The sequence below is a fragment of the Saimiri boliviensis genome, chromosome 6 (genome assembly GCF_048565385.1).
Source record: "Saimiri boliviensis isolate mSaiBol1 chromosome 6, mSaiBol1.pri, whole genome shotgun sequence".
NCBI lineage: Eukaryota > Metazoa > Chordata > Mammalia > Primates > Cebidae > Saimiri > Saimiri boliviensis.
The window spans coordinates 59,539,303-59,611,391 of record NC_133454.1 but is presented as its reverse complement, the minus strand read 5'-3'; the positions used below and the strand labels follow the sequence as shown (position 1 = coordinate 59,611,391).

The following is a 72,089-nucleotide window of genomic DNA, read 5'->3' as shown; positions in this document are numbered from 1 at the left end:
CTTTTTGTTTCCCTTATTATTTATTTGTTAACATCATTTTCTAAAATCCCAGCCCTTCACAGATATGCTAAAGGAAACTGGAGAAAAAAACAATTTGTCGAAACCAAGTCAGATTGCTACCTGATGGTAGTAACCTATGTGTGTACCTGTGGAATGGGAGAAACTTTCATCAAAATGTGATGGAGATGCATGGGGAAAGTGAGATACATGGGAACAAATTTGAGATCATTTTGAAAAAAGAAAAAACACTTCCTAATTAGAGATTTTCCTTTCCGTGTTTACCCTTGGATGCTCTGAGTCTCATTTTAATAAGACACATTGATCTCTTCCAGTTCAATAATTCTAGGACTTGTTGGATGCCATCCCAAATACTACCTAGGATATGTATGTGGCCTAGAGGGAAAGAGCAGTCCCTTCTGCAGGGAAGATGACAAGGACAGAATGTTAGTGGGGAAAAATGAAACTGTATTGAGTTTTCATAATTACATATCAAAGATAAATAAGATGGTATTCACATAAAAGTGTGGAGTTAGGAAGATTTGGACGCTGGTATTTAGATTTTTCCACCATTAAACTCATCCAAGAAAGTGCGTTGGAGGAGAGATGTAAGGCAATGGTATCATCACCTCTGGAGATGAAAGTAACAGAAACAAAGGGCTCTAACAATAAAAACCTGTAAAGGGCTGATTAGCAAATGTGGGAAGTTGGCCTGACCACCGGTATTGGCCCATGTTCCTCACTCTACTTTTCCTCCAAACAGACCATGTTTCTTGAGTCACTCTTTCAGTCATTCTTTCTGTCATTTCCCTGGACTAGATCTTAAGATTTCAGACATGTAATTCTTTTCTAAACCTCTATCAGATAATTGCAACAGGGAAAAGCAAGGAATTTACAAACAGGCCAATACAGAAAAAAATAATGTTGATTTAAGAGTCCTAGTGGTGCAAATTTCTACCAAAACACCCATGATGAATAACAATAATTTTAGAAAAGGTACAAATCAGTAGTTAGTAAGATTTAGCTGTGTGTTCTCTAACATTTGGCTTCTTTTCTTTAGAATAATGTATACGTTTTACATTATTTCAGAGATTTAGGAATGGCAAAAAGGAGAAATCCAATCTACTGAGTCTCCAGACTCAGTAGATTAGTTCTCAGGGAGCCTGGAATCAAAGGGTTTTGTTGGGACATGGGGAAGTGGAAGAGAAGTTAGCTCAATACAGCTAGAAAAAAAGTCTACATATCTATTTTTCTCTATCTCTGTATCTCCGTATCTATCCATCCATCTATCCATTTATCTACCTATCATGTCAGACCAAGGCCAACTCTAGTTGACAGTAACACCCTAATAGCCCAGTTAGTCCAGGTAGTCAAAGGACTAGGCAGTCTCCCAGTGTAGGTGATGCTGAGTGTGCAATCCCTATTAGAGAACTATCACTACCCACAGAGCTTGTTTCTCTGTGAAGATAAGAGGGCCTAACACTCCATGTCTTCTGACATCATTCTTTTGTGCTCTCAGCCCTCTCGTAGGGCTTGGCCCCACCACCACATGAGCCATGAGAATGTATATACACATATGTAATGTCACACATTATGTATTTAATCACAGAGCAGCCAAACAAAAACAGCAGGAGAAGATTCACTCTGAATAGGAACCCTTCCAGCTCAGAGAAAATAATTATATCTTGTGACAGAGTTTGGTAATCCTGGCGAAAGAATATCCCAAGGACCATGTGCCGGCCCTTTGGTATTTTGTGAACAGGATGCTCTTGGCACGATTGATACTAGGAGAGAGAAGCTGAGTGACTTCTGAGGTGGGTGATGCTGAGTACTGTAACTTCTGAGGTGAAAAGGGTTTATATTTATGAGCAAGAGTGGTGAGCATTTATTTTCATACCTAAGAAAAACAAGACACTTCTGTATAAGGACCCAAGGAGTGATTACATTTGCAGGCATAACCATGGGTCCCAGGCAGCTGGGGCTGCTGTGAGGAGCAGGTCTCACTGTGTCCTTGGAGTACTACAGAGTTTTCCTTTGGGCATGCTCTCTATGCCCTTCAATACCCACCTCTTCACCTCCTATCCCTGACTGATAATTCAACGTGTGCCCTGGTGGGACCCAGCCCACATTAAAGTTCACTCTTAAGCCATTATCATCAGCCCTTGAAAAGAGGTTATCAAATTCAACTAGCCTTTATGACAGGAGTCAGCCATATATGGCCTGTGAGGCAAATCCTGCCGCCCTCAACCTGCTTTGTAAATAAAATTTCATCAGAACATGGCCTTATTCATTTGCTTATGTATATTCTATGGTTATTTTCATGCTACTGCAGCAGAGATGAGTATTTGCAACAGATTATATGGCCCACAATGTCTAACGTATTTACTGATCTTTGTGCATGAGATGGAGAAGGCGTCACAGGTTTGTATCTGGGAGAATTGTTTTCCAGCTGTTTTTGTGGCAGAAAGATCTTTACAACTGGCACAGATGGATGTTTTTAAAAATTAGTTTAATACACAAATGAGGAGGAAAAAAATTAGCTTGACCCACAAGTGGACTAGTGACCTCCTTCTGAAACAATCTGGCCCCCAGTCATCTTTTTCAGAACTCCCTTGACATCTTTGTTTCTCAGGGTATAGATTGTAGGGTTCAGCATGGGGGTGACTACATTGACAAAGATCTGTACCGGGGTTACCAGAACATCACTCAAAAATGGCTGGGTACAGATGAGGGCACAGGGTCCAAAGAACAGTGTGACCCCGGAGAGGTGGGAAACACAGGTAGGGGCCGCCTTGTGTCTCTCTTCAGCAGAGTGTATCTTCAGGACTGCAGTGACGATGAGGATGCAGGAGGCAAGGATGAGAAGGAAGCAGGTCATGGACACAAGACCAATGTTGGCGAAGCTCACTGTCTCGATGATAAGGGTGTCATCACATGCTAATCTGACTACAGGGAAGATGTCACCAAAGAAATAGTCCACCTCATTAGAATTACAATATGGCAGTTGGAAGGTCAATGAAGTGAGAATTGCCGCATGAAAGGAGCTAGTAAACCAGTTGCAGGACACACACCTGGCGGCTCATGATGATGGTGTAGCGCAGTGGGTAACAGATGGCAGCAAAACGATTGTAGGCCATTACCACGTAGAGCAGGCACTCAGTACTGTCTAGGAAGTGGTTAAAAAAAAAAAAAAAAAAAAAAAGACCTGGCACATGCAACCTCCCAGGGAGATGACTTGGGTTCTCACCAGCAAGTTGGCCAGCATCTTTGGAGTGCTCACAGAAGAGAAACCAATGTCCAACGCAGAGAGATTACAAAGAAAGAAATACATAGGCATGTTGAGGTGGGAATCAGACATCACAGCTAAGAGGATGAGCAGATTTCCTAGCAGCATGCAGAGGTAGAAGATCACAAACATGACAAAGCACACAATTTTCTGCCCCTCTGTGTGGGGGATGCCTAACAGGATGAACTCTGTAACCAAAGTGTAATTCTTTATCTCCATAAAAGTTAGATGTTACCCTGAAAAGAGGGAAAATGGCAACAAGGTGATGCTCCAAGGGACCAAATTTTACTGCTTGCTCCCAGTAGATTCACGAGGAAACAGCAATCATAGATCCTATTAATGAAAGGATGGTGTTTATTGTCACTGTAGGATGAGCAGATATCCCCAGGGACAGGTGTGGTCTCTGGGAGTGAGACTGGGTGCTGGCAACTTGACTGGTATGAACAGATTTTCATTTATTATCATCAGGTAGAGAAGAGCAAATGACAGATAATAGAAGTGTTGAGAACTAAGAAAGGCATAGAAAAACAAAAAAGAAAGAAACGGAAATAGAGAAAACATGAGGAAAAAGATGAGGCACATTTATAGTTTACATAGAATTTTCATAGCCATTTTCTAGTTAAGTCTTGATGGAATTTTGTAAGATAGGTGTTGATATTTTTATTTCACAGTTGATGAAGAAGCCATGATTCATGGAAACTAAATAACTTGTTCAAATTCCCATATATAGCTTTTGGCAGATCCCAGATTGGAACCAAAGGACTTCAAATTTATTGTACTGTAATTGAAAAAGGAGAGAAACAAGCTATGGAAATGCAGATATGGGGAAAATTAATGTATTTTCTGAACTGAAAATGCCTCAAAGATAACTTAGTTCAATTATTTATTTTTTTACTTTGGATTTTCTTATACATATTTTTGCCGAGTTGGCTTTGAATTACTCCCTGATAATTCCTGCATTAACCCTTTTTTTCCTGTGGTTGTTTAGCACTCTGGACAGCTATTCAGTGACAAGTGTTACCATTACATTTCAAAGAAACATTGGTAACACTATAATATGAGATTGAACTTGTTTTATTTGTAAAACTATAAGAAGGCTTTCATGTTGATTTCTACTATGCATTGTGGAAAACTGTCTCTTTTTTTTAAGTTTCTATGAAAAACAGGTTCTTATCCATATCTTTCATGACTGTCTATTAAATAGTTTCATCATTTTGTGTTCAACTATCACTCAAGCCTATCAAAGCATCTTTATAGATTTTCACTCTATCATCTACTATAGACCATATTTTTAGCATGATATTCTTTATGTGGTCTGCAATGGCGCTATCTCAGCCAAAGGAATAAGGAATGTCCCATACCAAATCTGTGTGCGGTTGTCCAGAAAACGTAATGAGGATGAAGATTCACCAAATAAGCTCTATACTTTGGTTACCTATGTACCTGTTACCACTTTCAAAAATCTACAGACAGTCAATGTGGATGAGAACTAATCGCTGATCGTCAAATACATCAAATAAACTTTAAAAATTGCAAATATATATATATGTATATATATATATACACATACATATATATACATATATATATATATACATATATATAAGCTAGTTAAAATAAGAGGAAAGCTACTTAACCCCTAGATCTCTTGATGAGAAGCAGAACTCCCAGTTTAGTGTACTTGTTTTTGTTCACTCATTTAGCTATGCAGAATTTTTTTTCTCATTTAAAAGAGCTGTGTTTATATTAGTGATCTCTGAGGTCCCTTTTAGCTCAAAAGTTATGTTTAATAATTATATATAAAAATAAGATATGATTACTGTGTATGTAGGTAAGCTTTTGCTGTGAAGTCTAGTCTAAATGCTTCTTATTAATTCTCACCATTGGCTTCCAAGTGGATAAGGCCAGCTCTATAAGTAATAAAACTGGCAGAGGCCTGAGGGCTGCCTACATAAGGATATCATTTACAAGGAGATATCCAGCTCAATATTAAAAATAGTTAATAGACTTTCAGCTCTGCTCAGGCTCTTGTGCTGAACCACTGCAGTAGAAAAAAAGATGGGATTAGTGGTAGAAGACATATGGGGCACACAGTGCCTATTCTTGGGGAATTTGCAATGTATTCAGTAGATAAGACAAATATAAAGATAATTATAGAACCTTATTCAAAATCAGACAAGATCAATAGAAGACTTAAATTCTGAATTCAATTTCAATCCGTTTCTTAAAGTAACCTTGGATAGCAGAGAACTTCAGTTTGTTCTCACTCTTTCTATGTTATTTTGTGTATGCTGTTTAGTGTCTCTGTGTCCAGTTGTTTAATTATACTTTTAAAAAAAAAAAAAAAAAAAAAAAAGCTTTACATGACATTTAAGGTCCCATCCACCTCCATCCATGTATAAGAACGTAAGCCTGTATCTGTCTATTTTGATAGAGATGGCTGGCTATTGTGGACTCCAAAAGATTTTTCTAATATTGGATTAAAAGCAACAGATTTCATTCTATTGGTGTGTTATCAAAATTTTTACTTTGATTAATTATATTTGTGTGTGCATATGTCTGTGCATGTAGTGTATGTGTTTCTTTGTAAATATTTAGAGTAATTAAATACTATGTAATGTTATGAAAATAAGAACATAAAGTGCCTCTAACTTTGGGGTTTCAGAATAGTGGGGAGGTGGTTTGTCATGTGGTATACTGGTATACTAAATCTTCACAGCAAGTACTGAGGAAAAAAATTAGCAAGTACCTGACTAATTTAATCCATGAGGACTGTCATGGTTAATAGTCCCTCTTGAAATTCACACTGAGTCTCAAATTGCTTACCCTGGCCATGCTGCTCAGTTTAAATTGTGGAGTTTTAATTGAGCTTTTCACCATGTGCTGGTCAAAGCCAGTTCTCAGCAATGAAATATGATTGACAGATTCTATTGATGCTTCTTTGAAGTGAGAAAAGTTCACACTCAGAATATGCAGCCACTTAGAGCTTTGACATTTAAAACTCCATATTTTCTCTGTTCTTTCTTGTCAATTCCAACCAAGGCTATTTAACTGCATTGCAATTGACAAGTGGCATTTTTACCGCTAACTCCCACAAGAGAGGGAATGTAGAAAAGCTAGTTTTTTGAGGGTTATTTTTTTTGGCTGTGGGGGTGGGCAAGGTTGCTTGTTTGCTTTTTAATGCAGTGATTTAGGAAAAATCAGCCTCACTTTGGAAATACTGAAAAAAACTGATATGAATGAAATTATCCACGCACATGTGTCTGGAAAGCAGATTGTGTATTAACATGTATGTGTACACTCGCGATTAGGTTTTCCTTGGAAGTACAATTACAAGGTGAATCCAAGACATAAACACTATAGCAAGCCTTGTTTCATTGACTAATCTCTACCTCATAACACAGCTCACAAATGGAAACCAATAATTAAAGGGCAAAATAGTCAAAATCATAATGAACATTAAAAGCATCTCATAGAACTGAGTACCTTTGAGATTAATTAACTAAAAAAAAATTCTTCTCAATGATTCCCTTTGAGAGATTTTATAGCTTGGTGTAAATGATACAAAAAGTTTCTGTAAATGTGTTTTCTGCCAGGAGCTTTCCATAACTGAAAAAACAATGCCCATTTTCTGAGTTTTAACAAATGATGTTCATAGGAGTAACTATGGAAAGCACTTGCTTTGGTCAATAGTACACATCGTACATTGTACATGAGAAGCATTGGAGCAGAGCTGGGTTTCAAAGTGAGAGGAAATAAGGGCTGAAGGCTACAGGACATGTATGTTATTTTGAGCAAGTTGTCCAAACTCTGTCTCATTTTTCTAAAATATAAAATACAGATAATAAGAGTAAGTACTTACCTCATAGGGTTATCATGAGACCCAGTGAGACAAGATTGTAAAGCACTAAGCATTGTGTTCAGAGCATGGTAAATGCTCTATAAATGTTAGCTAATCACAACAAAACATTACATTTGTTTTTGGTATCTCAAAGGCTTCCTGATGGTAGCTTTATCTTGTTCCATTTACACTTACAACTTTAATAAACCTATCAGTTTGCTCATCTAATCTAAGTCCTATTCAATACAATGTAACCTCTAATCTTGTATTGTTGATTGTGTTAAATTACTTTGACAAATTCTTAATTTCTTGCCGTATTTACAAGCAACAATTGTCATTGCTCTTGTTGCCTGAGGATATGAGGCAAATTGAGAACCGGGTCCTTTTCTCTGCTTTTTTTTCTCACTAAGTCTTTGTTTATATCTAGCTATAATTTGTCAGCATAGCTAAAGGACAAATATACAATGGTTTGACACAGACTGTGTGTAATTCCAATATCTATTACTTTTGTGGGGTCACATGTTCAAGGTCCAGCATTTCAGTAACTTCATTTGAATGAAAAGTAATTCTGAGAACTATAACGGGAAACAAAGCCTCATTTAATTTTACTTCAACTCAACACATTGCATAAGTATAAAATAACTTTTTTTTTTTTTTTGAGACGGAGTTTCACTCTTATTACCCAGGCTGGAGTGCAATGGCGCGATCTCGGCTCACCGCAACCTCCACCTTCTGGGTTCAGGCAATTCTCCTGCCTCAGTCTCCTGAGTAGCTGGGATTACAGGCACGTGCCACCATGCCCAGCTAATTTTTTGTATTTTTAGTAGAGACGGGGTTTCACCTTGTTGACCAGGATGGTCTCAATCTCTTGACCTCATGATCCACCCGCCTCGGCCTCCCAAAGTGCTGGGATTACAGGCTTGAGCCACCGCGCCCGGCTAAAATAACTTTTAAAGTGAGTATTTGAAATTAAATTGAAAGCTTCATTATGTACAATATTCAATACTGGTTTTGGTGATTAACGTTGTGTGTCAACTTGACTGGACACTGAATGCCCAAATATTTGGTCAAACATTATTCCGGGTGTGTTTGTGAAGATGTTTTTTATGAGACTGACATTTGAACGAGTAGACTGAGTAAAGCAGATTGCCCTCCCTGACATGGGTGACCCTCATCCAATCAGGCAAAAGCCTGAGTAGAATAAAAGCACCAAGAAAGATAGAACTTTTACACTTTAACTGATTGACCTCAAATATGGGACTCCTTCTGCTCTCAGGCTAAAACTTAAACCATTGTCTTTCCTGGTGCTCAGGCCTTTGGATTCAGACTGAACTTACACAGTCATTTCAAACGGGCCTCCACTTGCCAACTGCAGCTCTTGGGACTTTTCAGCTTCCATAGGCATGTGAACCAATTCCTTATCATCTTATGTATGTATTCCTATTGGTTCTGTTTCTTTTATGAAGCCTGGCTGGCTAACACATTAATTTTGTACTACACTCTAAGCTCTACACTAAGCTCTTTGCATGGATACCATAATTTTTTCTTCACAATAACCCTATGAGTTAAGTATTTTTATCCTCCTTCTCCTTGTAATACATTTGGTAAGACTGTACTCAAAGAGTCTGTCTAAGGCCACACAAATGATCAGTGACTTTGTGAAAACTTAAAGTCAGATCTGTCTGACCACAAAGCCCTGCACATTCTTAAACACTGCCACTAGTATTCCTGAAGAGTTGTTTCCAGAGAAAAAGCCTGTAAGTTGAACTCTAATTTTCTTTCTTTACTTTTCCATTTTATTTTATCTATTTTAGGTTCCGGGGTACATGTGCAGGTTTGTTATATAGGTACTCTTTTCATGGGGGCTTGTTGTTAGTTGTTAGACTAACTACAGGTTAGTCTGCCACCCCGGTACTAAGCCCAGTACCAGATGGTTACTTTTTCTGATGCTCTCCCTCCTCTGATCAGCCCCCATCCTCAAATAGGCCCCAGTGTCTGTTCTCCTCTTTGTGCCCATGAGTTCTCATCAAATTTAGCTCCCACTTGTAAGTGACAATGTGTGATATTTGGTTTTTTGTTCTTGTGTTAATTTGCTAAGAATAATAGCTTCCAGTTCCATCCATGTTCCCACAGAAGACATGATCTCATGCTTTCTTTATGGCTTCATCACATTACATCATACATATGTACCACATTTTCTTTGTCTAATCTCACTTTGATGGTCATTTAGGTTGATGCCCTGTCTTTTCTATCGTGGATAGTGCTGCAGTGAACATTCACAAGCATATGTCTTTATGGTAGAAGTAGCATACCTCAAAATAAAAGTCTTCTATGACAAACCACAGCCAAAATCATTCTGAACGGGCAAAAGCGAGAAGCATTCTCCTTGAAATAAGCACAAGGCAAAGATGTCCTCTCTCAACTTTGTTATTCAACATAGTATTGGAAGTTCTGGCTTGAGCAATCAGGCAAGAGTCATCTGTCTTATTTTCTTTACCTCTCTGTTCCTAATTAACTGTTAAAAGTCATTTTGCCAATCTTATTTTGACATAGCGAGATAATGTTTTATGCCATGGTATAAAGCTGAAATACAGAAAAAAGAATTTATGTCTAAGACGGGAAAACTTTAAAGAAAATGACATGCCAGCGTGGGTGTTGAAGGATGAGTTGAAGTTTGTCCAGCAGAGGAATCGGGGAAGAGCATACCAAGAAAGAACATTAAAATGTATGAAGTCATAGAATTGTGAATGAATCTATTTTAAATGTTTTTAGGTCTTCTCTATAATCTACACAGAATTAATCACTTCTGCCTTCATTTTGCTTTTCTACATTTTATACGCTTTCAGTAAATATTTATCATGTATTATTTTAATTACTTCTATATCTGCCTCCCATCCTTAGCTATGAGCTTCATAAGAATAAGACATACAGATATTTGTAACTTCAGTGTTTAATGTAATACATATTAAATAGATATTTATTTAAAGAACAAATTAATGTTTGAATAAAAATATGAAGTGATATATTTAAAGACTGGCAGAAAGTGGGGAGATGGGGTGTTACTGGGTGAACTTATGGCTTTGAGGAGACTAAAGAGATAGGTTGGTTTTGATCGTTAATTCTGCAGATACAGTACTGAATTATTTTAATTCAACGTGTAAGCAAAAAACAATTGTTGAAAATCCAAAAGAAACAGAGTAGTATTACATGGTTTGCATTCTGGAAAGATATTACTTTAAGGTATGAATGAATCTTAGGACCTCTGTCCACATTTCCTCAGCCCACTCCAGAAGTCACCTTCAGAGAGTTTTTTTGTGTGCTAAAGGATCCCCATGTCTTCTACCTAAAGAAGTCCCTTGCCACAGAATTCCTTTCAACTTACATCTAGAAAGCGGGCCAGAACATCTAATTAATACTCTCAAAAACATCCACCAACCAATGCATGGTAAAAATACCCCAGTTTCCTTTGCAGCCCAGTGGGACAGCTTGGAAGTTGTTATACGCTGTATTTCAGAGAGTCCCAGTGGGATTTAGCCCCAGTTCACCACAGTGGTAAACCATAGGCACACACGTAGTTGGTTGTTCTTTCCTGTCTTTTTCTCATTCCCTTATGAGATAGTGCTTTCTGGGATTATCTTCCAAATTAATTGCTTAGGCCCAAACCTTAGTCTCCATGTCTGCTGTTAGACAAATCTAAACTAAATAAAATGTTCTGTTTCTGTATGCCCTAGTAGAAGGAAATCTTGAAGAGAGTTTGGTGAAGGTATCTTTGTGTCATATGTATACATGCTAACAGGTATGAAAAACTCACCAAAATGTGTTTATTTAAAATAAAGGAGTTCTGGGCTGGATGTGGTATCTAAGACCTATAATCCCAGTACTCTGGGAGGATAAGCTAACAGGATAATTCGAGCCCAAGAATTTGAGACTAGCCTCGCCAACATGGCGAAACTCTGTCTCTACAAAAAGTACAAAAATTGGCCAAGCGTGGTGGCCTATGCTGGAGGTCCCAGCTACACAGCAGGCTGAGAATCACTTGAGCACAGGAGGTAGAGGCTGCAGCAAGCTGTGACTGCACCACCACACTCCAGCCTGGGCCACAGAGTGAGACCCTGTCTCAAAACAGAAACGAAAACAGAAAATAGTTCTTTGATTTTGGAAATTTATACTTATTTACTTATGGATAAAACCAGCAGCAAATACATGTTTATATATTCATACAAGGAGACATGATGCTTTGGCAATAATGAGTTAATTTCAGACATATGCAATACATAATTATGTTAAGTGAAATAACTCAGGCACAGAAAGATAAATATATTCTCACTCATATATGGGAGCTAAAATAATTAGGTTCATAGAAGCAGAGAGTAAAATTGTGGTGCCGGGCACGGTGGCTCAAGCCTGTAATCCCAGCACTTTGGGAGGCCGAGGCGGGTGGATCACTAGGTCAAGAGATCGAGACCATCCTGGTCAACATGGTGAAACCCCGTCTCTACTAAAAATACAAAAAATTAGCTGAGCATGGTGGCACGTGCCTGTAATCCCAGCTACTCAGGAGGCTGAGGCAGGACAATTGCCTGAACCCAGGAGGTGGAGGTTGCGGTGAGCCGAGATCTCACCATTGCACTACAGCCTGGGTAACAAGAGCAAAAACTCTGTCTCAAAAAAAAAAAAAATTGTGGTTATTAGGGGCTTGGAAGGGGAAGGGAAAGAGGAGGATAAAAGGTTGGTTGATAGATACGAAGTTACAGGTAGATGGGAGGAAGAAGTTCTAGTGTTCTATAGTACTAATAGTACTATATGGTAAATATAGTTAATGATAATTTACTATGTACTTTCAAAAACCAGAGAGGCTTTTGAATATTCACAACACAAAGAAATGATAAATGTTTGAGGTGATGGATATGCTAATTCCCTGATTTGATCATTATACGCTATGTACACATATTAAAATATCACTCTGTGTCCCATATATGTACAGTTATAATATGTCAACTAAAAATAAAAGGGAGGAAATTGAAATACATATGTAATATTTAAGTGAAAAACAGCCAATTTCAGTAGAATTATATTAATAAAAGCTCAAAGCTCTGCAATAAACACAAAACCCAGGAGAGTGATAACTTCTAGTGAAAAAAAGGTGTGTGATCAGGCTGAGGTCTACAGGGAACTTCCAAGGCATTAGCATTACTCTTTTCCTTAAACTAGGTAATGGGATCCACATGTTCATTGTATCATTGTATCTCAGATCCTTATATTTCACATATTTTTCATGAATATTAGTTTCTAAATGTTTAATATTTAATAAAAACATTTTTTAAAACAGACATCTAACAGGACAATAAAAAATGGCTTCTTGATGGTATCATTACTATAGGTTATTAGTGAAACAATAATTAAAATAGTAGATTTTTTTATTGCATTTTAGGTTTTGGGGTACATGTGAAGTACATGCAAGATTGTTGCATAGGTACACACATGGCAGTGTGGTTTGCTGCCTTCCTTCCCCTCACCTGTATCTGTCATTTCTCCCCATGCTATCCCTTCCCACCTCCCCACCCCCCGTCCCTCCCCCATTTCCCCCCAACGGACCCCAGTGTGTAGTGCTCCCCTCCCTGTGTCCATGTGTTCTCATTGTTCAACACCCGCCTATGAGTGAGAACATGCAGTGTTTGATTTTCTGCTCTTGTGTCAGTTTGCTGAGAATGATGGTTTCCAGATTCATCCATGTCCCTACAAAGGACACGAGCTCATTGTTTTTGATGGCTGCATAATATTCCATGGTGTATATGTACCACATTTTCCCTATCCAGTCTATCATTGATGGGCATTTGGGTTGGTTCCAGGTCTTTGCTATTGTAAACAGTGCTGCAATGAACATTCATGTGCATGTGTCCTTATAGTAGAATGATTTATAATCCTAAAATAATATTTTTAAACAAAACAGAAAATAAAGGAATGATATGTGGTAGGCTCATCAATGTAGCACTCCAACAATAACAGGTATTGTTGCCCTTCTTATTCTAAGTGAATTGGTGCAACATATAATGTAATAATGCTATTCTCTTAGTTTGACTAATTATTTTTCCGAAGGTGGAGTCAGTATACTTGACCAAAGTAACTGCAAATTGAGTGACTGAAAACATTATTTTGGACTGGCTATTCATTCATTTCAATCTATTTGATTTAGAACAAACCAGCAAGGACCCAGAGAGAGCAGAGAATAAATAGAACAGGTCCCAAATCCTGTGAATGCTCCTTTGAAAACTCCTCTTCACAGTCATCCCCTGCCACGTCAGTGGCCATCACTTTAGCTTCACTTTTGGTGTCCACATCATAGGTTTCCATTTGGGATGCCCTCATCATAGTTTTGCACTCTTGGGACTGCAGGAAAAACAAAACACCTAAGTGAAATTCAGAATAGGCATCAGTTTTGTAAAAAAAAAAAAAAAAAAAAATTAGCAAGGAGCAAAAACAAACAGTGACTGGGGAATACAGGAGTGTCATGCAAAAAAAAAAAAAAAATGGTAATGGAGAACAAAGTAGCCTTTAAAGAAACTAGAATTCACTTGGCATCAGGTCTTGGTTGTCTCTCTTAGGCCATGCTTCAAGCCATTGTCTCAGGAAAGGCTGTGCTGGAGCCTGTTCTGCTCAAAACATCCTCTGATCCTCTGCTTCAATGTTCTTCTTCTCTCGCCTCACTGGTCTTGACACTTGATTTTTTGTCTTGCTTTGCCCCTGTGGATTAAACACTCTTCTGGATGGTCTACCTGGTTTGAGGTTTTTCCTTTGACACTTTTTCTCAAGTTCTTCTTATACTACCTCTTAGATTATAGAATACAGAAAAGCCTCATCTCACCCTCATACCCAACATGGGCCTGCACACCTCTGGGCTGGGACTGGCTTTCTAGGCTCATGCTTATGTGGAAAGGGAACTCAGACACCACCCAGAGACCTAAGAACAGCGTCTCAGAACTGCTGGATCGAGGAGAGAGGTCAACTTGTTTAAGGAGGTAAGGATATAGTTTTGTTGTTGTTGTTGTTCAAGGCATTAAATCCAATGAACAAAGAACTGAGTTGGAGAAGAACCCTGCAAACAGAATGCATAGTAAATTTTATTTTTTCTGAAAAGGCATTTAGTCACAAATGGCAAATAGTTAAGAGATACCTACCCAAATAATTATCTCTCACCACCCTCACCCCACATATAAAGACTGAAAAGTATGTTGCTACTCCTTGGAAAAGACTCCTCAGCCATTCTTTTATTATTTATTTATTTATTTATTTATTTATTTATTTATTTATTTTTGAGACGGAGTTTTGCTCTTGTTACCCAGGCTGGAGTGCAATGGTGCCATCTCGGCTCACCGCAACCTCCGCCTCCTGGGTTCAGGCAATTCTCCTGCCTCAGCCTCCTGAGTAGCTGGGATTACAGGCATGTGCCACCATGCCCAGCTAATTTTTTGTATTTTTAGTAGAGACGGGGTTTCACCGTGTTGACCAGGATGGTCTCGATCTCTTGACCTCATGATCCACCCGCCTCGGCCTCCCAAAGTGCTGGGATTACAGGCTTGAGCCACCACGCCCGGCCTCCTCAGCCATTCTTAATCTGGAAAAAACAAACAACAAAACATTTTCGATCTTCAACACCTTTCCTGTGAGGGCTTTTCTTCAAGTGAGAAAAAGGTACTCCAGATTTTCTGCTGTACTGTATGTCTTAGTTAGTTGTATGTCTGTTTTCTCCAGCAGACTCTGACTTCTATGCAGCTGGGGTCATATCTTTTTCATTTTGCATTCCTCAGCCTTGCACAGAGTTAATCATCCAACAACATCTGAATGAGTGAAAATCTGGAAAGGAATCAGGTCCCATCTTTACAAATTCATCTGTTTTTACTGACTGTGCAGCTTTGACCAGTACACTGATGCGTGGGAAGAGATCTTCATTGTGTACTCAAAGAGGCTTGAGAAGGGTTTGTGATTCGGAATAAATTTGAAATAATTTGAGATGTTTTTCTAGCTTCCCTTTGAGGCTCTTGTTTGCTGGAAAACAACAGGAAACAGCACTGAAAGAGGTTTTTAGGAGCTTGAGTAGTGACCAGGCAAAAGACTGTCTTCCTTCCAGGAGCTGGGCAGACTCACCCACTGGCTGGAGGCACTGGCACAGTGTTGCTGGTCTGTTCTGGCCGTTTCTTGACTGCTCTCTGATTCTAAGAAGTGCAGGTGGGGAAAAAACACTGGTCTCTGCTTCTGTCCTCTCCTTCCACCATCCTCTTTCCAGCCCTTTCAGCGCAAACTTCACAGCAACATATTTCCCCACTGTGATATGATTCTCAGTGAATGTAGTTATGAAAACAATAACCTCGCTGGATTGAAACAGAATATTTCTCATTCTTAGCAATTTTCAGCCAAAAAATAAAGAAATATAAGAAGGGGGACCAAAATTGACCCCTTTTAGTCAATGGAGAAGCCAAAGACACCAAATAGCAACATCTTGGGCCCAGCATTGCCTCTTGATTGTACTGAGCAAGACAAAGTCAGACTTTCTTTTCTTTTTTTTTTTTGAGACGGAGTGTTGCTCAGCCACCCAGGCTGGAGTTCAGTAGGACAATTTCGGCTCACTGCAAACACTGTTTCCCAGGTTCAAGTGATTCTCCTGTCTCAGCCTCTTGAGTAGCTGGGATTACAGGCACCCGCCATCATACCAAGCTGATTCTTTTATTTTAGTAGACATAGGGTTTCACCATGTCGGCCAGGCTGGTCTTGAACTCCTGACCTCAGGCGATCTGCTCTCCTCAACCTCCCAAAGTGTTAGGATTACAGGCATGAGCCACCGTGCATGACCCAAAGTCAGACTTTCTTTTTTTTTTTTTCTTTTCTTTTGACAGTTTTTATATTGTGACAAAGTCAGACTGTCTAATGTGGAATCACAGCACAGCTGCCCCTGCTTGGATTCTCCTACCTACCGTCACATCTCATTCACATGCTGTACCTTCACAGCCGGGACCTGTTTCCATGGCTAAGCCCGGCGGCCAGGATTTGAAAGTGATACAGCACATTGGTACCTCTGTTTTACCCATAAGAGGCTGCCTTACATCCCAGTCAGGAGCCTTTCTCTTATATAAGTAACAGGATGCTATTTAAATCAATATGGATGAGACAACAAAAAAACCCACTTTTTTCTTTTCTTTTTTTTTTTTTTGAGAGAATGATTTTTTAAATTGAGGTTAAAAAATACATAACAAAAATGAACTATTTTAAAGTGAAGAAATCAGTGGCATTTTGTACATTCACATTCACATTGTCCATAACATGTTCACAGAGTTGTACAATCATCACCTCTACCTAGCTCCAAAACGTTTTCATCACCCCACAATCAAACTAAAAAAAAAAAAAAAGATGAATCTCCTGTTTTAAGGGATTTACCTGCCCTGGATATTTAATAGGGATGGAATCACACAATATATGACCTATTGTGTCTGGCTTTTTTTCACTGAGCGTTAGCCTTTCAAGTTCATCCACTTCGTAGGAGGCATTCCTCATTCCTTTTTGACTGAATAACATTTTTTAACAACTTGTAGACAAATAAAAATGAGCACTTGTCCAATGCAGGCATCTGAAGATATAGTCACTGCAGTCAAAATGAAGACATGTCAGGGCAGGAGGGAAATGAAGGGGAGGAGGAGATGTGGGAGAATGAAGGAAATAAAGATTGAGAGGCAGAAGCTCCAGGCCGTTCTGCTTACTGAGGAGAGTTTCTTTCTCTCAATCTCTCTCTCTCTCCCCCTCTCTATGTAATTTCCTCAACAGTGTACAGGTCCCAGAGTCACAAAACCAGCTCTACAGTCCTCATTCTGCCATCATTCACTCCTTACATGTCCTTGGACAAGTTACTTTGAATCTGAGTCCCAACATTGTAAAATAGAAATAATAATACCTGCATCCTCAATTTGAAAAATATTTGTGAGAACCAAATAAAAATGGTTACAAGCTATGAATTGTAGTTGAAGTGGAAGTTACTCATTTCTCTCTGCAACTGCTCAGGAAGAAAGCCCAGCTGATGTAGGACCTTCCTTAGTGATGATTTCACCTCCTTATTTCTGAGACTGTAGATTAAGGGGTTCAGCATGGGGGTGATCAAGTTGTTCAGAATCTGAACAGTTGCATCCAACCAGGGGCTTGGGGTTGGTCTCAGGTAAATAAGGACCACTGGCATGTAAAAAAGCAGGATGGCAGCGAGGTGGGCGCTGCAGGTGGAGAAGGCACGGTGTCGGCCCTCAGCAGAGTGGATATGCAGGATGGAGCAGACGATGCGGCTGTAGGAGGTGAGGATGAGAAGGAAACAGCTGAGGGGCATGAGGCCCACACTGATGAACCCCACCATCTCCAGGGCTGACGTATCTGCACAAGCCAGCTTCAGCATGACTGGGATATCACAGAAATAATAGTCCACCTTATTGGGGCCACAGTAAGGCAATTGAAAGGTGAGAGTGGTTAGAAAGGTGGCCTGAATGCAGCCGAAGAATGAGGTCCCCATGGCTAGGATGACGCAGGCTCTGGGGCTCATGGTTATGCTGTAGCGTAGAGGGTGACAAATGGCAACAAAGCGGTCGTAGGCCATCACCGTGTACAGGAAACACTCAGTGCAGCCCAGGAAATGGTAGAAGAAAAGCTGGGATGCGCAGCCTGCATAGGAGATGGCTCGGCTGTTTCCTGAAAGGTAGCACAGCATCTTGGGGGAACTCACAGAAGGGAAAAATATGTCAAATATGGACAATTTGCACAGGAAGAAGTACATGGGTGTGTGAAGCTGAGCGGAGGAGACAATAGCCAGCAGGATGAGCAGGTTCCCCATAAGGGTGAAGATGTAGAAGGACAAAAACGGGACCAAGAGCATAGTCTCCAGACCCTCCGTGTGTGGGATGCCCAGCAGGATGAATTCAGTCACCACTGAGAGATTCCTCATGGCTGTGAAAACATCCAACCTTGAAACGGTACCCAAAACACACACCAAAGTCTAAATACCAATGTCAAGTTCTCGAGCTTTTTGCTGATGAGTGCTTTGGCTATGTTTTTAACAAGGAACAACTTGCCTTCTTATGAAGGGCAAGAGTGAGATCTATGTAAAAAAAAGAAAATCAGGTAATAAAGAAATGGCTGTTTTAGAGTCAGTCTATTCAACTCATGGAAAGAATGCTTTGTAAAGGCAGATGTTTGTCTTTTACAGAATAAGAAGTTTGGAGACATATTTAAACTACTTCAACTTAGGTTAGAAACCTAAGTACTGTGGATTTATTCTTTTTTAGCATATTTACTATTTGAACTCTTGTTATGTCTTTACATAACAAACTTCCACTATTGATTGCCCTCTGTCACATACCAGAAAAAGAATTATATTAGAGACCAGAAAACCTAATATGGATCCTGACCTTTCCATTTATTAGCTATGCTCATTAAAACAACTTACACAATGTCTTTAACAGACTTAGTTTCATCATTTACCAAATGAATCATTATAACAACATCTGTAACACAAGTATCCTAGTATTCAAGTGTATCAAGTATCTGCTAAAATGTCTGCAAAACTGTGAACCCCAGTGAAAAATTGTTTTCTTTTTTCATAAGTTATTGGGGTACAGATGGTATTTAGTTGCATGAGTAAGTTCTTTAGTGGTGATTTGGGAGATTTTGGTGCACCCATGACCTGTGCAGTATACACTGCACTGTATTTGTAGTCTTTTACTCATTGCCCTCCTCTCATTCCTCCCCACAAGTCCCCAGAGTCCATTGTATTATTCTTATGCCTTTGTGTTCTCATAGCTTAGCTCCCTTTGTTTTATATATTTTAAACTTAGTTCTTTAAGTACCTTACTTCAATGTTGTTATTCTGTAATTATTTGCAAAAAAACTTATTGTGTTAAATAACATTGTTTAATAGATTTAAGATTACATCCTCTTCAGATTCCATCTTTCTAGACTTGAAAGGTTGAAGAACCCCAACTCTATCAAGAGATGTTGGTGTGGTTCTATAGTTCTTACAGTCTTTTCTAAGTTGACTTAAGATGACTGAACTATTGAGAAACAGTATCAGCAAGGAAAGTATCCAATTTCCTTGTTACTGGAATAAAGTAAAAAATACAGTGATTCATGTAAAGAAAGGCAAAGAACAGTACTAACCAGGTAGGTTATATAAGTCCGGAGCAAGGTATAGCACCTGAAAGATACAGAGATCTCTCATTATTCACTTAGTAATAATAATGATAGTACACACACACACACACATACACACACACACACCCCGTTTAATGAATACTTACTGCATTCCAAGGACAGGCTCAGGATTTTAAAATTTATTATTTTAAAAATATACCTATAAGAGGATATTACTATTATTATTATTGTTCTCATCTATAGACAGGAAAGTGAAGCTTAGAAAAATTAAGCAAGTTGCTCAAGGTTAAAAAGCTAGTATGTGACAAATTGGTTTCATGTCATTTCCTGTGCTCTCAGTCATTAGGAAAATGTGCCCTCTGTTTGCCTTTTCTTTCTAAGACAGCCTGCTCCATTGCTCAGCAGTGACACTCTTTCCAGATGCATTCGCATCATTGCTTTATATTAAGGTAGGAAAAGACTTCATGTCCTATTTCTTCCTAGCCATTTCCAGTCTTGACTTCAGAGTCCCCTTGCTAAATATCTCACATAGTTTTAGAGATCATACAACAGGTGTTTTCTATCCCTTTAACACCAGAGCTTAGTATCAGCTTTAATTCAGGAGCTTTCAATTTGCAGAGCCACATTCATCATGGGGATTCCAATCATAAGCTGTGGAAACTGTCATGGAAAAGCATCACTAAAGAGAAAGACTAACCCAGAATGAGTCACCCACATATTACTCAAGAATTGGGCAAAAGTAAAGACAATAGAGAAACAGTGACATTCTGGGGAAGAAATGCTTCTGACAATCTGCCCCTTGTTACTAATTCTAGCCACACCTGAATCGTCTCTCTGAGCAACTCAAATTGCTGTGAGCATTCATCTTCTTGGTCAGCAAAGGCACGAGGGAGAGAATCTGGTTCTTGCCTATGATCATACACCATGATATCCTGCGATTCCATAACTTGATTTTTAATTCCATTTCAGGAAGGAGTCACCAAAGACCAGTAAGTTCTCCATTAGTATGTGAGGGGGAGAGGCTAACAGTGAGACATGGGTAGAAGGTTGAATATTCACACAGTCCACCTGAGAACATAGTCAAGTTTTCCAAGTGTTATAACAAGATCTCACATTTAATTTTTCTCAGCAGAGCACAGTGTGCTCCAGCCAAAGGAGCCTTAATTCTCCTATTTATAAAGAATCAAATCTCACAGGGTTTGTACAATCAAGACCTGTACACACTCACTCTCTCTGGATTGCTTCCTTGGAAGTTCTTTTCAGATCCCCTGAAGCCTTACTTGGGACTCAGTGATAGCTCTGAGGGAGCAATTAGTTTGTCAATGATATTCACCCAATCATGAGATAACAGTAATGATATCATTGGAAAGGGATGCTCTAAAGTGGGAAATATGTTCTTCCAAAGCTGTTTACATAGTAGAAAGACTCCAGTTTTAACATTAGATTACTTTCAATGCTATCCCTGTGTTTGGGTGTTTTTACACCTTCAAAGCTGCTCCAATTCAGCTCAATATTATAAGCTCATGATCTCATGATAGCTCATGTTATCATTTGTCTCATCATTTTTGACATTATCTATACATGCATGTGACTATATGGCTATCTCTAATAAACATCATTATTCTAGACATAAGCCTAATCAGTAATTATTCATTATGCATTTACTATCATGATGTATCTTCAGGATATTATGTCTACAGAAAAATAGTCTCACATGCTGGACACATTGCTGGGAAGATGACCAGTATAAATAAAGGAGCTATAAACCACCTCAAAAGAAAAATAATCAACTAAAATGCTATTATTTAATTAACAATCCACTGTAAGCACTTACCATACACTGTCATGCTAATTTGTTTAATTCATTGTTACATTTAATCTCCAAATGAAACCTTAAGAAGTAGATGGTATTAGTTGACAAATAAACTGAAAAACAGATTAGATAATTTAGAGATTACACAACTAGAAAGTAAATGAGCTGAGACTCTAATTTCAAAGCGAATTCTTTTAAGCAGTAGGCTATACTGAATTACAGTGATTTCAGTCTTGCTCCAAAAGAAGAGAAATAGAGACGTAATGTGGTCTTCAAACGCTTGCAAGGCTGGTGGGTAGACTTGATATGAGCTGTTTTACACAGACTCAAGAATCATGGGCAAATGTAATAGAAAGATAGACTTATTTTCAATGTAGAAAGAAATTGTTTATTAGAAAATTTACATCAATGAAATAAGCAACCTTATGATGTAATGATCTCATCACTGGAGGTATTCAAGAAGGGGTAAAAAGAACCATCTTTGAGGTAAGCAATTAAGGATATTCTCAATAATAACATAAAGTAAAAAAACTTAAAGCTTTTTCTTAGCATAAAATTATTTGATTTTATTTCCACCCTAAAAATTTTCGATGATACTGACCTAACACAATAAAAGTGGAGCTGTAAATTAATGATGGTAATTCAATTAACCCCTAAAGCAAAAGCAGTTATGAAAATGTCCATAGTAGCAACAAAAGTAGTTACAAAGGTTACAAAACTATTAACCACTATGATACCAAAGCTATTGCTGAGACATTTTTAAAAGAGGGGAAAAGCAGCTTTTGGAGGAAGTACAGATACTGCTCAGACAGGGTCTCAGGATGGAAGCAGCTTGTTGGGGTGTCTTAGTAAGTTCATCCAAGTTTCAGTAACAGCTAACATTTTCTGTGGATTTGTTACATACTGGAATTGTGATGAGGGCTCTGTGTTTAACATCGTTCAATGTTTACCAAAAATTTATGTCTATCTATTTTTTATTAATCTCAAAGAATTTTAGCAACATAACTAAGGTAACAGAGTTGGTTAGTGGTAGAGCTATCTCTCAAATCCAGAATAATATGACTTCTCCCTTTGTGTTATAAAGACAAATAAGTTTATTACTAATTTTGATTTTCATATACTCACAAATAATTAACATTTGTAGTTGTTCTATTTTTCCAATACATTTTTATGTAGCTTTGATTAATTCTTAAGAGCTGTGTAAGGTGGTTTTCCTTAACTCTGCTTTACAAATAAGTACATTAAACCTCAGAGCAATTTTGGCTTTCTAAAGTTAGACAGTAGACGAGCCCAGGCATTCCCAGGTTTAGCTCTCTTTCCACTACATCACCACTGCTTCCAAAAATGACTCCATACAGAAAGCAGCTGTCTCTGGATAAGAGAAAAATTATTAATAGATTCATTTGGATATTTAGGTAAGTCTTCTGTATAACCTTATAGTTGTTACCATTTTCAGCATGGTTTCCCTGACAAGATAATGGCATGAAAATATAATAAGATAGGCCAGGTGTGGTGGCTCACTCCTATAATCCCAGCACTTTGGGAGGCCGAAGTGGGCGAGTCACTTGAGGCCAGGAGTTTGAGACCAGCCTGGCCAATGTGGCAAAACCCCATCTCTACTAAAAATACAAAAATTAGTGGGGCATGGTGGCACATGCCTGTAGTGCCAGCTACTCGGAGGCTGAGTTGGGAAAATTGCTTAAACTAGAAAGGTGGAGGTTGCAGGGAGCCGAATCACGCCACTGCACTCCAGCCTGGATGACAGAGTGAGACTCAATCTCAAAGAATAATAATAATGATGAGATAAAGCATCAGAGAGAGAGAGAGAGAGAGAGAGAGAGAGAGAGAGAGAGAGAGAGAAATTTATTTAGCTCATGTTTTGTTTCCTAGGGAAAAAGTCTCACTAGAAAATTAACTACATATTTCTCAGAAGAGGTCACTTGCCATGGTATGACTTGTGGGGAAATTTGTATCATCTTTGTTTTAATCTGCTTAATTTATTCCTTTTTTTCCTACTCCAGTTATTCAGGTAAGTCACTAACATATTCTAGCAACAACAGATTCCTCAACTAATCCTTCAGCAAAGCTTTCTGTTTATAAATAGCAAGCTTAAGTCTAGGCATTCTTGATCCAATGGCAGGTGCTTTGTTGTTTCTTGGCAGGATAAGGGTCTGCCGTCAATTGTCAATCATGTTTATTCCTTTATCTGTGATAACCCAGTAAAGAAGAATTAGGTTGTAACCTCAAAAATGGAAAAGAGTATAAAGATGGCTATTTACTGCGTGGCACATTTCTGAAGCTGCTATTTCCTTTTCTTCCTTTTGTTCTTCCTCCCTTCCTCTCATTTTATTTTTTCTGATAGAAAATTTCTTGGCATTTAAAAAATTTGATAGTTTCTATGGAAGAGGTGTGATTCACCTAGTGGAGGAATTAAATTAATAAATACAGAACTAAAATTTTTCTACATTTTTATTGGGAACAGATGGGAATTAAAGCAATATCTGGGACTTGAATCCTTGGAAAGATTCTTGAGTGATTTGGAATCCTCGGTCATCACTAATTCCTAAATAAATTTTCATGCTTCTATCTGATCCCACTCCGACTTTCAAAGCCTGTAACCTGTTGGGATGTAAATCAGGTAACCATAACAGGCAACAATACTGGACCAGTCCCTGGAATCACATGGAGCAGTTCAATGTCTGAAATGAATCACTAGTTTCCATCTCTCAATGGAAATGTGAGCCTAAAAGTATTTTGTGTCTCAATCAATATTAAGGCCATTTGGAACCAATTACTAGTTCTTAGAGCTTCAGAAAGTACCAAACGAAAATTCAGAATCTGTATCTTGAACTGTTACACAATGTCTTTTGATCATGCATTCTAATAGATAGTTATAAGAGAATATTTCTATCTATTCTTCAGACAAATCTGATCCTCCTGAACTACAGCTTCACTTTACAATATCTTCTGTGCTTAATGTGTTTCTATTTAGCCATGGACATTAAGAAATCACAACAGCAGATGTGCTAATTTTTAATTTATCGTAACTGATAGAGCTGTTTTGAATGTGTGCAACTCTATGTACCTTGGACCAGGGGTGGTAGTGGCATTCATATATTTATTTACACCTGAAAAATTATTATAAAATGATTGTTGTATAAAGATTTGGTACAAAATGGAAAATATATAGCTGTGATTAATTGTATCTGTAACATTCATTTTAATGGTTTTATCTATTAATGATTACAGATTCTCCCCAAACCAGATAATTCAGCTAATTTTTTAATGATGTATTAAAGTATTTGAATATTAAGAATCCTTGTTCTTAATATTCAAAACAAGTAGCTATTTCACATTTTTATTTTTAAAAGTAAAAAATAATAAAACTTTCAATCATAGAGTCTCTATATGCAATTAAAGTTGTTATTAACTTAAAATGATGGTTAGAACTATAAGATATTTTTATGAAAGCCTTAAGATAACCACAAAGTCTCAAAACATAAAGAGAAAATAATCAAAGTGAATTGCTACCAAAAAAAAAAAAAAATCAAATAAAGGAAGAAAGCAAGAGTAGAACAAGTCAACTGCAAAACAAACAGAAAACAATTAAAATGGTAATAGTAAGTCCTCACTTATCAATAGTTAACTTAAATGTAAATGGATAAATTCTCCAATCAAAAGACACAAAGTGATCATTTTTATTTGTCTATCATACCTCAGTAAAGCAGAAAACATGCTTGTAAGCTTAAGCATCTTTATCCTAAAAATCTACTGAATACTAAACTGTTAATTACAATATTTCAAAAAAGAATTAAATTGAATGAGGGGATTTTACAGTACATAAATTACACTTCATTAAGCTGTTTAAAAAAAAAGATGAAATAAAGACTAAAAAAAACTTGGATTCCAAACTCTGTACAGAGCTTGCTATTTGACAAAGGCTTTAAAAATGTATATATTTATTATCTCATGTAAGCCTGACTATATTCCTATGTAATTCCACTTTCAGCTTTATGCCTATATTTGTTGTTATTTAGGAACTGCCTAACATTATACCCTCATCCCTCCCTAAGTCTCTGTCTATTTATAAACGCTCCCTGCATTATTGGGTTCTTCCCCACAACTCATCTCATTTGCATATCTCACCATTAAGGATGTCTGTTTGTTATATCACTTGGTAATAAAAACTGGTTTATGTGCAAAACAAACAAACATAAACTTTTAACTTTGGATAGACTACAACAGGGGAAAAACAAATGTTTTCTACCTCTTAAGTTCCAAAAAATACAATTCTGTAAATGAAGAGTCACTAAAGTGTGGCAATTTGGTAGATCAGAATACATAGAGTCCAGTTTCAACTATAAAATGCGGAGAGCTTGGAAATCATCACTCTCATTACCAGAAGAAAAAGCTGAACAAACTTGATATGATTTGAATTTGTGTCCCTGCCCAAATCTCATGACAAATTGTAATCTTCAGCGTGGGAGGTGAGGCCTGGTGGGAGGTGACTGGATGATGGGGTGGATTTCCCCATTTGGTGCTGTTCTTGTGATAGAGTTCTCATGAGATCTGGTTGCTTAAAAGTGTGTAGCACCTTCCTTCTCTTTCTCTTCTTCTTGCTTCAGCCATGTGAAGACATCTGCTACTGCTTTGCCTTCCACCATGATTCTAAGTTTCCTGAGGCCTCCCCAAAAGCTGCTATGCTTCTGGTATAGCCTGCAGAACTGTGAGCCAATTAAGCCTTTCATTTATAAATTACCCAGTTCTCAGGTGTCCTTTTTATAGCAATGTAAGAATGGACTAATACAAAAAACTATTTTTTGTACCCACTGGAAACTGAGAACACAGGTAAGTAGTCACCCTGAAATCCTGAGAGACAGGTGACTTCAGAGTCACTGCTGACACTTACAAACCTGGAAGAGAATCTTTGGAATGGAAGACAGATGAATAGAAACTTCTTAAACTTAAATGTAAAGATAAAAACAAAAACAAAATTTAAAAAATACACATTTGCATGACTACATAAAGAATCTTTGGAATGGAAAGTAGACCAATAGAAACTTCATAAACTTAAATGTAAAGGTAAAAACTAAAACAAAATAAAAGACAACCACAGGAAAAACAGGGCAGAACATTCAAAACCTACAGGATAATTTCAAAAACTGTAACATGTGTAATTGAAATACAAGAAACAACTAAGCAGAAAAACAGTTGAAGTAATAACAGCCCAAAATTTTCCAAAATTAATGAAAAGCACAAAATTATAGATTCAGGATTTTCAAATAACAGCAATAGGATAAATACAAAAATGCCCTATATTTATAAATGTTACATTCAAACTGCAGAAAACCAAAGACAAAGAGAAAATCTTGAAAGAAGTCTGCAGGGGAGAAGACAACCTATAGAGGAAAAAAAAAAAACTACATATTTCTTGTCAAAAACTATTCAAGCTAAAAGAGATTGAAGTAAAATATTTAAAGTATTAAAAGACACAGATACACACACATACAAATGTGGAACTATATGTTCAGCACAATTATGCTTCAAAAGTGAAGAAGAAATGAGGATTTTCCCAGACAAAAACAAAAACGAAGGGAATCCATTGCCCACAGATCTATTCTACAAGTATTAAGACAAATTCTTCAGGAAGAAAAAAATGGTTACAGGTAAGAAGCTCACATCTATGTAAGCAAAGGAAATGTCAGGGAAGGAATAAATAAAAGTGAAGTACATCTTTTCATTTTCTTATTCTTTAAACAGATAACTGTTTAAAGTCATAATAGTAACAAGTGGGTAGTCGAAATATAGACATACGTGAAATGAATGGCAGCAATGCCATAGTGGATGGGAAAACGAAATTAGGAATATTCTGTTATAAGGCAAATCCACTACATGTAAAGTGATATAGTGTTATTTGAAGGTGGGCTTAAATTAGTTATAAATGTAGATTACAAACTCTAGAATCACAACTAAAAATTTCTTAAGAAATATGATAGATATATTGACTGGAGTTAAAATAAAATCACATAAAATGCTTGATTAAAGTGAGAACAGGCAAAAATAAAAGGGAAAAAATCGAAGACAAAATGCAATAAATAGTAAACAGTTGGCAAACACGGTAGATAGTAACCTAATTTTATCAATAATTACTTTAAATATAAATGATATGGGTAGATAATTTAAAGGCAGTGATTGCCAGAGTGGATTAAAAACAAACAAAAACAAACAAATAAGACCCAACCATATGTCGTCTACAAGAAACCCACTTCAAATAAAAAGACTTACATAGGCTAAAAGTTAAGGGATAGAGAAAGATATGCCTTGCCAAAACCCATCAGCAGAAAGCTGGAGTAGCTACGTTAATTTCAGACAAGCCAACTTCGGAACAACAACTACAGAAAAAGTCAGGGATAAAGTTGAGCATTAAATAATGATAAAAGAGTCAATTTCCCAAGAATGTATAATTTTAAATGCGTATGCACTGAGGAGAATATCAAAATATATGAGAATATCAAAAAATCTGATAAAATACATAGTTAGTTAATTGCATGGGCTTCTTTCTTGGTTTTCTCCTGGTAGCTCCTTTCAATCAGATACTCCGGAAAGCAGATGGACTGTTTTTAAGGAAGCAACTGCTGTGAGTTGGGAGAGGAAGAGCAGCTGCTTAGTGACCCTGAGTAGGACTGTGTTAGAGTCAGGGAAGACGGGATAGATTTTATCAACAAGTCCATGGAGCACAGAAAACCCTCCAGGGGAGCTCTTGGGCTGTTTAAGTGAAAGAATCTTGAGGCAATGATATCTGTCACTTTTCCTGTGGCCAAGTCTGCTGCTGTGGCGAAACAAGTGCTAGATAAAGGGAACCAACGGGAGATGAGAACAGCTTCTCTCCTGGGCTCCTTGCCTGGACCACCAGTTTCTGAAATTACAGATGGTTCTTTATACTTTTCCAAAACATAAAGCACCAGTCTTGAAAAGGGGTTTCAATAAATGTGCCAAAATGCCATTTGCTGATTATGAAGACTGACACTTGTTTAGATTTGAGGGATTTGCAGTTGATACAACATTTCATTGTGCAGAAGTCCAAATGGAAAAATAAAACCATGCCACTTTAAAACTGCAGCTGCCTTATTTTAAGGAAGACAAAGGACAGGTTGACACATATTTTTTTGGTTTGTGTTTGTTTTTTGTTTTAGAAGGCCCTGCACTAAGTCCTCAAGCCCCAGTCTGGAAGCTGAAGGGTGAGAAAAAGGGAGATAAACAATAAATGCTCTGCATAATAAATGTAAAGTGACAGCGTTGTGTGCACAGAGGTTAACTATACACGTTTCATGCTCCTTAGGAAACTATTTTCTGATATTAAGTAGGTAGGGGCTATCTAGATGGCAGACTTTGATATAAGCCTATTTTATGAAAATATTAAGTCTTTACTTCTCAAGCTTCAGTGTGGGTGCACATTACCTGGGAGCCTTGTTAAATAAGATAGTTCCTGGTGTGACTAAAATTCTGCATTTCTAACAGGCTTCCAGGTGGTGCTACAACCCTGTTCCACAGATCACATTCAGCATAAACTAACTTGGAAGAAAGGCTGAGAGATCAGACTCCGCTATACACATGCCCCAAGTATTCCTATTACCAGGTAACTCAACAACTTAAGAAACTCAGTTAGACTGCATTCTAGCCTGGGCAATAAAGTAAGACTCCTGCTCTCTCTCCCTCTTTCTCTTCCTCTTTCTTTCTCTCTTTCATTCTTTTTTTCTCTCTAAAAAAAAAAAAAAAAAAAAAGAAAGAAAAAAGAAACTCAGGCCTAGTCCACCCACTTTCTGAGTCAAAAGGCAATGACGTCCCTCTAGGAATTCTGAGTATTCAATTTAGAAAGTGTTTAATAGAGTTCTAGTTTAATCTCTTAGTTTTACAGATGGGGATATTATGTGCCTGAGGGTGAAATCATTTGCCCATCATCACATAACTACTACAGTGTATGGTCAGGATTCTAACAGTGGTTTTCTCACTGGTGTCCTTTACTTGCTTCATGTAAGAGAAGTCAGCCTACAACAGAAGATGGAGGGGCAGGATCCCACGGGAACATCGGAGGCATCAGGAAAGCTGGGACAGAAAACAAGGGATAATAAAACCAATGTAAGTTCAATAAATGAATCTATGAAAAACTACACCTCTAAGTAAGCTGTGTTTTTTTACACTCTTTAAAGTTTTATTTCACTAACTTCAGGTCAAATTTCCACAACTGCGTTCTGGTCAATTTACTATCCTAGCTTGGCTTCCCAAAATGCTAGTACCAAAAGATTTGTGGGGCAGGGAGACAAGACCATTTTAAGAACCACTGCATTTACTCATGAAATGGTAGAAATAGTCATTTTAATATTGATACAAGTTACTTTAAGGGACAGTACATCCAATAGGATCATTTCCATTAGGATAAGAGCTATGAGACACAAGGATCAGGAGTGATCACAGGGAGCTCCTTTTTTCCTAATGCAGAAGTACTCCGGGTTCAGGTTCCAGGCAAAGCTCCCATTAAACTCGCCCTTCCCTTTAGTGCACTAGATCAAAGCCTGACTTAGAGGACTCACAGGTTCAGGGTAGGACTAAGAATTGCATTATATACCTCTTACTAAGATGCTTCATTATTAAGAAGGAACATCTGTCTCCAACAGGTATAGCTCAACTGGAGTCTTTTAGGCAGTGCAAGGAAAGGCATGTAGGTTGTACAGGCTAGCAAAGCCCAAGCAGAATGAATCAGGAAGGTCCCCAACAGTGCCAACTCTCACAGTATGCCCCTGGAGTCTCTCTCTTTATGATCTTAACATTACATTGGTTCAGATGTTGGCTTTCAACCTCCCTCTAACTCATCCTACACATGGAAAACTTCAAAACTTACCAGTACAGTCCTAATAAAGACATAAGATAGAAAGTGAACAGGCAAAGATAATGCAGAGAATTCTCAAATTTAGGCATTTCCTAACATCAACTAATGCTGTAATCATTAGTCTATAGTTCATGTCACCTGCTTTTCATACTGTCAGCTTGGAAACCCTGGAAGAAACATTACTAGCCTGTGAATGTTTTGAACTCCTTCAAGAAAGGAAACAGGTTCTGGGATCACTGTCACTTTCCTAAGGGGACATGCTGGGAAAAGAAAGATCATATCCAAAGTGAACCTGGAGCATGCAAAGTGGAGTGAGCATCCTTTACTTTTATGGCAAAAAAATAAAGAATCATAAAACACAAGAACATATCATCACCGTAGAAGAGTAAAGGAAATGACAGTAGAAAATTAAAGGCACTTCTTTTTCTGTATGGTATCTTCAATAGGTAAAGATAGCAGGATCCACAGATGACTTCAGGAAAGTAATAGCAGCTTTCACAACCAAAGGCATGGTGGAGCCTGTGGTGAGGAAAAACAAGAATTAGGGATGAAGGATCTCAATGAGAGGCTCCTCCAAACCTCTCAGATCATCTACCCTGAGTTGTGCTTTTTATCTGTCCTCAATATCCCTGCTTTTTCTCTTCTTACTGCCCAGATTATCCTTGAATCTTCTCTGGCCCCATATACACTCAGCTGCCATGAGATAACAAACAGCCAGGACAACACGATCCAAGTCTAGTCTTCTACTTAGCTTGGTACTGAGACACTAAGGAAAATCAGTGCCACTTCTCCTTCTCACAGTTCAACTCCCCATTCATGTCCCTCTCCCTCCCTACTCACCCTCCTACCTTGTCCCCAATTTAAGATTTCACCCTTGCCCTCCCAAGAAAAGAACTAGTAGGAAGATTAGTAAAGGTCTGAAGCAGGATGGTGGGGGCAAGTGACAATGGGACTCTCTTGTGGCAACCCTCTGCCAGGCCAGGGAAGGGGAAGGAGACAGGTCTTAGGATTGTGCTCCTACCTGCATGGACACGCATCCAGGCCATGGCCTTCCTTTCCAGAAGCTCCCATTCACACTTGAAGTCCTTACCGTTGCCATGTAGCCAGATCACGGCCAGGATGGTGGCCCATCCTGAGGAATCCACAAGCTGCACAGTAGACAGAGAGCTCCAGTTGGAGCTGGATGTTCCTCAAGGGGATGCAAAAGCTTCACTCCCTCCTCACTTAGCATCCTTCTAAATGCTAGTAAATTGAGTTACCTGGTCTCTCTTTACCTCCAGCTACTACTTGCAAGGCATAATGCCAGGCCTTAAACCTCAGGGCAGCAATCCACTGGGTCTTGAAATAGAAAATCCCAAGTTTTAAATCCAGTGTAACTACCAGGACAGTTCTGAAAACCCCTGACAAGACTTACCCAGCTCCAGTAAGAGAAACACAGGCAAAATTGCTTTGTATTTTATAAAGTACCTTCATGAGTTTTTTTTTTTTTGAGAAGGAGTTTCGCTCTTGTTACCCAGGCTGGAGTGCAATGGTGCGATCTCGGTTCACTAAAACCTCCGCCTCCTGGGTTCAGGCAATTCTCCTGCCTCAGCCTCCTGAGTAGCTGGGACTACAGGCGTGCGCCACAATGCCCAGCTAATTTTTGTATTTGTAGTAGAGATGGGGTTTCACCACGTTGACCAGGATGGTCTCGATCTCTTGACCTCAGGATCCACCCATCTCAGCCTCCCACCTTCAAGAATTTTTTAATTGCAACCCTTGCATCCCACAAAAAATCATGAGAAAATATCAGTAAACATATTTTTAAGAAAAAAAAACAGATTTCATATAGAAGTATTAATAAAATGATTTGCCCAAACTTAGCCTTCTAGCAAATGACAGAAGTGGGACTAAAGGCCAAATATTCTGATTCTAGTTATATTGCTCTTATTTCTTCACAGAAAATCTCAACCATACAGCAGCAAATTTTCTCCCATGAAGTTTTCACCCACTGCTCTCAGCTTCAGTTTTTAGAGTTAGGAGATCAAGGGAATTTCCTACTTTATATCATGACCTTAAAAACTTGGAAACGGCTAACATGTCCTCTCTGAGTAGTCTTATTTAAGATTAAAATTCTCAGTTTCTTCATTTCTTCCTTACGAAGACTGCTTATGTTAAAGCAGTAAGCATCCCCAAACTTATTCTCCTAGTCTAAAAACAAACAGGACAATGATTTTTAAAACACGTCTCCTTAAATGGTCTTATCTGGAGGTAAATATACTTATAAAAATGTCTTACCTGGAGGTAAATGTACTTATAAAATTCTACAATCACAGCCCAAGAATAGGGTAGCATTTCAGATAATCCTGTTGTCCTCCATTACTCAGTTAAATATTCTGGTTTATACTGTAGTCATCTAAAACCTCTGTTCTTCACATGCAAATGCTCTCTTCTCTCCCTGTAGAGTTGGGAATTAAGTACCCAAAACGGTACTTAGCTTTTATTTCTACTACGCTGTTTTTCTTTATCTGTTTGTGAAAAATTGCAACTTACTATACAGAGGATTTTTGGGATCCTGATTCTTTTGACTGGTAGTTTATTTCCGAGTTTTGTCATCTACAAATAGGAAAGGGTCTTTATCTTCATCTAAATCTTCATCGAAACTGTGGACCTCCAGGGAATTCAGAGCCTGGTGGGCCTAAAAATCTGTTTCAAGTTTGAAATTAATTTATTGTTTAGCATCACGGTTTTTCAACTAGTTTGTACTTGGTCCATGAGTTCATCATTAAAAAAAAAAAAAAAAAATCGGCCGGGCGCGGTGGCTCACGCCTGTAATCCCAGCACTTTGGGAGGCCGAGGCGGGTGGATCACGAGGTCAAGAGATCGAGACCATCCCGGTCAACATGGTGAAACCCCGTCTCTACTAAAAATAGAAAAAATCAGCTGGGCATGGTGGTGCGTGCCTGTAATCCCAGCTACTCAGGAGGCTGAGGCAGGAGAATTGCCTGAACCCAGGAGGCGGAGGTTGCAGTGAGCCGAGATTGCGCCATTGCACTCCAGCCTGGGTAACAAGAGAGAAACTCTGTCTCAAAAAAAAAAAAAAAAAAAAATCAAATTCCTTACCGAAATTCAGATACACCAAGTCTGTTTGTTCACTTGATTCACTGGCCTAGTTGCCATGCCAAAGAAGGAAATGTCAGTCTGACGTGTTTTGTTCTCAGTGAATCTAATGATCCTTATATCCTCTTCCAAGTGTTTATGAATTATTAATTACTTTTTCTACTTAATTACTTTTTCTAGAATAGCATTTTCCAATAAAAATATAATGCTAGACACATTTGTAATGTTAAGTTTTCTAGTAGCCATATTTCAAAAACTAAAAATAAAGAGGTATAATTATTTTGCTAATATATTTTATTTAACCCACTATATTAAAAAGTCATCATTTTAACATGCAATCAGTATAAAAATAATTATTGATGAAATGCTTTACTCCTTTTTATATAAAGTCTTTGCCATTACTATGTATTTCACACCACAGCACACCTCCATTCAATTAAAAATTTAGTTCCTCGTTTGTATTAGCCACATTTCAAAGGCACAATAGCCACATGTGACTAGTGGATACTGTATTATTGGACAGTGGAATTGCAGAATATCTGAAATTTATCTGATCTCCTTCCACATTTTGAAAGTTTAGAATATTTGTCCTTCAGGCTTTTTGCACCTGTTTCAGGCCTAACAACTTCGAAACAAGTATTAGAAGATTTGGCAAGTTACCTTGAAATTCTGGGATGCAATTTATCCTCATCAGCATATTTAAATACATCTAAAACAACTAGGTGGTTCTTATTAACAATGCTTCACCTACCCTGACTTCAATTAAATTTTGCCAATGTCTGGACCACTTTCATCAGTATGAAGAGGAGCAATAATGAGGTTATTTTGGGGAGTTCTCAGGACAGATAGTCTTCGAACTGAATCTGGCTCTGCCACTGCTGGCCTGGGTAACCTCAGACACATTTCCCTAAACTTCGGTTTCTTCATCTATAAACAGCAACACAAATGGGATCTACCTTATTAAATTAATATGAGAAATAAATAAGCTCATGAATAATAACTGCTTAGCACAGTGCCTGGCACAGAGTAATTGCTCACTAAATATTAGTTATGACCAAGATGATTATCAGGAAATAGTGGAAGAGGATTTTTGCTTTCCCTTTGTCATCCACCAACAAGAAATCATCGATTCCTACTAGCTTCCCCATTAATCCCTTGCTCTTTCTGCTTTAACATGACCAGAAGAGCCTTCAACCTTTATTTATTACAAATTAATTTAGTGGAGGTGGGTCCTGAATCACCTCAATTCTCAATGATGACCTCTCTCTTTCAAAAACATACACGTGCACCTCAGTACTCAAAGTTAATGTATAAATAAATATATATATGTATATATATAAATATATATATGTATATATAAAGCTGGGTAAGAAGAGACATTGAAATATTGTGCTAAAACATACATACACACATACACATACACACACAAACACACAAACACACTCCTTTTTCCTTTGACTCTTACCTCGGCAGGGTGTGCAGATGTTATTTCTTCCAAACTCATATCTAGGACCTTGGCTAGATCTTCATTCAGATCCCAGGAACCATTTGCATTTTGGTGATAAATCAGCTGCACAAGATGATCCTCTACAGAGGCTTTGGGGAGAAAGAAGGAGAGAGGATGAGAAATTATGGAGCCCCTCAACACACCTGAATTTAGGGCTGCTAAATTCAGAGACAGACCATAGCAAGAATGCAATAGAAAGAAAGTCATTAGACAACATCCAGAAGATTGGACTTCAAACCGCACTTGTGAAAGGATGATCTGTGGAACAGGGACTCACAGAGGGTGGCAGCAGGGCTCTGCAGGGTGATGGGGGCAGCCCACAGGCAAGCTGTTTGAGCTGAGATGATCAAGGGGGTTTGTTCAACTAAGGGTCACCGTAGACTCTACTGGGATAGCAGGTTTCAGGGTCCTATATGATATGCTAATGAAACTAGCTGGGCTGATGCTGGGAAACATAGGGGTGGAACAAATCTGACCTTCTGCTCAGTGTCTTTCAAACAGATGACCTCCTGAGTAGAGAAAGCCACAGGCAGCAGAACACTGAAGGTTAGTTTGTCAGTCTCTATAGATAGGAGGGGTGAAGGGAGGCCTGCCTCACCCATATGGTAAGTTTCCAAGTTGGTTCTTTGGGTGGAAGAATGAGTCTTTTCCAACTCACAGCGGGGTCTCTTAGGGAAGCATGCCTCTCTTGCCATAGCTGTAACTATGAGATCGTGGCTTGCCTAGTCCAATATGTGTGACAAACAAACATTGTTGAGAAAAAGTTCCTAGAAAGGTATTCACCTGGACTGTGATGGTCCTTGTGAGTCATCAACCCACAGAATCTGTAATCACCTTTATGGTATGCCATGTTGTCCTCAACAGACATAGCTTCCATTATGGGCGGAAATGCAGGACGACTATAGCGTGCAGCCATTGGAACAGCTGAAAAAAATCCGCACAAACATTAAGACGGTGGCACTCCCTGCTCTCTGTGATGGGCAAAGGACCCTGACAATTTGAGATACATATCCTCCCATCCACATTGGCTTCAGTAACCACACTTACTGTGCCATTTTTCTCTCATATGCCCACCTCCTGCACAAACCCTTACCCTCTGAGCTCTCCTTCTACTGTGTCCTCTGGAACCCGTGATATATGCTAGACAATTTTTCCTGCATCTTTAGTTTTAATACAGGAGGCTTCTTCCAGCTAAGTCTTAACTTGAAACTGAATTTATCCTCTCAAAAAACTTCACTCTCAAATTGTTACTGCTCCATGTACTACACTCCAAGTAGGGAGGTAGGGCTGACAACCTCTTCAGTCCCTGATGCTGCATCCAGATCACTAAATGAAGACATTGCATATGTCTTCACTACTGTCTACTTCCAACCTTTTTGTTACTTCCAATCATTCACTAAAATATCTGAAAACTAGACCATAGACTTCCACTCCATTGCAAGGCCTACCATCTCCTTGAGAGATTTCAGGACCCCTGTACCTATCCAACACCCTAAGGCAAAGCTTCTTTGACTTCATCAAATCCAGTGACTTCCACTTCATTCTACTTCTGCCACTTCCTCCCAAGCCATGTTAATCTTGTTATTATGCAGAATTGTTTCACTCATAGAAAATAAATTGAAGCTGGGTGCAGTGATTCATGCTTGTAATCCTAATACTTTGGGAGGCTGAGGTGGAAGGATCATTTGAACCTATGAGCTTGATATCAGCCTGGACAAAGTAGCAGGGCCTCATCTTTATAAAAAGTTTAAAAAATTATCTGGGTATGGTGACATGTGCCTATAGTCTCAGGCAGAGGGATCATGCAAAGCCAGAATTTTGAGACCAGCCTGGGCAACACAGTGAGACTCTATTTAAAAAAAAAATTAAAATTAAAAATTAGCCAGGCATGGTGGTACATGCCGGGAGTCCTACCTACTTGGGAGGCTGAAGTGGGAGAATCATTTTAGCCCAAGAGATCGAAGCTGCAGTGAACTATAATCACACCACTGCACTAAAACCTGGTCAGCAGAGTGAGATCCTGTCTCAAAAAATAAAAAATTTTAAATTTTAAATTCTTAGTTTTAATACGTAATATCTGATTTTTCCAGTTTTCTAACTCAGAGATTTCTGTTTCACCTGATCTTTGAGCTCATCTGGATCACTAAGTTCTTGAATTCTCTATTTTGTTTCCTATACGTCAGCTTGCTTCCATCAAGCTGTCTAGTATTATCTTAAAAACAAGCTTCCTAGCATCACCCTGATACCAAAACCAGATACAACAAAAATAAAATTACAGGCCAATATCCTTGATTAACGCAGATACACAATCCCCAACAAAACACTAGGCAAACCACATTTAGCAGTACATTAAAGTGATCATGCATCATTATCAAATGGGATTCATCCGAGAGATATAAAGTTGGTTCAGTAAACATAAATTGACAAACATGAACCACACTAACAGAAAAAAGGACAAAAACATATGATCATTTCAATAGATGCAGAAAAACTATTAAATAAATTCAACATCGCTTCATGATGAAAACGCTTAATAAATTAGGTATAGATGAAATTTACCTCAACATAATAAAGACAATGATGGCAAATTCACAGCTAATATCTTATTGAACAGGGAAAAACTGAAAGCATTTCCTCTAAAATCAGAAATGACAAGGATGTCCACTTTCACCACTTCTATTCAATATAGTACTGTAAGTCCTAGCCCATGCAATTAGGCAAGAGAAAGAAATAAAAAGGATCCAGATTGGAAAAGAGGAAGTAATACTACCCCTGTTTGCAGATGACATGATCATATACATAGAAAAAAACCCTCAAGACTACCCCCCCAAAAAAAACTTGTTAAATATAATAAACAAATCCAGCAAAGTTGAAGGATATAAAACCAACATACAAAAGTCATTAGTGTTTCTATACACAAATAGCAAGCTCTTTGAAAAGGAAACCAAGAAAACAATCTCATTTGCAATGGCTACAAAATAATTAAAACACTTGGGAATAAATTTAAACAAGGAGGCAAAACATCTCTAAACTGAAAATTATAAGATATTGATAAAATAATTTGAAGAAGACACAAATAAATGTAAAGATACCTCACATTCATGAGAAGAATAAATCTTGTTAAAATGGTCATAATACTGAAAGCAATTTACAGATTCAATGCAATCTCTATGAAAATACCAATGACATTCTTCACAGATTTAAAAAAAAATCTAAAATTTGTATGGAATTATAAAACAAACAAACAAAAAAACCAAATAGTCAAAGCAACCTTGAGAAAAAAAAATACACACACACACACAAAAAAAGAAATCAAAATAAAATGCTGGAGGCATCATACCATCTGACTTCAAAATATACTACCAAGCTATAGTAACCAAAAGAGCATGGTAGTTGCATAAAAACAGACATGGACCAATGGAACAGAATGGAGAGCCCAAAAATAAATCCACACATTTATAGCCAACTAATTTTTGACAAAGGTGCTAAGAATACAATGGGTAAAAAACAGTCTCTTCAATAAATGGTATTGGGAAAACTGGGATATACACATACAAAAGAATAACATTAGATCATTATCTTGCATCACATAAAAAAACCAACTCAAATGAACTAAAGACTTAAATGTAAGAGCTGAAACTATGAAACAACTAGAAGAAAACATAAGGCAAAATCTCTATGACAGAGGTCTGGGCACTGATTTTTGGATATGAACTCAAAAGCATGGGCGACAAAAGCAAAAATAGACAAATGAGATTGCCTCTTGTGTATAGCAAAGAAAATAATCAACAGGGTGAACAAATAACCTAGGGAATGGGAGAAAATATTTGCAAACCAGACATCTGATAAGGGTTTCATAGATGCAAAATACACAAGGAATTTAACTCAATACCAAAAAAAGCAAATAACCTTGTTTAAAAATGAACAAAAGACTTGAATAGACATTTCTCAAAAGAAGACATACAAATGGCAAACAGGTATATGAAAAAATGTTTAGAATTACCAATCATTAGGAAATTGCAACTCGAAACCACAATGTGATATCACCTCATACCTGTCAGAATGGCTACCATCAAAAAGACAAAAGATAACAGGTACTGACAAGGGTATCAGGAAAAGGGAATGCTTGCACATTGTTGGTGAGAATGTAAATTTGTATAGCCATTGTGGAAAACTGTTGCTCCTTAAAATGTTAAAAAATAGAGCTACCGGCCGGGCGCGGTGGCTCAAGCCTGTAATCCCAGCACTTTGGGAGACCGAGGCGGGTGGATCACGAGGTCGAGAGATGGAGACCATCCTGGTCAACATGGTGAAACCCCGTCTCTACTAAAAATACAAAAAAGTAGCTGGGCATGGTGGTGTGTGCCTGTAATCCCAGCTACTCAGGAGGCTGAGACAGGAGAATTGCCTGAACCCAGGAGGCTGAGGTTGCGGTGAGCCGAGATCGCGCCATTGCACTCCAGCCTGGGTAACAAGAGCGAAACTCCGTCTCAAAAAAAAAAAAATAAAAAAAAAAAAATAGAGCTACCATATGATCCAACAATCCCACTGCTGGGTATATACCCAATAGAAAGGAAATCAGTATAGCAAAGAGATATCAGTGCTATTCACAATAGCCAAGACTTGGAATCAACCTAGGTATTCATCAGTGGGTGAATGAGCAAATGAAACCGTACTATAGATACACAATGTAACATTATTCAGCCATAAAAAAGAACAAACTTCTGTTATTTGCAACAACACAGATGAACTTGGAGAACATTATGTTAAGTGAAATAAGCCAGCCACAGCCTGGGTAAAATGGCAAAACCCCATCTCTATGAAAAATACAAAAAATTAGCCGGGCATGATGGCATGTGCCTATAGTCCCAGCCACTAAGGATGGGAGGATGACTTTAGCCTGGGAGGTTGAGGCTGAAGTAAGCCATGATTGTGCCACTGCACTCCAGCCTGGGCAACAGAGCGGGACCCTGTCTCAAAAAAAAAAAAGAGGAAAAGAAGTCCAGAACAGACAAATACATAAAGACAGGATAGGCAAATATATAGAGCTAGAAAGCAGGTAAGTGATTATTGGGGCTGGTGGGAGGGAAGTGGAGGAGAAGATAGGTGGGGTCAGGGAGAGAAATAGGAAATGTTTGTTAATCGTTATGAAGTTTATTTCTTGGGTGATAAAAATGCTCTAAAGTTGATTGTGGCAATCAATGGTTGCACAACTCTGTGAACATACTAAAACCCATTGGATTATACACTTTAAATGGTGAATTGTACAATATTTGAATTATAACTCAATACAAAAGATAAATCAGCTTCAGATTAGGCAGTTTGGTCACTCGGTGTTTACATGCTCTTTCTATGTTTTAATACTTGTTTGTTTGTTTTCTCTCAGATTATTTTAAATCTCCTTGACAATAGAATGTATTCTAGTTCCCTAAGACAGAAAAGTTGAACACTGATCAGAAATCCTAGATGTGGAGGTATAGGGAAAACAAAGCAACTTAAGAATAATTCATAGCCTTTTCCTTTAAATAATGTGCTCAGTCAGGGCCTTTTATTCTGTATGAATTTGAATGGAATAAAACTCCTTACCTGCTTTGCATCTCAACTTCAATGGGGCAGAAGCACCTAGCACAATTGGCCTTGGGATATTCCTATGAGCCAGAGGCCCCTGAACTGGCTTGTTCAGCTCCTTGTTGATAGCAATGAAAGCTGTGAAAGAGCTTATGACACCAGACTCAAGGCTAAGGTTCAATGCATCTTTTTTATCACTTGCGGGAGTCTCTCTGAGGCCCATGTCCTTGGTCTGGAGCAAGGACTTGGCAGCAAGGCGGTGAATGGTGAGGCTGAAAGGAAAAAGTAAAAAAGTACTGAAATGTAGGGAAAGACATCCATATACCAGTTACTTGCAGTTCGTAAAAGTTAGGAATGGAAAAGGAAAGATAAAGTCAGATAAGGGGAGAGGTAAGTCTTTGGTGGTTTATAAATAAAAAGTGATTATAGAAAAACAATTACAATGGAGCCCAGAATTAAGAGAAGAATCTAATTCCTAAGGACGGCAGAGGAAAGAAGGAAGGAAGGAAGGAAGGAAGAAAAAAAAGGAAGGAAGGAGAAGGAAGAAAAGAAAAAGGACGGAAGGAAGAAAGGAGGGAGGGAAGGAAGGAGGGACGGCGGGAGAAAGAGAGGGAGGAAAGGGAGGGAAGAAAATAGTAACGGAGAACTGAATTCTCACTTGGCATCAGGCTTGGGTTGTAGAGGAAATGTCACCTTATCCTCAAAAGCCTTGCCCTGGAGTGTGTATTTGAGGCATACTTCTCCTGTTGTCTCTGCTGCCTGCAAATTAGAGATGAGTAGAAGTGACAGAAGAAAGAGATCATCCATAGAAGGATCAGAACAGGGGCAGCTACCCTAAACAACGTACTAAAATACCGGCTGAAGAATCAGGTAGCCTAGGAAACCAGAGACCTGAAATGATGGGAAGGAAATAGGCTGGCTCTACTTGGCAAGTGCTGTCTCTGGCTGAGATGAAATCTACCTACCAGCTTTAGTGAATGAAATGGTCAGTGTGGTATCTTTCTGACTAGGGGAACAAACAAGACCGGGAACTCACTGGCATCTTCCCAGTCAGTTGGGCATAGATGATTAATCTCTGACCCCTAAAAATGACAGTCTGTTCTGGGGAAAGCATTTCAGCAGACAGACGAGGAGGCAAATGCCAGCTCAGAGAAACATTCTGTACCACAGGCTGCAGAGAGCGCTTCAGAGTCCTGAGAGCCTAATGGAGGGAAGAGAACAGTGTAAACACAAATGATACAGACGATGGCAGCTACAATTAACTGAACATTTATTCTGTATCAGACGCAGTACAATATAATACATGTCAAGCCTACTCCTTAATATTATTCTAGGAGATGGGCACTATTTATCTTGCTTTACATATGAAGAAGCCAAAGCTGAAATATTTCGTAACAAAATGTAAATGAACAAAATGTTTGAGAAACAAGACCCTTGGAGAAGGGGATTGGTAAGACGTGGCACCATCCTGGAAAGAGGAGCTTCGAGATACCACCAGAGGGGTCTTCTACTCGTACAGACAGATGAAATGGAATAGCAATTTACCACCTCTTCCAATCCATTAGACATATCACAATTGTTCCTTCTCCTTTTCTTTGTATCTTTTGCATGGAGGATGCATGTAGCACCAAAAGAGATTCTAAAGTGAGGACCTAGAATCTCAGTCATGATGGTCAAAGCTCTTAGTTTCTCTGTGCCTGGTCTTAAATGCAAAGGCCCCAATCCCTTTCAGCATCCTGTCTCTGAGCTTGCAGCTACTGGGACCAGATGTCATATTTCCAGATACTAGAGTGGGCCTCTATTACAAGAGGCCAAAGTAGCCTGACTAAGGACACAGCCCAAGGCCTTGGGGATAGAGGAACAGGTATACTGGAGGAAAGTTGCTACTCCTACCCTTGCACAGTGTCCCTCACCCCATTTCACTGTGGTCTGAATTGCCACCTCCGGATAGACACAGCCAGTCTGTCCCTCACCTTGGACTGCATCCTGTCTTTGCCTGTGATAAATTCTGAGGTGCCCCCTGATGCCCGGGCAATACCTTTTATTAGGCTGGTGGAGGCACCTTCTCCAATACCGAATGAGAAACACCTGCAATTGTAAAAGGACAGAGGTTAGAGGCCGGCATTAAGGAGTAAAAATATAAAATTAATACACTATGGCCAAAAATGCATAAGGAAATAGTCTACTTCCTTGACAAATGTGTAATAGCCACTATTTACTGAGCATATTTTATATTTTAGGAGGTATAAAAATGCCTTAAATCAATGATGCAGTTTTATCGTTGCAAGACTCCTAAAAAGCAGACTTCTGTTTCACATTGCAGATACAAAACTGAGGCCCAGAAAATTTAAGAAATCTTTCCAAGATCATGCAACTACTACATGTAGCAATGTCACTGAAGCACTGGTCTGCCTGACTGCAAGATCCCTCTTGTAAACCAAGAGAAAGATAGAAACTAACACCAGTTCCTACCTAACGATGTGCTGGCATCTTATCTGCCCTAGCAAGACCAGTCTTAGAAAAAGGAAGCGTGCCTCCTGCTCTTCTAACGGGAGAGTTCTTGCCCTGCCTTTGTCCATGTGCACCAAGTAACTTCTTAATCATGATGTGATTTCCCAAATAGAATTACGTATAAACAAAAAACATACTGGGAATACTAACACGAGCACTTTTGGAAGGCATGACAGAGAAAGTTTTCATTGTAAATTAATACCCTGAAATTTTGGTTTATGTGTCAGTCTCTCTCAGGTTAGTGTGAGTCAACATCCCCAAGTCTAGTGGCATCAGCATGAGGGTCAACGCTCTGCACTTGTAAGACTAAGGACCAGACTTCTAACTGCGGGTACCTAGCTGTAATGATACTTCCTAAATGCTACAGCCTGCCGGCATCTTGATATTACAGTCTTTCAATTTCCAACATGATCTTTGAATTGCAGCCTATGTTAAAAAGTGCTGTTATAGTTTTTATCTTTTGTATAAAATCAAAACTAAACAATATTGGCTGGACATGCTGGCTCAGGCTTCGGGAGGCCAATAACAGGAGATCAAGATCAGCCTAGGCAGCACAGGGAGAGACTCTGTCTCTAAACAAACAAACAAACAAACAAAAAGTACTGATGACCAACTGGAACCTCACGACAGTGCTAAATGTGGATGATAATAAAAATTAATATTATTATAATGATAGCAAAATTTTATATAGTGCTTAAAATATAACACCCTAGGAAAGCTCTGCTCACAGCAATGCCACTGTACATTGTTTCAAGCCAGCAGAGAACTAAGAAAGCTGTACAGAATATTTACAATCATTTGTTTGAAAACATCAAAGGTCTACCAAGATAAAAATCTATGAGCCAGGACCTGAGAGAATAGAGAAGCCAAGAGAAATGAGCCTGGCATCTGATGTTTCTTTACCCTTTGAAGTAAGTGCCAAATACAAAAATGGATGGCTGAAAAGCCACGCAGTTGCACACAGGCAGGAGAAACACAACAGCAATTTGCACTTTCCAGAGGGAAGGTGCTCTTGTAAACACCTGAGAATTTAGAATAGAATCCTAAAGGACTACATCCCAGAGGTAGAGGTGAATCAGAAATAGACCAGCCAGCACCGTGACTGAAGTTCATCAGATCCTGACTGGATTAAGATGATCTGTTCCCAGTCTATCCAGCACCATTCAGAAGCAAAGAATAAATCCTCTCAGATGGAAGATGTCATCTAGAGGTTAACCTAATTTCTACAATTTTTTATTTGATGACTAACAAAAATCCTCAAATATTGGGAAATTAGGCACTGTACTTATGAATTATACAAGCTTAAAAAAAGAAATCAGACTAACTGGAAAATATTCTTAAGTAGATGACAATGGCAAATGGCATATCCATATTTAAAATTCAGCTACAGAGGTGCTTAAATCTATAGCTCTGAATGCACACATTAGAAAAGTCTAAAAATCAGCTATGAAGCATCTGTCTCAAGATGTTAAAAAAAGATGGCCCAAAACTCAAGGAATGTAAAAGAAAGAAAATAACAAAGATAGATAGGAGCAGACATCAATGAAATAGAGAACACTTAAATGATAGAAAGTATCAATAAACCCAAAGGCGCTGGTGTTTTGAAATTATTATTAAAATTGATAAATATCCAGTGCAAGAAAAGAAATATTAACAGAAATGGCACAAATAACCAACATTAAGGGAAAAAAGGTAATATCACTACATACTACATATCCTATAAAACTTAATAATGTTATTAGGCAATATCATAGACAATTTAAGGCAAAGAAGTTCAATAAAATATTCAAACTTTTATAAAAAATAGGAACACATAAAAGTATGAATAGGTCAAAACAAAAACTTCCCAAAAAAAAATCCAGGCCAAGAGAGCTTTGCTGGGAAATTCTAATAAACATTTACAAAAGAAAATCTTTTGGAGCAAAGGAAAAAAGGCAATCCTCACAGCTCATTTGATGATACTGGTATAACACTGATATCAAAACCTGACAAGATAAGACAATATATGTCAACATTTCCGATGAAAATAGATTCAAAACCCTAAAAAAGTATTATCCAACTGAATCAAAAAATATATGAAAGAGATTAATATATCACAACTACTTTAGGTTTATTTCAGAAATTCAAGGTTGGTCTAATATTTAAGAATTATTAGCATTCATACTTTAAAAGAATAAAGGATAAAATCATACATTCATCTAGGTAGATGCATAAAATACATTTGATGAAATTCAACAATCATTCATTATTCAAAATAAAAGAAAGAAAAGAGAGAAAAGAACCTCAACACGAATAAAAAGAAATTTTCTTAATAATAGAAAGGATAACTACTAAAAAAAACTTAGAGCAAACACTATACTTAACGGTGCAATGTTGAAATGTTCCTTTTGAAGTCCAAAATAAAATAAGGATATGATCATTTTGATTTAGATTTCTATTAGAGATCCTCCCCAGGGTAATCCAGAAGGGAAAAAAATTTTAATAAGAAAAAAATAAATTTTTTTAGAGGCCGGGCGCGGTGGCTCAAGCCTGTAATCCCAGCACTTTGGGAGGCCGAGGCGGGTGGATCACAAGGTCAAGAGATCGAGACCAACCTGGTCAACATAGTGAAACCCCGTCTCTACTAAAAATACAAAAAATCAGCTGGGCATGGTGGCGCGTGCCTGTAATCCCAGCTACTCAGGAGGCTGAGGCAGGACAATTGCCTGAACCCAGGAGGCGGAGGTTGCGGTGAGCCGAGATCGCGCCATTGCACTCCAGCCTGGGTAACAAGAGCGAAACTCCGTCTCAAAAAAAAAAAAAAAAAAAAAAATTTTTAGAATAAGAAAAATAAAGTATATTTTTTACAAATGTGATTTCTTCATAGATTCTAAAATAATCTGCAAATATAGAATTTAATTAGTATGTAAATTAACATCATTAAAAACAAGTCGAAGTAAAACAAACTAATGAATTTCATTTTCTATGTAGATGGTTTATTTCTACAATAGAAATTCTATGAATTTCAATTTCTATGTAGATGGTTTATTTTCTATGTAGAAATAAACCATCCAGTAAAAAAAAAAAATTTTAAATACTGTTTAAAATAACATCAAACACCTAAGGAAACAATTTAATTAAAAATGCATGAAGCCCTCTACACAGATAATTATAACATATTACAGATAGATTCTGTGTGTACAGAAGGCTTCCCTTATCTGCAGTTTCACATTCTACAGTTTCGGTTCCCTGTAGTCCAAACATATTAAATAAAAATTTCAAAAATAGACAATTCATACATTTTAAATTACATCCCATTCTGAGTTTCATAATGAAATATCATGCCATCCTGCTCTGTCCCACTCTGAATGTGAATTCTCTTATCCAGCATCTCCATGCTGTCTACACTACCCACCTGTCAGTCACTTAGTAGCAGTCTCGGGTACCAGATAGATACATGTGGTTATCACAGCACTTGCGCTCAAGTAACCTTTATTTTAGTTAATAGTTCTATTTTATTGTTAGTTATTGCTAATATCTTTCTGTGCCTAATTTATAAATTAAATTTTATCACAGGTACATATGTATAGGAAAGAATGGTACATATAGAAAGGGTTTGGTACTATCCATGGTTTCACGTACCTACACGGGTCTTGGAATGTATACCCCATGGATAAGGGTAAACTACCTATTGATAGACTGAAGAAATGAGTAAGTTTACTGATTACACAGGAAGCTAGGTTTCTCACATTGTAGAAAAGAAGACATAAATATGTAATTGGAGAAAAGAGGAAGAATGCTACACTACTACCTATGTAGTGGGGAAACTAAACATTTCAGAATTTTTTTTTTAACATTTGCCAGTTCTGTCTGCTGAAAATGCCAAGGATAAATAACAGCACAATAGTAAGGAGCGCACCTAACACTCAAATATTGATTTTTATGTATTGCTTTCACTAAAAACTATTTCTCCAAGGGCTTCTCGAAGGGCTGGGAAAGTACAGGTGAGTCCGCAACATTGTGTATTAGAAAGAAAGTATTCATAAAGTAAAGAGATGTGAGAAAAACACAGAGACACCTTAAAAGGGATCTCGCAGGTCAAATTTGAAAATTTTAAGAATCTAAATGAATCATGAGAATTATGTGACACACACTGAAAAATAATGAAAGAATCCAAGATTACATACTGATAAAACAAAAGGAAGGAAGGGAGGAAAGGCAGAGAAAAAGCTTTTTTTTTTTTTTTTAAACAGTAGGATACCAACTAACAGGTGTGGAAAAGCTGACAGAATTTTGAAAATCATTCTGTCACCACTGAAAGTCATAACTGACTTGGGCAATAACCACCAGTGAATGCTAAACCACCAAGTAAACATTTGTTGAGAACAAGATGTTTACAAAATTTCAAACATACCTGTTACACACTACCTTTAACTAAGCAGTCAAACTTGACATCCCCAAACCCCTTTGGAATATTTCTGCCAAAATGTTTAATACCAACCTTAACATAAATTTAAACGGTCTTACAAACACAAATCAGGATTCAAAAATACAACTGGCTAGTACTCTTTCAAAACGTCAGTTTCATGAAAGAGGATAAAAAGCTGAGAAGTTACTCCAGAGTAAAGAAGAATAAAGAGACGTAACAACAAATAAAATATGTGTCTTTGGATTTGTTCCCAGAACAAACAGAAAAATTAAAAACTATAAAGCATGTAGAAAACTATAAAGAACAAAAGAAAAATTGACAAATATGACCTGCATTTGGATTTCAGTGCTATCTCAACTTTAAATTTCTTGAATTTAATAGTTTTATTGTGATGTAGTAGAATGTTCTTGTTCTTAAAAGATGAGTGCCTCAGTGTTTATATATGAAGGGTTATGATATCTGTGGCTTGCCCTTGAACGTTTCAACAAAAAACATATCTGAAACAAATGTGGTAAAAGGTTGACAACTGGTAGACCTTGGTGAAGGGCATATGGTGTCTACTTTTTGTTTTTGAGACAGAGTCTTGCTCTGTTGCCCAAGCTGCAGTGCAGTGGTGTGATCTTAGCTCACTGTAACCTCTGCCTCTGGGGTTCAAGCAATTCTCCTGCCTCAGCCTCTTGAGTAGCTGGAATTATAGATGTGGACCACCATATCTGGCTAATTTTTGTATTTTCAGTAGAGATGGGTTTTTGCCATGTTGGCCAGGCTGGTCTCAATCTGCCTGCCTTGGCCTCCCAAAGTGCTGGGATTATAGGCATGAGCCGTGGCTCCTGGCCCCATTGATCTACTTTTGGAATGTCTCTATAGGTCTAAGTCATCTTAATAAAATGTTGAATTTTAAGAAATCAGAAAAGATCAAAGTAAATAAAAGGATTGGAATGCTCAATATAGTAAAGAGTAAGTCCTGCCTAAATAGATCTAATGAAGTCAATGAAATCCTAGCCAATATCCCAATAGGTTTCCTCTTCTGGTAAAAACTGACAAGCTAATTCTAAAATACAAATACTAAGAAGTAAGTATAACCAAGATAGTCTTCGTTATTAAATGAAAAAAAATTAAGGATTTAACACTATTGGAAATCAAGATTTATCATAAAGCTGTACTAATTTATATGGTCGTTCAGCACATGTCTAGATGTACAGGCCAATGTCATGGAACAGAGGATCCAGAAACAATCTACACATGTATAGTTGCTTATTGATGACAGAGATGACACTGCACATCAGTGAGGAAAGGACAAACTTTTCCATAAATAGGATAGGGTCAATTTGATATTCACGTTACAAAAAAAATGAAACCTAACCCCTACACCACACAATGCACAAAAATAAGTTCCAGGTGCATTGTAAATTCAAATGTAAAAGAAACAATAAAACTTCTAGAAAAGAACAACAAAAAAATCTTCATCACCTTGGTAGGGAAAGACTTGTAAACAGGACACAGAAAACACAAAGCATAAAGGAGAAGACTAAAAAATACCAAGCTACATTAAAATTTACGACAACTATTACTCAAATACATTTTGAAGCTAAGAGCAACCTACAGAGTAAGTAAGTATACAGTATATGTAGAACATACAGTCAACAAAGAGCTTGTATCCAGACTACAGAATGAACTAAAGGTCAGTAAGAAAAGAAAATCAATCTAATAGAAATAATTAACAGAAAAAGACTTGAGAGCACATCATAAAGGAGGGCATCCAACTGGCCAATAAATACAAAATGTTGATAAACTCCATTCGTCATCAGGAAAATGTAAATTAAAACCGTAAGAAGATGCCATTAAACACATAAAAAATTGACTAAAATGTAGAGACAAATAATATCTTATTTTGGAGAGGAAATGAGGTTACTGGAACACTCCTACAACGCTAGAATGAATTTAATTAGTACAATCATTTGGAAAACTGTTTGATATTCCATAGAAACTCCACAACTCTGCCCATTCAGAGAAACATCTATGTATATAAATATGTATATATGCATATACATGTGTATACAAAAAATACATGTACAGAATACAAGAATGTTCACAGCAGTATCATTTTTAACAGCCAAATCAAAGTCCATCAGCACTAAAATCAATAAATTATGGTATAGTCATTTTATGGAATACTATACACCAATAAAAATTAACTATGGCTATACACAAAATATATATGAATCTCTCAACATACTGCTGAAAGAAAAGTAATGATATACACAGAAATGAAAGCATACTGTATAACTCATTTCTTTTCACTCAAAACATGCACAAATAACCCATGGTGTTACTAAGTCAGGAAAGCTTTAGTGTATAGTGACGTACATAATGGAAAATGGTATAGATGGAGAGGTCTGCTACCATTCCAGTTTTTACCTATGTGGCGATTACACCGTGTGTTCGCTGTGATAATTTATTCAGTTGTATGTTTACAATTTGTGTAGTTTTCTGTGTGTCTTACTTTCCTAACAACGTGTACAGTAAAAAAATTAACATCTTACTATTCAATTCTTGGGTCCATCGTAGTTTAGAAAGAATGACAAACAATGATTTTTGCTGTGTTGTTGATGTTATTTTTAAAAATAATTTTAATTTTTATAGGGAGTAATAGATTTTCACCTGCTAAAACTAAATTCTGAAATCATATGGTCTTCTTCAAGGAATGTCAACACTGGCATCACGTAGCACTAGAGTCTATGTGCCACTACTTAGCTCCAATCATCCAGAAATCACTTTCTCTTCATACCTGTGTTTCTGTCTGTTGATCCCAACTTCTTTAATTACACTAAATGTGTCTGTAACTTCTCCATCTGTAAAGATAAAAAGCTGTACAAAGAAAGAAAATGTTCATCAGGCTTTGTCAAGTTCATTTTAAGATACCAGAATTTGTCCTTGAAAAATCCCCCTATTTCATTGCAGAGGCTCTGGTGCCTCTTAAAGAGGCATGAGATCCCTAACGTTTCCATCATTAGTACCACATTCTCACATGATCTGCTCACAACCCTGGAAATTTTTAGCACCTTCCCTCCTAGCTACATCTAAGTTATTATGGCACTCCACAAAAAACCTTCCATTGTCCATTGCATGGAGTTAAGAAAGAAGAAAAATGCATCATCTTTTTTTTCTAGTTATTATATAATAGAAAACTGAATTACAAATCATATTTCAATATACTGCATGAAGCTCAGGGGCATAGATTCTTAGAGATTTCACTCTTGCTGTCTCTTCTGTTAGCTCTGTTCCACTTCTTACCTGTAGGGGGTGGCCTGGGATGGAGGGTCTCTTGTAAATGTCCTGGAGTGGTGCCAAGATTTCAGTGCCCCCTAGGTCGGCCTGCATAAGCTTAACTCTCCACAGGGCCTCCTCCATGGTTTGCTGAGTGTACTTCACACTCTCCCTGAGAAAAACAAACACATCCAGTTACATGAGGATTACTTAACCTTGCACAGTATAAAGTCCCTGAATTGAGAAACCCCCATCAAAAGTGAGTCTTATCCAAAATCCTCAATGCCAAAGTCAGCTCTGCAGTAACCCCTTTAACAATTTAGTCTTTTTCTTTAAAGTCTCATTTTGTACCCTCTATGGTCTTTCCAGTAACTTACGGGAAGTATGCCTCATAGGAAGAGCCAAATCCATAGATGTTGAAATAACAGCCTATAGGCAAACTCTTCAGCAGCAAAATCAGTGTTTCCTGAAGGTAAGAGAGTATGAAGAGACAGAGTGAGAGAGGCTCCTCAAAACACATGGGCCCTGCCATTCAATTCTTGAGGATGTGAGCCATCACCCACCTGTCCCTTCTTACATTCCAAGGCCAGCCTTGGGGTGGTCATGCTGCTGTGGCTCAGGCTCCAAACAGACCCGAATTTAACTCTCAGATTTATTCTCACTTGAGCATGTGACCCAGAAAAGGAAAAAAACTAGCTTTACCTTGGCTGCCTGTATGCGCAGCTGAGATCTATCCTGGCTATTCATGGGGCTCTGCATACTTCCGGAGCGGTCCATGAGGAAGACAAACTCTCTACAGGTATTTGATGGTTCATCTTCGGGGATATTTGGATAGAAACTCACCATTGCAGTTGGATCTCCCATCAAACGACCTGATCAGAAAGGATAAAGCCACTCTAAGACAAAAAGGAACACAAGAATCCTAGAACCCAACAATCAATGGTAGTAATTACAATCAAGAGCTAAGAAAAACTCAAATCTAAAACCCTGTGATGATTCATATACTACAACTGCTTGCAATGGGTTTGAGGTAAGTTATAAATATATGAGACAGACAAAAGCAGAACAGATATGAAAGAGAAGAAAGAGGGTAGAAGTTAGCAGACACAAGCAATAGTTAAAATATTGTCACTGATTACTAGTTTCCTGGCAGCTAGGCAAATGAATGAAATACATTAGGTTAAAATGTTCCAGCATTTGCCAAAAGAATCAGAGAAGTTTATCTGCAGAATCAAACCTTTCCTTCAAATCAAATAAATGGGAAATGTTATCACATGGGCCGTAAGTCTTTAATTACAGCTTTGAAAAAAGAAATACTCACATGGACAATTTTTAGGTTGACTATTTATAAGAGTTGAGAGTATAAGTATTATACCCACCACCAAGGTAAATCTGTCTGCTTTGGGTATGAATAACTCACTGATAGTCCTCAGAAGAAAGGAAAACATTGGGATACGTGTTGGATTCTATTAGCATCATCCAAACAATGGGGTGGGGGGGTACCACAGGAGCCTAGTCTATCTGGCCACGTTGTCAAAGCCATAGCTATAACTATTTTTAGGAGCAAGAGAGGACTGATACAGGAATTGAAATGCTAGTACTGAGATAGAGGTGCCATTTCTGTTAACTCCAGGTTTATAGAAAATATAGGAGGATATATAATTAAATTCCATTCTCCTATTTTTACAAAGTGGTTCTAGGATCATAGATGTATATTCTCAGTAGTCCTGAGATTTGGTATGACAATAGAATCTGGCTCAGTTTAATTTCTTCCCCATAGGATATGCCAATAACCAACTGGCTTCTAAATAAGATAGGTGTTGCCCATCAAATACATGAGAGGACACTAGTTCAAAAACAGCGATCATACAATCCAGATGTCTGGATCTATGATGAAGGAGAAGCTTTTTTGATGAGCAGGTTCCTTTCCATTCTCAGAGACAGCTGGTTTAGCTGGCACTATGCTGAGGAGCCAGAAAGGCTGGCATGAGTATGATATGGGTTAATGTATTTAGCGTGAGTATGATATGGGTTAACATGTTTAAAGTGTGGCATGAGTATGATATGGGTTAACATGTTTATAACAATGCCAGATAAATTGTAAATGTTATATGTGGATTATCTATTATAACTTTAGCCTGGCTCAAATTATTTTCACCTCCATGAGTCTTGGCTTCTTTGTTTTCAAATGCGGCATTTCAAATTTTAGCTCCTCTGCTTGTTAGCCTCATGTCCTCATCTGAAAAATCAAGGTAGTAAGCAACACCTACGTCAAGATTATTTTAAGCAGGGGTGTCCAATCTTTTGGCTTCCCTGGGCCATATTGGAAGAAGAAGAATTGTCTTGGGCCACACATAAAATATACTAATACTACCAATAGCCAATGAGCTAAAAAAGAAAAATCACAAAATAATTTCATGTTTTAAGAAAGTTTACAAATTTGTGTTGGCCTACATTCAAAGCTGTCCTCGGCCACATATGGCCCACAGACCACAAGTTGAACAAGCTTGATTGTAAGGGTTAAGTGATATTATATACTTAATGAACTCAGTTTAGGGCTCAACTCAGATTAAACTCTTAGTAACAATATTGCAAAATTATTTCTAAATTTTATTTTCATACAATTTTTAAATTAAATCATAAATTTAATTTTAAAAAGACATTATGTTCTTAATGTAGTAAGTACATCTGTTCTAAGTTTATAAAAAATAACATACTGTGTTTTTGTCATATAGTGGTAGGTTTCATTTGGCAGAACTCTAAATGGTTTTAGTGAGCCAAGCTGCCACTTAAAGTTGTCATTTGCTTCCTTGTATGGATGAGAACAGCAAGTCATCTTGACTAAATATTTGACCTGAGAAGCAAGACTTGGGCAGTTCTGCTAGAAGGGATTCACAAGACAATAAAGTTATTAAGAAGCGAAACTTAGAAATTAAGAAAATAGGGCAAAACAAAAAAGTTTTGGAGATGAAGGGTGGTGATGGTTATACAAGGTGAATATCCTGAAGACCACAGAATTGTACACTTAAAATTAGTTAAAATGGTCAATTCTGTTATGTATATTTTATCTTTAAAAAAAAAGAAAAAAACTTCAGTTGAGACTGCATGTAGCTGTGATGGATCAATCAATAAAGATTATTAGATTTAAAAAACATTAAAACTAAACCTAGTCAATCTAACCACAATTACTACTAGCATTCTTCCTATTTTTTTCATTTTTTAAAATATACTTTAAGTTCTGGGGTACATGTGCAGATCTTACAGGATTGTTACACAGCTATACACACGCCATGGAGGTTTGCTGCATCCATTGCCCCATCATGTACATTAGGTATTTCTCCTAATGTTAACCCTCCCCAACCCCCCGACTCCTGCTATCCCTCCCCTAGCTCTCCCACCCCTGAACAGGCCATGGTATTGTGATGTCTCCCTCCCTGTGTCTGTGTGTTCTCATTGTTCAACACCCACCTCTGAGTGAAAACATGCGGTGTTTGGTTCTCTGTTCTTGTGTCAGTTTGCTGAGAATGATGGTTTCCAGTTTCATCCACGTCCCTGCAAAGGGCATGAACTCATCCTTTTTTATGGCTGCATAGTATTCCATGGTGTGTGTGTGTGTGTGTGCCACATTTGCTTTATTCAGTCTATCACTGATGGGCATTTGGGTTGGTTTCAAGTCTTTGCTATTGTAAACAGTGCCACAATGAACATACATGTGCATGTGTCTTTATAACAGAATGATTTACAAACCTTCGGGTATATACCCAGTAATGGGATTGCTGTGTCAAATGGAATTTCTATTTCTAGGTCCTTGAGGAATCACCACACTGTCTTCCACAATGGTTGAGCTAATTTGCACTCCCACCAACAGTGTAAAAGTGTTCCTATTTTTCCACATCCTCTCCAGTATCTGTTGGCTCCAGATTTTTTAATGATCACCATTCTAACTGGTGTGAGATGCTTTCTCAACGTGGTTTTGATTTGCATTTCTCTAATGACCAGTGATGATGAGAATTTTTTCATGTTTGTTGGCTGCATAAATGTCTTCTTTTGAAAAGTGTCTGTTCATATCCTTCACCCACTTTTTGATCGGATTTTTTTTTCTTGCAAATTGTTTAAGTTCCTTGTAGATTCTGGATATTAGCCCTTTGTCAGATGGGTAGATTGCAAAAATTTTTTCCCATTCTGCTAGTTGCTGGTTCTCTCTAACGATAATTTCTTTTGCTGTGCAGAAGCTTCCTGTGTTTTAAAATGTTTTTCCTAATATACATATTATTTTATAGTGTTGATCTGACTATAACTTACTTTTATTTTACTTAACATTCCTTGGAGGTTGTTTTTCCAATTACTTCAATCTGTCAATGTACATTATTTTAGTAGCTGTATAATAATTCATGAAGTATACCTATCACAGCAAATTTGGCCCCTAACAGATATTTTGATTGCTTACTAATACCTGATATTATTAAAATGGCAGGGGAGATCTCATTGCATATTTTTACTTATATTTAGATTTATTTCCTTAGGCAAGATTTCTAATATTGAAATTACCAAAGTTAACATTTATTTAACACAAATGGCCAAATTTATTCTCAAAAGGTTAATTCACCACACCTTTTAAAACACGAAGCGTCAGATTTCAAAATCTTTGATAACTTGAAAGGTGAAAATCTCACATGATTATATGAATTTCTGTCAAGACTGATCACTGCCACTTGTTTATAAACTGGCCATGTTTTCTCTTGTAAATTATCTGTTCCTGGTTTTTGCCCAATTTTCTACCGATCTACTTAAATTTGCCTACAAGACATATCACATACAGTCATTAAACCTAACTATTCTTGCATGATGTAGTGTAAGCTATTTCAGTGTTTCACATGTATTACCCCCTACTGGAGGGAGGAAAAGAAAAGAGAGTAGTATGACAATAATTCTAAGACAGGGAGTTGCCCCTTAGGGTATAAATACAAAGGAAGAAAGAAAATACCTGGCTTCACCTTAGGCATCCCCATCTCCAAAACCACGCTAGGGATATGCACCTCACTGTAGTAAATCAGGAGTTCCACATCCCGATCAAACTTGTGTCCAGCAGCCAGGGAAACCTGAGTTGGAGACAGGTAAACAAGCCACAATGGAATCATCACTGCGTGCTTTTTAGGGCTGAGGTTAGGGCTGCAGTCCTCCTCCATGAGAGAGCATGATCAGGAACAGAGGTGAGGCTAGAGAAAAGGCTCTGGAGATTAAATGACGATATGGAAGGAGCATGTTGGACCCCCTCCGGGTTACCATTTGGGAAGAACTCGGTGGAGACCAAGTTAAGACTCAAGCAACAGAGGTACTGACGACAGCAGAATTTGCTCATTAACCACCTGAGCAGAAGTCTTGTTCTCTCCTAGGTACTCAGTAGGACTCAAGGGGCAGTTGGATTGGACCTTCTCGATGCCATACTGGGAATCAATGGTGGCGACCATGCTGAGGGTGTAGGGTAGCTCCTCCACAGGGACTATAGGCGTCTTCACATCAAGGCAGCTATCCTTAGGTGACCCTATAAAAAGTGACCTTAGTTCTGTTTTCCTTGTACACTCAGCTTTTCAGCACACTCACAAGCATAAGAAAATTTCCCTATGTATGTCACCCACCACCAGTATTCAAAGGGGAGAGATACTCACCAGAGAATTTGTATCTAGGATTCAGGACAGCTGGGAGGACAAAGCGCAGAGCCCCATCTGTTTCCAGAGGCAGCTCCTGCACATACTTCAGGGTGACTGCCGCCTTCGACCCAGGTTGGAGGTTACCCACATTGCAAGAGAAGACATCCCTGGAGCTGCTGTCCTCCTCCAATAAGAAGGCCTGGTGGCCTTGAGAGACGGCATTCTTATAGTTGGTGCGGGCCTGAGAAGAACAGGGCGAGGGGTGGGAGAGAAAGGGAACATACGAGGTGACATGGCTGATGAAGAGATGAGTAGTGCAGAGCGACTGTATGTAACTGGTCTTGTCTAATCACAGCCATACTTTGAATGCCTCTGATTGATTTTTCCCCAAAATGATTTTAGGAAAATGGCAGTTAGAAAAGAGTGAAAGAAAGAACTTTCAACATCAGCATGTTTTGTGAAGGTGCATTTAGTAGAGATCATAGAGTATGCATTAAGGAAATAAGAAGGGAGGAGGTAATCTCTACTACCTTCATCTTGTCTTGTAATTCTGCTACAATTTTCGTCCCATCCACCAAGGCCTCAAAGCTGTAAACAGCAGAGTCTTCGTCCATGGGGAACACAAAGACGGTCTCCAGAGGAACTTCCTCCTGATTCTCATAGTTCAAAGTTGCAGACACACCAGCCACAAACTCATAAATGGACACGCTCACAGAGATACTCTTCAGTGGTACTGGGGATAGACCAGAATTCAAGTTCATCAAGCTTCAACAGAATGGCTCCTTGTAGGTCAAGCCCTGTGCTAGGTGCCAAAGATTCAATGTCAAGTAAGAGTCACAAATTAGGCTCACCTGGCTCCCGCTGGAGGGTGAGTAGGCCACAGAATTGCACCATGGTGATGCAAGATTCCTGCAGAAAAGACATATCACAAACAGAGTGACACGTTGGAAGTTACATGCTCAAACACCAGCATTTTATGTGCTTTTCTCTGGCATAAGAATACATTCAAAGGGTTAATGTTGGATTTAGGAAGATGGAACTTAAAAAAAGGAGACAAAGATTTCAATCATAAGGTTACTTTTAAATGGCAATCCCAGGTGCAGAAGCTGTAAGATTCACTGGCATCTACTAAACAGGAAATCTCTGAAACACCTTGAGGCTGATTCAAATACCAGTTCCACTTTCTCAAAAGTGTACTTCATTCACCACTTCTTAGGCATAGGGAATAGGTGTCATTAACACCTCTGAGCCTCAGTATTCTCTTCCTAAAATGAGAACCATAATACCCACACATCATATATGAATTAGTACACGTGAAGTCCCTAGAGTAGCACATGACTTGCAGGAGGCATTTAATCAATGATGATAGACATCACTATTGTTCCTATTATTGTTGTGACTGTTAATCAATAAACCTCTGTCACCATTCACTTTGGAGCATGCTGTTCAGAGATGTGCTGCATGTGAGAATCTGTGTGATCCAAGATGGTCTCCTGCCACAGGTCATTTACTGTGTGACATTTCTTTTGGGACTCAAAATGAAAAGATACGAGTACATTTGTATCTGTCCAAGATATTCTAATATACGTAAATACTGCATATGCACATAGCCTACATTTGCACCCCCACCAAACAGCACCAATAAATCAGGATTTTCATTCCATATCTGCTTTTAGTTTGATAAACTGGATGAAAACTTAGTGTGGCAAAATGATTCACAATTTGACAGCAACAGAGAGGACAGTGGCAGGTGTAGGGAGAGGAGAGGACGTTCAGAAAAGGGTTTCTATGCAGACTCCTGACGGGCAAATTCTCTGGTAGAACAGGCTGGGCTGGAGGAGGGAAGAATTTCTAATAACATTTTAAGCAGAGAGCCTAAAGCAGGACACTCACATCGGAGTAAAACAGGTGAAAGAGAAGCTCTCAGGCTGGGCAATACTCACCGAGAGCGGCTTGAGTGGAAAAGAGAGACGCAGAGGGCGTTCCCTTCAAGGAAATAGCCTTCACTTCCTGATCCTAAGCCCAGGAAAAAATCCCTCGTTGAGGAAAACCTGCTATTCCGCACCCTTGCCCCTACTCTTCCCAGTACAAACAAAATTAGTTTGGGTCAGAATTAGGTCTGTCTTGTCAGGTGGCACTTGAGAAAGGCAACTTGCAAGACTCATTTAGAGGCTGGCCACCAAGCTGAAAGCCATGAATCTGAGGCACTGGGAGAACACAGGCCTTCCCACCAAGCCAGGTAGCTGCTTCAGGAATGCAGAGTCCCAGCCTGGGCCACTTAGCAGCTAGGAGGGAGAGCAAGGAGCACTGGGGCCTGTTGCAGGGGTGAAGTGGACGAGGAGGAGATTGGGGTAAGCAGTGGGGCTTGGATAAAATCAGAGATTTATTTAACCTTTCCTAGATTTCCTAGATTTCAGTCCTATAGTTCCAATGTCCACGCATTTACATAATGGTCTGCGTCGGTCTCTGACATTCCTATATAGAAGGGCTTAGGGGCTGCAGTTGATTGGAGTAGATGGAGGCTTAACAGACTCATTTTTTTCAGCTTACACTGTCTCGAAGTTGAGAAAACATCGATTGTCCATATCAAAAAAAGAAAAGTGGGAAAAAGTAAAGTAAAAGAGAAGCAAAGTAGGAAGAAGGGCCTCGAGATTAGGAGATGGCTAAATCCCCCCTTCAACCTCCAGAAGATTCCCCTAAATTGCCAAACTTTCAGGAAACCTTCCTGGGGATTGCACATCAGGATTTCATCCTTCACCCATGGGGCGTGCAGTTCAAGGGGGCCCTATAGATTTGGGGACTGGGGAAAGGAAGTTACAATGTGCACCTCTCAGTCCTCCGGCGCAGGAGTTGGAACCAGGCTCTGCACGGGCGGCTGGATCCCCCCTTCTGCTCCTGCGTTCCTGAGTGCTCTGAGTCACGGCGAAGTGAAAACAGCTGCGGTCGCAATTTCCGGAGAGACCCGCCCCCTTCTAGGGACCGGTTATAAAGTAGCGACCACAAGGCTAAGGGATCAACGGAAAATTATTAAACAAATAATAGAACTTTCGCTTTGTATCAAAAGTCTTCGACTTTGGAACGTTTGATTTATTTTATTTATTTATTTATTTAGGTCTTTGCAAAGGAGCAATCAGAGAACAGGCAAAGAGGGAAAGAGAAAATGCTGCAACAGTAACAAGAGTAACAACATCAACAATGATATTAAAAACTGCATATTTCTGTAAATGCTTAAGTGCCAAGGGCTTACTGTGTCCTGGGCGTTGCTAATCAAAGCTTTATGGACACTGTATCATTGAAATCTTATCTCCAGTTTGAGTCATTTGTTCCCAAGTTGCACCCTCCCTACAGCAAGAGGAAAGATGAGATAGTGTAAGTCACATACTTCTGCTCTAATGAGAGAACCTCTAATCAGGGAAGCCCAAGTTTTCCTGTCATGGGTCCCTTACAGGATCCTGAAGCCAAACGTTTGTGATAACAATTAACTGAGAATATCTATGCGCAATTACCTGGCTAAAACATTAGACGTGATCAAGATCCTCATCTTCTTTATTTCAAAACAACCCATTCTGTCTGGGACTTAAAGTGTCATATTGCTGTTGAGAAACTGTCGGGTAAAGAATACATGATCCATATAGAAAACACAGCTTGATTTTGGTCTCTGTGATGTATTTGTTGTGGATATTTCACTCTCCTCAAGTTATTTGTTCTCTTATCTGTAATATGGGGAAAATGACATACCTCCACAGGTTTTTTTGGTCTATCCCCAGTACCACTGAAGAGTATCTCTGTGAGCGTGTCCATTTATGAGTTTGTGGCTGGCGTGTCTGCAACTTTGAACTATGAGAATCAGGAGGAAGTTCCTCTGGAGGCCGTCTTTGTGTTCCCCATGGACGAAGACTCTGCTGTTTACAGCTTTGAGGCCTTGGTGGATGGGACGAAAATTGTAGCAGAATTACAAGACAAGATGAAGGTAGTAGAGATTACCTCCTCCCTTCTTATTTCCTTAATGCATACGCTATGATCTCTACTAAATGTACCTTCACAAAACATGCTGATGTTGAAAGTTCTTTCTTTCACTCTTTTCTAACTGCCATTTTCCTAAAATCATTTTGGGGAAAAATCAATCAGAGGCATTCAAAGTATGGCTGTGATTAGACAAGACCAGTTACATACAGTCGCTCTGCACTACTCATCTCTTCATCAGCCATGTCACCTCGTATGTTCCCTTTCTCTCCCACCCCTCGCCCTGTTCTTCTCAGGCCCGCACCAACTATAAGAATGCCATCTCTCAAGGCCACCAGGCCTTCTTATTGGAGGAGGACAGCAGCTCCAGGGATGTCTTCTCTTGCAATGTGGGTAACCTCCAACCTGGGTCGAAGGCGGCAGTCACCCTGAAGTATGTGCAGGAGCTGCCTCTGGAAACAGATGGGGCTCTGCGCTTTGTCCTCCCAGCTGTCCTGAATCCTAGATACAAATTCTCTGGTGAGTATCTCTCCCCTTTGAATACTGGTGGTGGGTGACATAAATAGAGGATTTCATCAGAGTTTTGAGGTTTAAACAAAACTGTAAAATATTATTTTTCTTCCAGATAGATTATATGTTTTTTCTGAGCAGAGAGACAATGTCGAACCCACCATGCCTACCCCCAACCTTTCCCTCTTTCCTGGCAAATAATTAATGCTGACAGATGATTGGCACTCAACATTTGTTAAGATAAATGAAATCCATGTATATATAAATAAACAAATGAAAGAATGTATTCAATGAGGAAGTTCATATTCCATCTCAACCCCTAATATGTATTGAGTATTGAAGCCATTTAATTTGGAAGCTTTAACAGACGCCAGGTAGTATAAGACAGATACTTCAAGTGATAGCTTAACACTCTTGAATTCCCAGCAATTTCTTCCATCTTTCTTCTGACAATATCCCCTTCCACTCCCCATTGGAGAACTGCCCATCTCCATACCCCTGTAGCCTGTACCCTGCTCACAGAGATAGGCATGTGACTCAGCCAAGGAAGTCAGATTCAAATCCTGGGCTGAGGCACACAGAAGGAAAGGCAGCTGAGGTGGAACCAGCTGATGGCGGTGCCCTGAGGCTGCTCCATAAATTCTAAGATCCCTCCAGCTGCCCTACTTTCCACCCTTCCTGGGCCTAGTTTTCCATTAGTTTATCTGAGCTACCTCAGTTACTGTTGCTTGCAATAGTCAATTCCGTCAATACTATGTAGGAAAATAAGGTATAATTTATTTATAAAAAATAGCACATACACATAAAAAGCATGAATATAAAATACACAATAAATATGTGTGATATATGTGTCAAAGGAAAGTTTAAAAATATTCTTCCATGGAAGTATATTTTACAAAGGAAATGGTAATAATCGGCTCTCTCATTCTATCTCTTCTCTTCTCTCATTCATTTCTAAGGCCTAATTATACCAAGTAGTTAATTGTTCCCTTGCGAAAAAGTTCCGTGAGTTGAGGGATTAATACCCCAGGGAAGACCAGGGTTATTTAAAATGTCCTGTATTGAGGAATGATTGCAGTTCCTAAAGTTAGACAGGAAATTACTGTGAGGCAGCTGAAGCATATTTAGATTTGTGGCATTCTATTTGAAAGTGATTGAAACAAAAATTCTAGTTACCTACTTGTAGACTCTAGGCTGATGGGGATTTAGTCACAAACTGCTTCCTTCTGCTGGGGAAGAAAAGGAAGACAACACTCACAAGCATCAGCCAGTTATGTTCTCTGTTTGCCATGTCAGTGCACACATTTTGCCCTTCCCTTTTTATCTTGGCTTTCACTCTTTTCCTCCCTTCGCAATCTCCAGGAAAGAGAGAGAGAGAGAGAGAGAGAGAGAGAGCGAGAGAGAGCGAGAGAGAGATTTTAGGTAGTAGAATACATGAGTTGATCCATAATTTATAGATCTCACTGTTAAAAAATTTTTTAAAGTAGAAAAATATATTGGATTTTTTTAAGGTATGAAACTTGGAAAGGAGTCTTTACTACTGCTACCCCTGTACCATCTGCTGCCACAGAATTAGGATGTGGCTTACTTGGGTCTGGTTAGACAATTATAGACACTTTGGAGACAGAAATGAAGTCTACCAGATACACATGTGCACTGAATTCAGGTGTCTGCAGAGGATAAGGGACTTGTTATTGTAATTTTCTGCTCATTAAGAGCTATCTAAGAATCTTTCTTTTGAATAATTTCTCACTGTTGACCCTCATGGCCAGGAAGACAATGAGGGAAAAATACTTCATATTTTGTACATGTCTTACAGAATTATGAATGACTTTTGGAGAGTTACTGTAACCAAATTGTCATAGATGAAGATAAGAAATTTGGATGAGACCTTGTTTGTTATAAAGACATTAAGTATTTACTTTTGTCCCTTTAGAACAGGTATAATTTATGCTGTGCAGTGGTAAATATGAAGAATGGCAGCTGTGGGACTAGTCTTGGAAGGCTTCTTGGTGAAATTATTAAATGTGAGGCATCTGCAATTAGAAACCGCAGTGTTCTCACTTATATGTGGGAGCTAAACAATGGGCACATGTGGATGTATGGAGTGCAATCGTAGACACTGGAGACTCTAAAAGGCGATTCGGGTGGGAGAGGGTGGTGAGGGAAGGAAAATTACCTATTGTGTACATTGCACATCATTTGGTTGATTGGTATGCTATAAGCCCAGACTTCAGTACTTGGCAATATATCCATGAAACAAAAAAATGCGCTTGTACCTCTTAAATCTATAAAACTAAAAAAAAATACAAACAAGAAAAGAAACCACTGCAGAATGATATCTAGTACAGAGCAAAGCAGGCAGATCAAGACAATTCTACCAGGAAGCATTCCTCTTTATCTAGATCTCTTGCTGCTTTTCCATTTCGTTGATCTAAACACAGCTAATTTACATGCATATTAAATTTAACCACATATTTCTTTTCGCAGACACCCAAGAGTTGATTCTTCCCTAAGAATGAGAAATCACACAATGGTGACTGAATTCATCCTTCTGGGAATCCCTGAGACAGACGGCCTAGAGACAGCCCTTTTATTCCTGTTCTCTTCATTGTATTCATGCACCCTCTTGGGAAATGTGCTCATCCTTACAGCTATCATCTCCTCCACTCGGCTCCACACTCCTATGTATTTTTTCTTGGGAAACCTCACCATCTTTGACCTGGGTTTCTCTTGAACAACTTTCCCCAAGATGCTGTTCTGTCTTTCAGGGAACAGCCACGCTATCTCGTATGGAGGCTGCATGTCCCAGCTTTTCTTCTACCATTTCCTAGGCTGTACCGAGTGTTTCTTCTACACGGTGATGGCCTGTGATCACTTTGTTGCCATATGTCTTCCTTTAAGATATATGATCATCATGAACCACAGGGCGTGCTTTATCTTGGCCACAGGGACCTGGATGAGTGGCTGTGTCCACGCCGTGATCCTAACCTCCCTCGCCTTCCAGTTACCTTACTGCGGCTCTAACAAGGTGGGCTATTACTTCTGTGATATACCTGCAGTGTTACCTCTAGCCTGTAAGGACGCATCCTTAGCCCAGAGGGTAGGTTTTACAAATGTTGGTCTTTTGTCTCTCATTTGCTTTTTTCCCATCCTTGTTTCCTATACTTGCATTGGGATCTCCATATCAAAAATCCGCTCAGCAGAGGGCAGGCAACGAGCCTTCTCCACCTGCAGTGCTCACCTCACTGCAATCCTTTGTACTTACGGGCCAGTCATCATTATCTATCTGCAACCCAATCCCAGTGTTCTGCTTAGTGCCATAATTCAGATATTGAATAATCTGGTAACCCCAACGTTGAACCCACTGATCTATAGCCTTAGGAATAAGGATGTAAAATCAGCCCTGAGGAAAGTATTTATCAAGAGAAGCTTTGCTCTGGGAAATAAATGAGAAAATTTAAAGTTTTGCTGGATTTAAGATTTTGATTACATTTTAAAGTTTGATTCTCCATTTCCTAAGAAAATTTCTCATCTGCTGCTTTCACGGCATGTTGAAATGAAATGTACTCTGAATAAATCTACTACTTAACCTTGCTGTTTTAAAATATATGTCTGTTGGTATATTTCCGTATACATTAGAAGTAAATAATTTTTTGACTTTTGGAGGGTTTAAAATAGGAATAAGAAATAATGTGTAATTGCTGCACTTCAGGCTGGAGTGCAGGGGTGCAATCTCAGCTCACCGAAACCTCCACCTCCAGGGTTCAAGCAATTCTCCTGCCTCAGCCTCCCGAGTAGCTGGGATCATGCTCAGCTAATTTTTGTATTTTTAGTAGACCCGGGTTTCACATGTTGGTGAAGCTGGTTTCAAACTGCTGGCCTCAAGTGATCTGCCCGCCTCAGCCTCTCAAATTGTTAGGATTACAGGTGTGAGGCACTAAGCCTGGTCTAGAATTAAATATAATTAATAGAATAATTTAGCAGACATTGTACCAATTTCTCTCTTTCCTTCCTTCCTTCCTTCCTTCCTTCTTTCCTTTCTTTCCATCTTTCCAGGGTCTTGCTCTGTACTGGATTGCAATGGTGCAACCATAGCTCACTGCAACCTGCATGGGCTCAATTCTTATGAGGTAAGGATTCTCTGTTAGCACCACTAACACACACCTTCACCCCAAACATTTCCTAGTTCTTCAAATCTTTGAAAGAGTTAAGAGAACACATTTGCTTTCTCACAGTCCCAGTCGAAAATGTATTTTTATATATTTAAAGGAAGGGGAGAATGAAAGAAAAAAAAATCAGAAAATCCTACTTTATTGAAGATTATAATCTTTAATTTTCTGCCAATCAATATTAAAGCTCAAAGTAACTTAAATACTGTTTAAGGTAATCAATCTAATATTCAATCTTGTGTGATCTCAAGATTTTTTCTAGCATACAGATTCCTTTGGAATCTAGATATTTTTCTTGTATTATTAGATCCCTGGAAGGCTATGAGTTCTTTATTTTCTCAAAAAATTAAATTAAAATTAAAAAAGGAATGTAGGCGTATCTCTGTCTGTCATAGAAAACCCATGTTAAAATTTTCATTTAAATTCAGGTAACAATAACAAATTTGTCCACCTGAGAAAGTGTATATTTCTTTCTTTTTCTTAATACAATCTATATAATTTATTTTGCTTCTTCTAATCTCTCTGTTTCCTAATGCTGGGGAAAAATAGGTAAATTTTGCTTATGAAAATAATGTTACATTTTATAATGAATGTATTCTTGTTTCTCTTTTCCTGATCTTGTTTTCTGTTTCTGTTTATATTTTACCTCCAACTTGCCTGACCTTTCTTGTAAGCTACATTAAGTCCTTTTTGAAAAGAAGCAGAGGATAGACAAAAAGAAAGAAGGAAAGAAAGAAGGAAGAAAAAGAGGAAAGAAGGAAGGAAGCAGAAAGAAAGAAGGGAGGAAGGAAGGAAACAGAGAAAGAAAGAAGAAAGGAAGGAAGGAGGGAGGGAGGGAAGGAATGAGAGCAAGAAAGAAAAGGAAGAGAGAAAGAAGGGAGGATGGAAGGAAAGAGAGAGAAAGAGAGAAAGGAAAAGAAAAGAAAGGGAGGGAGAGAGGGAAGAAAGGAAGGGAAGGAGGGAGGGAGGGAGGGAAGGAAGGGAAGGAGGGAGGGAACTAAAGAAAGAAAGAGAAAGAAGGAAAGAAAGAAAAGGAAGGAAGGAAGGAAGGAAGGGAAAGAAAAAGAAAGAAGAAAAGTAAGTAAGAAAAGTATTTGGAGCCAAAATAATACTCCATAATGGAATGATTATTACCTTCCTTCTCTTACCTTCAATTACTATCAACACAGGTGATTGAACATTAGTTCTCCAAGTGCAAACTATAAGCCATTACACTGAGTGTGCAGTGAGCTATTAAAAGATACTTAATGAGCTTCAGTGAAAGCACATCAGTGACCAGTGATTTGTGATGTGTTATATCAGAGTCTCTAATGTGAGATAACCATAAGTGTACCTTACAAGCAATCAGGTGGTCACTCTAGCTAGAAATAAAACAGACACTAATTCAATTTCAAGAAATCTTTGTAACGCTGAAGTTCCTTCCAGGTAAGTAATCATTGGACTGGAGTATTAAACATGTCAAATATTACAAGAGAAAATGTAAATAATGGCTTTATTTCCCTTTATCTTTCTAATACAAACATCAAAACATGTAGTAACTATCCATTACAACAAGGCTGTTGTAATTTTAAATGTTCTGTTAACCAAGAAACGTAACAGTCACTCCTTTCTTCAGTATCTATGTTTTCTTTACTGGCCTTGTCTTTTTGGCAGGCAAATGCTGAAACAGCCATATGCTTCACAACCTCCACTCTTCCGTCTTTTAACACGCACATGTGCGCACGCGCACACACACACACACACACACACTTCTGTTTTAAGCATTTCACCACTTGTCACTAAAAAAAAAAAAAAAAAAACCAGATGGCGATACTAAAAAATAATAATCATTGTAAAGTTACAATGATTTAGACAATCTCTTTGAATTTTCCCTTGACAGTTTCCTCTAATGTGTATTAAAATGTAATTCCAGCTAGTCCTGCCTTTCTCTTCTCTCCCAGTTGCTTCGCTTTTTATCCAAAGGTCAGGTTTACAGGCTAAGCATCTGCATTCAGAAATTTATTTAGTTAATGGCAGAACCACAGAATCCAGGTCTTCTGATTTGCAGTTCAGTTCTCATTTTGCTTCACAAACTTACAATGCCAAGTGAGAAATTTATGGGTAACCATGATGCAACATAAATTTAAAGAATCTGCACAAGTCCTAAAAGCTATAAGTATACTAAATAAATATTTTGTTGTACGAGGGTATCTTTTTTTTTTTTTTTTTTTTTTTTTTTTTGAGACGGAGTTTCGCTCTTGTTTCCCAGGCTGGAGTGCAATGGCGCGATCTCGGCTCACCGCAACCTCCGCCTCCTGGGCTCAGGCAATTCTCCTGCCTCAGCCTCCTGAGTAGCTGGGATTACAGGCACGCACCACCATGCCCAGCTAATTTTTTGTATTTTTAGTAGAGACAGGGTTTCACCATGTTGACCAGGATGGTCTCGATCTCCTGACCTCGTGATCCACCCGCCTCGGCCTCCCAAAGTGCTGGGATTACAGGCTTGAGCTACCGCGCCCGGCACGAGGGTATCTTTATTGAATCAGAATGTTTATTTCTTCTAATATAAAACATTAAAAATTTTAAAAAATAAAAAATTTAATACAAAATAAGTAATTTCTAGTTTTTCTGTTCTGATAAAGCATTCCTAGAAGTTTCATCAAATTGACTTTTAAAGATTTAAACAATTTCAGACTTACAGAAAAGTTGAAAAAGTAATACAAAGTCCATGTTAATAAATTCCCAATGTTATAAGCACATTGTTTTGTTTTATCCCTTCTCTCTCTCATTCTCTCTCCCCCTTTCCCCAATATTTGTGTGTGTGTGTGTGTGTGTGTGTGTGTGTGTGTGTGTGTGTGTACATCATATTCTGAATGAGCTGCAAATATGTGGTCCTTTCCCCTATATCTCACTGGATGTGTTTCCTAAAACAAAAGATGGCTCCTTATAGAACTATAACATAGTTATCAAAATCAATAAATGAATATTGGTGCACAACTATCAACTAATCTATATGTATTTTTTAGATTTTCCCAATTATTCTAATAATGTTCTTTATAGCACAATATGTTCAGGATTATATATTGCCTAGTGTTGTTTGTCTTTGTATTTTATAAATCTAGAATAGTTCCTGAGTCCTTTGTATTCCAGGACACTATAGTTTTCGAATATTTTAAGACAAGTATTTTGTAGTACATGCATCAGAGTTTCTTTAATGTTTTCTCCTGATTAGATTCAGGTAATGTGTTTTTGACAGAACCAACTCCAAAATAATGCTATGTTATTCCTAGGATATTATATCAGGAGGTGCTTGCTGTGAATTTGTTCCATTACTAGTGAGGTTAATTTTGACCATTTGGCTAAGGTAGTGTCTGTCAGACTACTCAATCATAAAGCTATTATTTTACCCTCCTAATTAATAATGATTTCTGGAGGGATGGAAACTTTGCAATTATGTACGTATCCTATTACTTCTCAAATTTTATCTGCTAGTTTTAGCATCCATAGACAATTCTTCTCTGAATTGATTATTATTATACTTACCAAATAATAACTTTCCAAATTAATTATTCTTACCACATTAAGTAATTAGTTTTCTACCATAAAGAAGACCTTTCTCTCTCTGTCTATGTAACTAGCTGAATAAAGTGTGTGATACCAATCTTGTTGCTGTGTCAGTTGGAATCATGGGATAAGACGACTATACTAAGACATTATCCCTCATCGGAGGAGGAACTTCCCTTTTTGAGAGAGGAGATGTAAAAAATATTAAAGAAAGATCCTTTCACTAAACTAGATGACTTTTAATTTACCCTCCAACTCTGAAATACTAATTCTGTGATTCCATATGGCTGTCTTATAACTGTAGAATCATTTACATCGTTGGAGAAATGGAAGTATAGATAGAGGAAGAAATGGCACATGGAAAGGCTGGGTGGCATAGGGGTTAGGAAGCCTTTGTAAATTAGCCAACAAATTTAAAAAAAGTTCTCTTTCACTTGCTTGGTACCAGCCAGTTGCAAATATTAAATACCAAATACTAGGCAATAACAGCAGTCAAGCAAATAACAGGATTTACTTGTTTTAAGGATACAGAAGAGAAGTGGCACAATCAGAATATTATAATATAATATTATAACACACACACACATATTGGGGGGAGGGGGAGAGAGAATGAGAGAAGGGATAAAACAAAACAATGTGCTTATAACATTGGGAATTTATTAACATGGACTTCATATTACTTTTTCAACTTTTCTGTAAGTCTGAAATTGTTTAAACCTTTAAAAGTCAATTTGATGAAACTTCTAGGAATGCTTTATCAGAACAGAAAAACTGGAAATTACTTATTTTGTATTAAATTTATTTTTAAAAATTTTTAATGTTTTGTCTCTATAATGAGAGATCAGCAACATTTTTCAAGACAGGAAATGCAAGTTCCTAAATCTCACCATTGAACACAGGGCTGTTCATGAGAATATAGGAATGAGTATGTTCATATTAGAACCTCTGGAAAGATCATTCACTCTCCTCATACTGTACATTAGAATATAAGGCTCGACCATTCCTGTATGTATGTGTTGCCAACTACCTCAGCCAGTAGCAGACATACCTCATTAATCTCAGCAAGTATACAATGTGATTATAGAATATAGTCCACAGTAAACTCAGAGCATGACAAAGTCCTAAACCACTGCTTTCAGACTCAGCATTCTACAGTGTTTTCTATGAAAACGTTTCTGAATTAGGTGCTACAGAATTAGAAAATGAATCAGTTTCCCAGAGTTCTTGGGAAATCACATCAAGAATTCCATTATCCATTTCACTCAGGACTTCGTTTCAATCTACATTTTTACATCACCCAAAGTTGTTTAAAAAAATTCATTTTCTACAAAACATAATTGTCTTGCACTCTATAATAGTTAAAAGGCCTAAGTGAAGTGGACTAGGAGTAGAGCACTTTTAAAACATGATATCTTTGTCCATTAAAATCCTAATAAATTTTCATGGTTTTCTGTAAACTATCACCTTCAGCATATGATATGAAATAACCTTGTCTAAAACTCACTTAAGTGGGCAGTAAGTTAAATGGCAGACTCCTAAACAGTTTTTGGACATTTGTAAGGGTTGGGCACTGAGAAGGGTGTGATACAACTGAGCATAGAGAAAATCCCCTCTGTAGGATGGAGGAGATTTTGTCTGGAGAGAATGCAAAACTATAAACATTGCTTGCAGGGTTTTAAATGTGGGGCTCCCTGATTGTAAGATGAGTTAGAATAACTGTACTTCATTTATAATTGGTGTCAGAAGCACAAGGCTCAAAAGGAATGGAAATTAATAGGTTAAGCACATACTGAATTGTGTGTTATTATTCGGCACGTATATATTGACATATTCTGTACAATAGTTAGGAGCTTGGAGTACAGAGGTGAATAAAATGAACATGGGCCTTACCTTTAAGAAACTTACATCAAAGGAAGAAGGGAGCCTTAAGTAAAACTTGGAGACTATGATGTTACCATTGTAAATGACTAAACATTTCCTAAAAACAGGAATACCTGACATTTTTTTACCAAAGAGAGAAAGAAGTATCTATAGGTGAATTATTTCTCATGATACAGCAGGCTAATACCATATGACCTTCTCAGTAAGATATTACTGGCAGTTGAATTCTCAATCCAGACTCACTGTTCATGGGTTCTAGGCAAAGTGCACAGACTGACTAGTACCCTGACAGGATGACATCAAGATCTTCTCCTTCGTCCCACATCATCTTTGTTTATACTCCTAACTTCCAGAACCACAAGTTCTCTCATAGTATTTTTGCAGTAGCAGTTGGTTGAAATTATACCATGTACTGGGTCCTGGGAATATTATTTTGCTTGAAATGTTACTATGTGGCTAGGAATTATTTTACTGTTTTTCCTATTTTAGGTACTGGACTGGTATTGTGAAATTCATACGCTTCCACTTGGGAAAGTAGAAATTAACAAAGAACCTCCAAGTTGGAGCATTCAAACTTGGAAGTACTAAAGGAGCCTCACCCCATTTCATGAAGCGAAAGCCCAGAGGTTAGCCACAGAAGGACCCGTGACCTCAAAGAAGGCACTGAGCCTTAGAATAACATGAATATAAAATTGTGGAGGGGGAAATGTTGGACTTGTAATTCTCTGGACTTTAATATACAACAAAAGGGTATTTCATATTTGTATTTTAATTTCTTTCTGAAAATTTAATTTTAAAAATCATATTCAGAATTTATATTTGTGGGCAGTTTAATTTTGTTGGCATTATATTATTTGGCATGTTTTAACACTTGTGAATGTTTGTTTTACAGTTTCTTCTTTTGGGGCTATATTGGATACTATGACTAGAAAATTTGTGATGAGAAATAGATTAGAGAAGGCATTTTTGGCTGAGAGTGAAGTGCATCCTTGATATTAAATCAATGCACACTGCGTTCTGAAGGGAGCCAAGCAGGGCATCCTGCTGGCTGATTCCCGTGGCTCTCTTTGGGTTGCCCGGCAACAAGCTGGCTGAAGTCAGAATCATGCTTTCTCCCCAGCAGTGGAGACGGCAAACTGAGATGCTGCTGTTTTCCAAGGCTTTTGAAGAAGAGAGACAGGATTTTCCCCTTGCATTCTTAATCCAGTTTTATGATTAATGATACTAACATTGTATTTTGATCCATTTGGATCTTTATTTCTGTTCATCAATGTTTAGTACACAGAGATGAGGAAGCGGGCAGAAAGGTGACTGATTAGGCTTCCTCAGCGTACATTACCACATCATTCTATTCCCAGGTCGTTATGGTGCTTTCTACAGTCCAAGTCCCTTATAAGTAAGTGAACGGATTTAAGAAATAGAATTCAATAACTGTTTAAATGTCTTCCTAACCTCAGCCAAATATGTAGAATGAAGCATCACAAATACCTTCTAAAGTGCATGACAAGCTAATCTTCATGCTGAGCACACTACAAAGAAGGTAATCTAACAATCAACAGAGCCTCTAATGAGGCTCAAGATATGATACTGTCCGAGACAAACTAGCATCTCCCCTTCTTTCTTCCATCTTTAGAGTAATGACTTTACAACATGGTGAGATGCCCAAGACGGAAATTAAGAGCACACCTCCACCTTTTCACACTCCCACTCAGCTGATCATCCATTCAGTTTCAGTACTCTAGTTTTTAAATCTTTTTATATTATCATACTCTCCCTGTTAGTGCTCCCACTTTGTTTCACACCTTGGTCACACCCTGATGCCCTCTTAAAAGGAATTCTAGCTACTACACTGGCCCATGTCCAGCTGCCTGTCCACACTGATTCATATTACAATACATTTTTAGAACACCATCTCACTACATTGCTCACTGGCGACTCTTCACAGCCCAGAGGATGAAGTACAAACATTATAGCATATCGGGTAAGAATCTTTATTGCCAGTTTCTGCAGGCCTTTCTGT

At 38.2% G+C, this 72,089-nt stretch overlaps 4 protein-coding genes and 1 pseudogene across 9 annotated transcripts; 2 read left to right on the top strand and 3 right to left on the bottom strand.

Moving 5' to 3' along the window:
• Positions 1-2,554: 2,554 nt before the first annotated feature.
• Positions 2,555-3,502, bottom strand: LOC104650710 (olfactory receptor 10D3-like; annotated as a pseudogene).
• Positions 3,503-16,407: 12,905 nt separating this feature from the next.
• Positions 16,408-18,096, bottom strand: LOC101047755 (olfactory receptor 10D1B-like). The gene has a single exon (XM_003923873.3). The coding sequence runs from the start codon at positions 18,088-18,090 to the stop codon at positions 17,116-17,118; it is 975 nt and encodes a 324-aa protein (XP_003923922.2). The 5' UTR covers positions 18,091-18,096; the 3' UTR covers positions 16,408-17,115.
• Positions 18,097-29,464: 11,368 nt separating this feature from the next.
• Positions 29,465-58,953, bottom strand: VWA5A (von Willebrand factor A domain containing 5A). 6 transcript variants are annotated; one of them, XM_074400769.1, is made up of 20 exons: positions 58,828-58,953; positions 57,944-58,016; positions 56,852-56,909; positions 56,531-56,733; positions 56,019-56,241; positions 55,719-55,894; positions 55,337-55,451; positions 53,821-53,904; positions 51,055-51,224; positions 50,730-50,818; positions 50,380-50,524; positions 49,874-49,953; positions 42,140-42,254; positions 41,203-41,367; positions 40,825-40,925; positions 40,185-40,438; positions 35,382-35,522; positions 34,557-34,687; positions 31,014-31,140; positions 29,465-30,511 (listed from the first exon to the last, which is right to left on the bottom strand). In XM_074400769.1, the coding sequence occupies exons 3-20, from the start codon at positions 56,892-56,894 to the stop codon at positions 30,432-30,434; spliced, it is 2,442 nt and encodes an 813-aa protein (XP_074256870.1). In that variant the 5' UTR covers positions 56,895-56,909; positions 57,944-58,016; positions 58,828-58,953; the 3' UTR covers positions 29,465-30,431. The 6 variants fall into 6 exon arrangements, with proteins under 6 accessions (XP_074256870.1, XP_074256871.1, XP_074256869.1 ...); XM_074400770.1 differs by lacking the exon at positions 57,944-58,016 and having other exon boundaries at positions 40,825-40,918; positions 41,199-41,367; XM_074400768.1 differs by lacking the exon at positions 57,944-58,016.
• On the top strand, positions 58,820-60,520 carry LOC101048391 (von Willebrand factor A domain-containing protein 5A-like). Its single transcript, XM_003923875.2, has 3 exons — positions 58,820-59,054; positions 59,768-59,970; positions 60,260-60,520. Exons 1-3 carry the CDS (start codon positions 58,820-58,822, stop codon positions 60,518-60,520), a joined length of 699 nt encoding a protein of 232 aa, XP_003923924.2.
• Positions 60,521-62,873: 2,353 nt separating this feature from the next.
• LOC101048708 (putative olfactory receptor 10D4) lies at positions 62,874-63,941 on the top strand. The gene is given in 1 exon segment (XM_010334678.2): positions 62,874-63,941. A coding segment is annotated over 1 exon segment (936 nt). The 5' UTR covers positions 62,874-62,991; the 3' UTR covers positions 63,928-63,941.
• Positions 63,942-72,089: the final 8,148 nt, after the last annotated feature.

What these genes read in the sequence shown, in the direction of transcription:
- LOC101047755 (XM_003923873.3), bottom strand. Translation starts at nt 18,090, where the DNA reads ATGAGGAATCTCTCAGTGGTGACTGAATTCATCCTGCTGGGCATCCCA.
- VWA5A (XM_074400769.1), bottom strand. Translation starts at nt 56,894, where the DNA reads ATGGTGCAATTCTGTGGCCTACTCACCCTCCAGCGGGAGCCAG. An exon ending in AATTACAAGACAAGATGAAG is followed by an intron (nt 56,242 to 56,530) that starts GTAGTAGAGATT and finishes TGTTCTTCTCAG; the next exon opens with GCCCGCACCAACTATAAGAA. An exon ending in AAGACAGGATGCAGTCCAAG is followed by an intron (nt 41,368 to 42,139) that starts GTGAGGGACAGA and finishes TCCCTCCATTAG; the next exon opens with GCTCTCAGGACTCTGAAGCG.
- LOC101048391 (XM_003923875.2), top strand. Translation starts at nt 58,820, where the DNA reads ATGTGCACCTCTCAGTCCTCCGGCGCAGGAGTTGGAACCAGGCTCTGC. An exon ending in AATAATAGAACTTTCGCTTT is followed by an intron (nt 59,055 to 59,767) that starts GTATCAAAAGTC and finishes GTCTATCCCCAG; the next exon opens with TACCACTGAAGAGTATCTCT. An exon ending in AATTACAAGACAAGATGAAG is followed by an intron (nt 59,971 to 60,259) that starts GTAGTAGAGATT and finishes TGTTCTTCTCAG; the next exon opens with GCCCGCACCAACTATAAGAA.